The sequence below is a fragment of the Pinus tabuliformis genome, chromosome X (genome assembly GCF_031772625.1).
Source record: "Pinus tabuliformis cultivar Carrire ecotype Pingquan chromosome X, CPIR1, whole genome shotgun sequence".
Lineage (NCBI taxonomy): Eukaryota > Viridiplantae > Streptophyta > Pinopsida > Pinales > Pinaceae > Pinus > Pinus tabuliformis.
In genome coordinates, this window is record NC_142308.1 from 452,144,534 (window position 1) to 452,216,622 (window position 72,089).

At 37.6% G+C, this 72,089-nt stretch overlaps 1 protein-coding gene across 1 annotated transcript; it reads right to left on the reverse strand.

Moving 5' to 3' along the window:
- Positions 1–22,757: 22,757 nt before the first annotated feature.
- On the reverse strand, positions 22,758–50,056 carry LOC149140542 (transcription elongation factor 1 homolog). Its single transcript, XM_089450192.1, has 5 exons — positions 49,902–50,056; positions 49,658–49,821; positions 23,454–23,524; positions 23,297–23,318; positions 22,758–23,114 (listed from the first exon to the last, which is right to left on the reverse strand). The coding sequence occupies exons 2-5, from the start codon at positions 49,768–49,770 to the stop codon at positions 23,066–23,068; spliced, it is 255 nt and encodes an 84-aa protein (XP_089306318.1). The 5' UTR covers positions 49,771–49,821; positions 49,902–50,056; the 3' UTR covers positions 22,758–23,065.
- Between the last annotated feature and the right edge of the window lie 22,033 nt (positions 50,057–72,089).

Sequence of the window (72,089 nt, forward strand, 5' to 3'; positions counted from 1 at the left end):
AATGGCCGGCACAGGATAATTCCAGTACAGGCTCACAAGGAACACACATCAACCAATGGATACACACACAATCTTAGAAAAATTAGATCGTATCAATATTCGACTCCTGCAAATGAGGACTTCAAAATTGACTATTTGGCCATAAAACACGGAGAAAATGCGTATAAAGATGACAAACAACCAAATAGTACCAGTATGAATTGGGAAAACTGTTTTTTCTATATAATGCGTATATTAATAAAACAAATCATCTGCCACATCAAACGAGGCAGACATCCTAGATTTCAACTGGACTACTCATTTTAACACTAGGAATAAAATCCCTAAATATTTAATGTTCAAATAATTCACAATATTCTCCTCTGATATGATTTGGTAACTCCGTATGTCTTTGCAGAGATTGGGTTTTTGCTAACAAGACAAGTATGGCTTCAAATCCAACGCAAACTCTATAAAGTAATATAGCAAGTTACATATATAAATGGAAGAGTTCAACGATAGAGAACAGAAGGTATTGTGCTAATAGCAATTCAATATCTGTTATTAACTTATTTGTCTTTCTCGCACTCTTACTAAAAGTCTAATTAGGCAATTTAAAAACTGAGGAAGCCATGAAAGAGGGTGACTTGTACCTGAATTGATAAGAAGAATGAAACAACACTCCCAAATTGGTTTTATTCTCAATCTGGTTCTCCTGAATGTTAACTGGCAGCTGTATGACGTTGGCATTGCAAGCATCCATTTTGTACTCTTCTTGTGCAAAGGAACTAATAGAAACGTTATAAACCAAAGCCTTCATCTACACCACTTCAACTTGAAAACACCTTTACCTGGAGTTCTTTGGCAGAAGAAAGTAATTTCAAAAGCAAAATAATGTACAAGGCAAATCACATTGGGATTCTTTGGCTGAAGAAAAGTATTTATAAAGAAAAATAGTGTACAAGGAAAATAATATTGAAGCTGCTGACAAAATCACACAACTTTCTTTGATCCCTTTAGTTATACACATTGACTGCAAGTCCTTGTCAATAATCAACTTTCCAGCTTTCCCACCTTGGTAAATACCCCAGAGAACTGAAAAGAATTTGTCATTGGAATTCTAATATTGAATAGGTTAATCAGTGAACAAACTAAATCTCTTTTCTGTTGAAATTCTTGTCCAAAACTAATCGGAATTTTGCCAATAGTTATAGTTCCATCTGACTGAAGGGAACTCTGACTCTGGAACCTTGCCCTTGGAGGTTTTAACCAAGACTACCTAGATTGTCAAAATTTTGAAAAAATAAGTAAAATAAGACACAGCTTTGCCTTGCCGGGAAAAAAACAAAAAAAAAAAATAAACCATTGGAAAGGTTGAGTTTGTCCACTTGTTAACTCACACCTTCACATATATCTCCAAGAGATGTAACAACCTAAACAAGAGATATATCAACTTAACAACCTCTGGGAAACTCTTTCTCTGTTTTCAATGCCTGCATGTACTTCAATGCCTCCATTATTCTAGATTGAGGTATGATCCTCATCTCCAAGCTGTATCCAAGCAGATGTCAACACTTAGTGTGAACAGCCAATAAAACTCTCACAGAATTGACCAGAATATCCACATTATCCTACAACTTCTTCTCTAAAAGCCCCAGAACCCATTACTGCCACCTTCATAGATTTGATACCTGTCTTTCAGAGAAGCTTAAACTGCTCAAACACCGCAGTTTTCAACCTATGTTTTCTTTTCCTACCCCTTCAATATTGCACACAAAGCATATGCAAATCCCTTCTTGAGCCCCAAATCGTCGGCCTATTCATTTTCTGCCAAAACTATCGTGGGCAAACAGGGCTGCCTTGCCCCTGCTTCCAATAACTCATCACCCTAAATACGCAATCCAGAGTGAAATTGCAGATTTAAGCATATCCTCACTGAAATTTAAAATCTTTGAATTGTTATAAACAAGTTTGATGATGTCTTCTTCCTTCCTGAAAGCCCCCAGAACTTGATTTCAAGTGTCTTTTAGATTTATGTAAGAAATGCTAGGGTTTCTAATGATCACCCTTCAAGCCTGCTCAGGGTGGTCAAAACACAGCCATTTAACAACTCCAAAACTTCTTCCAATTTCTGCACTAATTTTGTGATATCTTATTCTGTTGAACTGCATTTGTTGGTAAGAAAAGATGCGACAACACCCATGTCTTGAGTTGGGAAGGGGGCTGCAGATTAAATCCCACAACTTTCCTATATCTGTTTTACAGAAACACGCTTACAGCATATTTTTGCCAATGATCAACTTTCTAGGTTTCCTACTGTGGTAAATATCCTGCTGAACCGAGGAGGATTTGGCTTTGGAATTAACATATTTCTCCAACTCTCAGCATTTGCATGGACTTCAATGCATCGACTACTTTATACCGAGGAATCACCCACGTCTCCAAGCTATATCCAAGCAGACGTGGATATAACTTAACAAGATCAGCCATGGAATCCTCCACAGAATTTATGAAAAGAGATCAGCCAATGGAAACCCTCACAACATTGCCCAAAAAATCCACACTTCAACTTTTTCCTATGAAAACCCCAGAATCCATGGCTGCAACCTCAATATATCTGAAACTTGTTACTCAGAAAAACCTAAACTGCTCAACCACTGCACTCTTCAATCTAAGATTTATTTTCCTATTACCAAGATGGAATGACAAACAGATGCAAATATATTTGATCCCTTCTTGAACCCAAATCCTGTTAACAATATGGAATGAAAAGCAGATGAAAATATCTTTGATCCCTTCTTAAACCCAAATCCTGCTACAGATATGGAATGAAATGCAGATAAAAGTATATTTGATCCCTTCTTAAACCCAAATCCTGTTACCGATATGGAATGAAATGCAGATAAAAGTATATTTGATCCCTTCTTGAACCCAAATACTCTACCTGTTTAAATGATTCGGTAACTTTTTCTCTGAACTCATGAGCTAACAGGGCATCCTTGCATTTGCCACTAATTCTGATAGCATGTCATCCTCAACACCCAATATTTGCACGAGTGAACACCTAGATTTAAGCCCATCCTCACTGGCATTAAAATATTTTGAACCAAAAAGTTTGCAAAATCCTCTTCCTTCATGAAAGTAGTAAGGAACTTAATCCTAGACTTTAGGATTCTTTTGCATTTATATAAGAAAATATAAGTGTTTCCAAGGACTACCCTTCGTATCTGCTCAAAGGGCGGTGAACAACATCCATTTAACAGCTCCAAAACTTCCTCTAGTTTCTGACCTGATTCTCCACGATGAAAACCATTGCAAAGTCTGGAAGCTTTTGCGATGTCTTTCTCTGTTGAACCACATTTACTGATGAGAAAATCTGTGACACCGTTCCTGCCTTGAGTTGAGGATGGGGATAATGATGAAATCCCACGGTTTTCCTTAATCTTGTTTACTGAGACACGCTCATTGTATGTCTCCCTGTTAATGATCAACTTTCCAGCTTTCTCGCCACGATAAACATCCTGCAGAGCGGAGAAGGATTTCGCATTCCACTTAAGATATTTCTCCAAGGAACTTCTTTCTGACAAGTTAAGATCACGTGGGAAACCCATCTCTGTTTCCAGCACTTGCATGGACTTCAATGCTACCATTACTCTATGCCAAGAGACCATCATCCTCTGCAAGCCGTATCCAAGAAGAGTAGGATACTTAAAGAAACCATCAAATGAGATCTCGGCAGAACCGACCAAAACACCCGCATTGTTATTCAACTTTTTAACCGGCAGCCGCAGAATACAAGGCCGCCGCCTCCATAAATCTGAAATTTGTTTTCCCAAAAAGCCTAAACTGCTCAAACAACGCAGTTTTCGATCTAAGTTTTCTCTTTCTATTCCCAATATTGCACCTGCGACATCTGGAAACATTTTTGATCCCTTTCTGAACCCCAAATCCTCGGCCAGTTTTAATGACTCCATAACTTTTTCCACTGGAGTCGATGGCAAATAGGGCTGCTTTACCATTGATTCTGATGATGGGTTACGCTCAATACCCAATCTTTTCAAGAGCGAAATCGCAGATTGAAGTGTATCCCCACTGGAATTAAAAGTCTTTGAATCACTGTCAACAATTTTAGCAATTACCTTTTCCTTCATGAAAACCCTTAGGAAGCTCATTGTAGGCTTTGGATTTCTTTCCAATTTATATAATAAAAACCTAGGGTTCCTCGGGACCACCCTTCGAATGTCGGTGGTCAAACCACATTCATTTAACAACTCCGAAACGTCTTCCAAATTCTGGCTTGACTCATTGACCAAACCATTGCCATCTCTGAAGGCTTTTGTAATATCTTCGTCTGTCAAATCATATCCGACCAGGGGAAATCCTGTAGCAACACCCATGTCTGGAAATACAAGAGGAGGAGGACTGAGGGAAACTGGCATTGGCGGTTGATAGGATAAAAATGGGGTTTCATTCAGATCAATGGTGTCCATAACATATATCATCTCTGCAAGATAAATGGACGAAAGATTAAGTCCCATAGGTGTGAGGTTAATGGTTTGCAAGGGTTGAATGAGATTCTTCGAAGGGCTGAATCGTAGGGTTTAATGAGATGGTTGAAGCGCTTAATTAGGGTTGAATGAGATGGTTGAAGTGCTGAATTAGGGTTGAATGAGATTCTCGGAAGGCTTAGTAGTCGGGATTCGGATTGAATGATAGCATTATATTGCGGAGTCTATAACGAGATAGACAAAGCCGTTAAAATGGTCTTCCCGAAAACCCTAGGTGGTGCGGGAAAAAATGCCTTTCGTGGTGCTGTATTTTTGGGGGGTGCTGTATTTTGGAACCTCTTAGTAGTAGGGTTGAAGGATAGAATCACAATGTTTTTTTTTAATCTAGGATAATTGGTAACTGGTGAGAGTTATCTTGAATAGACCCAGGATGAAATCCAATTCGCTGCCACTATAAACCTAGGCTAGGTGCAACAGCCTGCAAGCCGCGATCAAAGCCAGTTGCTCCCACTATAAACCTAGACAAAATCAGATCAAATCCAGTTGCTCCCACTATAAACCTAGGCAAAATCGGTAACTGGTGAGAGTTATCTTGAACAGACCCAAGATCAAATCCAACTCGCTGCCACTATAAACCTAGGCTAGGTGCAACAGCGTGCAAGCCTGGCTGCGACTATAAACCTAGGCCCTAGGCAGCGGCGATCAGAGCCAATTGTTGCCACTATAAACCTAGGCCCTAGGCTAGGTGCATCAGCCTGCAAGCCGCACACAATAGCAATTAACTTATGCCTCAACAAGAGGCAAGAAGTCCGCTCTGGGGTCGCCTACTCTTCTAGCCAGCGAAGACACAACAGGCCATATACTCAATGAGATTTGAACCTTCATCTCGTGGGTTTCACCCAACGAAACTTAAGGTTAAACCCCATATCACTGTATATTAGAATCACAATGTTAAAATGGTCTCCCACAAAACCCTATGTGGTATGGAAAAAATCCCTTAGTGAATGGATAAAAGAAAGCTGTAGTCTAACTAGATTATTTTTTTTCCTTAAAGTTATGGAAATTCCCGTCATATTTTGAAAAAAAAAATCGCAGAGATTTTTTTAAATTTAAGTAAAAATTGTCAAATTTCATAATTTTAGGTTCTCCAAGAGTTTTTAAGGTGTTGAAACCATTTCCACTATAAAAAAAATATGATTCAAACAATTCCTCCACAGGGTTTTTGAAATTTTTTTGCCCAAATTTGGCCACTTTTGGCCATGGGCAATTCCTCCGCCTCCATAGACAACTCCTAAAATAAAGTAATCTGGCATGTTTTTAGTTAATTTTGTTATTACTGGCAATAAATGGTGATTTTTTTAATACATTTAAAATAATTAAAATTTAGAATTTTATTAAAAAATTTAAAATATACGAAAATAAAATCATTTACTAATTAGATTAATTAAAGAAAATCTTTTCTAAAGTTTAATATTAGAACATTGTATAAATTAAATGGTTAATAAATATTGATAAATACAAATATATAATTAATATCACATCATCTATGGCATGATATGTCTTACAATGTTTATAAAAAAAAAAAAATTATAACTTTATTTTAATTCATTATTATTATTAATAATTATAAAAAAATAAAAAAAATATAAGATGATGCAAAACATCCATTGAGACCCATTATTGTACCTTAAGAAAAGAGATTAATTAACACATTTTAATATTTTATTTCTATGATCAAATAGAAGAGAGAGAAGCATTCCAAGATTACTATAGTTTTCTTGACTGAAGTCAAGAAGGTTGGTAGTGTGGTAGAAGTTTTGGAAATGAGAACGAATGTGGTAAGATTCGGGTAATCCAAAAGAAAGTACTTTTCATCTTCAATTCTCTTAGTATTGTACAATTCACAGGTGTTTTGGGAATAGACCAATGTCTGGTTTCACTTCGAAGCTCATGGGAGTTAGTTCTTATCTTTGCAATGTTCATTTTCTTCTTAGCATTGGTCAAGACAGAGAGATAATTCTGGTTAGCGAGAATGGGGTTGATCACCTCCTTATAATACCTTAGCTTCTTTTTCCCCTCTAGTTCCTTATCATCCCACAATTTATTCTTAAATTTGGAAGTAATCATATTTTTAATATTATATTTATTCTCCAATATAATCTCCTCTTTTAACCCCCAATATTCAAGCCATGATTGGGCATCCTTGTGCCAACCTCGCTTGAGCCGGAGGTAGGGGTTTGGCTAGAGTTCGAAGCAATTTTTAGGAACCTCTTAGTTTCCATGTTATAGAACTTATTCTTATACACAACATAGCAAAACATAGTCATGCTTTCAATGGGGAAAGGCTAGCTTCAGTCAAGAGGATAGGATAGGGAGTATTATATTTAATCTTGAGGTTGTAGGTTATAAATTTCTTTTGGATTAGCTCAATCTTCCTTCACGATTCTCTAGATATACCACAACCCCAATCCTCATATCCATATAAAATGATAGGGGTGACGAGAGCCTCGGAGAGGAACTTTTTTTACTCCAAACTCAAAGATCAATCATCTTGTAATTGTTTTCAAGCCCATATTAACCTCTCTAATCACCAATAATTCTTTTTTCAATGTTATAATTCCAATTGAGTTGATAATGAATGTCAATACCTAAATTTTTGTATGAAGAAACCTTCTCCAAGTAATTGTTATCGTAGATGAAATTGCCATGGTTGATTTTTGTGGATTTAATTATCATGACTTTAGCCTTGTCCATGTTAACAATCACACCCATCTTAGAGCAATAATCATGGAGAATTTTAAGTTGTTTGTTGAGATCCTCATGGCTTATTGCTAGAAGAACAATATCGTCAGCATAAAGGAGAAGAGTAATGATCATACCAGCAAGCTTAGTGTCAACGCATCCCGCAACTTCTAGATACACTTCTAGCTTATCAATGTAAATGCCCAAAAGGAAAGGGGATAGGAGACACCCTTAGTTAAAGTTTTTTTTCCCGGGGATAAAATATTGTAATTTCCATTATTTTGTGAAAATTACATGCTGTAAATGCCATAGGCATATGCAAGTACCATGACCGTAGTCAACTGTGAAATGTTTGTAAAAAACTGTAAATTACTACAAAATGACCCTGTGATGGGTATACTAATAGCAGCTGATCATATACATATTAATTACATGTTTCAAAATTTCACCATTGGTGATTGTTGTTCTGTTTGACAAAAATATATAAACAAAAAATACTGATAAAATTAGGGCCTGTCTGCCCTCTGTAGTTCCTGATCCATATATGGTATGTGGAAAAAGTGATAGGTCCGCTCAGGTGAGTGCTCTGTAATCATCCATTCTCCTCGAGGATGATGTGTTGCTTCTTTCGATAGCTTGTCCGCATCTTCATTACGCTCCCTGTAAATATGAGTGCATGAGACATGATCAAAATGTGTTTTGAGAAATATAATATCATCCAAAATAGTTCTGAGTGTATATGCATGGCATGTTGTTATGTTGTTGAACCAATTTATAACTATCTTGGAGTCTCCATATATTTGTAAGTGTCTGCAATGTTTGTGTATTGCAAAGTATAAGAGGTGTCAGAGTGTGAGCAGCTCCGCAAAATTATTTGTGCCCTCTCCCAACCCCATGCAAATGTGAAAGAAATGTGAATCAGTCAGATGTAGGATTATGCCTCCACCACAACCCTGTTCTTGTGTTGCACCATCGAAGTAGGCCCAGGGGTGTTCTTTGTCTATGATTTCCTGAGTGATGTTCCGGGTCCTGATTACTTGTTCCTCTGCCGGGATTTCCAAGTAGCTCATACAGATTTTAGGAATGATCAATGGCCAGACTATATTTTCCCCCCTAAATATAATGTTGTTCCGGCACATCCATATGTACCAGCAGACCAATAGCGGCAGGTTCCGAGCTCTCAGCATTGTTGATGATTCCCACCACCTTTTCCAGGCATTAGGAATATCATCACTGCTCCAGGTATAAGGGATTTTTAGTGTATGAAGGACTTGTGCCCAGGTCTGTTGAGTTGTGGTACATGAGAGGAATAAATGGTGGTTCGATTCCTCCTCTGCATGGCATAAGACACACCAAGTCGGTCCTTGATATGCCTGTTTCCTGAGATTTTCTCCAGAAGGTGTTTTGTCCATGATGATGTTCCACATCAGTAGTTGTGTGCGCGGAGGGGCTTTTAACTTCCATATATTACTCCACCAACTCTCCAGTCTATCCGCTTGTGGTCAGCATGTATGATATCATACCCCTCCTTAGGGGAGTAGTTCCCTTTCTTTGCAAAACCCCAAATCAGTTCATCCTCATCGTCCCTTAGGCGCACATGGGATTCTATTAGTGCCTGCAAGTAATTCCTCCATTGCCTTTGCCATTGGTCTGGAATGTCCCATGCCTCCCCTGTTAACCATGCTTGCTGATATATGGTTGTGTTGTGAGGGTCCCCGAGATGTGTAATGTAGTGCACTCCATTGAGGTTGAGCAGAGTAATCAGATCCGGTGGAAGTTGGTAGGAATTCCCACTACCTATCCATGGATCGATCCCAATCTGGATAGACCCACCATTTCCAATCCTCCATATGAGGCCCCTCCTTATGATGGGAAGGGTGTTTATTACAGCCCTCTAGATTACTGATATACCTTTCCTGTTCCATGAGGGTAGTCTTAGCCAATCCAAGGCAGAGCTCGGCCATATGTATTTGTAGGTGACCACCTCCGACCAAAGGCTCTTGTGCTTCAGGAGTAGCCAACCAAGTTTTGCTGCCAGTGCCTGAGCGAAGGCAGGGAGATGTTTTAAGCCCCATCCTCCCCATTTTTTAGGAGTTGTAATCCTGCTCCATTTGACCCATGCATAGGGTTTTCCTTCTTTGTGACCCTTCCATAGAAAATGACAACAGACTCGTTGAATCCTATGTAGTATCCCTTGGGGGATCCAGGCCAGGGACATCCAAAATACTGGGGTTGCTTCCAACACTGCTTTTATGAGCACCAGTCTACCTGCTCTAGAGAGTAGTTGGTGGCTCCAATTGTTTAATCTTTTTTCCACCTTTGCAATCAACCAAGTCCAATCTGCAATTTTATATCCATCTTCTTTAATCCTGAAGCCCAAGTACTTCAATCCATCCTTCAGTGCCAAGATTTGATAGGGGAAATTTTGCAGTGCTAGCTGGGTTTCTTGTTGAGTGCAGTCAGAGAATGATATTGTAGATTTGTCCCCATTAATTTCCATCCATGTGGCAGCACTGAATAGCTTCAGTATCTCAGTGAGTGTAATGATGTCCTATATTCCCCCATCTAGGAATATTAGACATTCTTCTGTGATCTTGAGGCCCTTGAACCTCCTTGCTCTCTTCTCCAGCGCAATCAGTCTGCTCAGTCCTTCCATAACCAAGAGGAAAAGCAAAGGGGGTAAATTGCATCCCTGTATGATTCCCCTCTCTGCCTGAAAGGTTTGGAAAGCATATTTGTTAATTAGGATTGCAAAGGAAACTGAAGTAATGCACCCCATAATCCATCTGATAAATACCAGTGGGAACCCCAGATGGGTGAGTATCATCCTTAAATATAACCAGCTGACCTTGTCAAATGCCTTTGAGAGGTCAATTTTAAGCGACACCCCTTTCAGATTCTTCAACTTGATGGAGTGGAGGGCCTCTTGAGCTAAGCCTATGGCCTCATGGATTTGTCTATTTTGTAGAAAGGAAAATTGCTCCTGTGAGATGTGTTCAAATAGGATTGGCTTGATGTGATTTGCAATAATTTTATAGAGACAGTTGTAGAGGGATATAGGGCGGAAGTCATTGAAGGAGACCAGGGAGTCTGATTTGGGTATGAGGGCAATATAGGTGGAGTTGATAGGAGCATAAATACGGCCAAGGATCCGACTTTCTTCAACCACCCCGAGTAGGTCATGTCCAATGATATCGAAAAAGGCAAGGAAGAATTCCACAGACCAGCCATCCAGTCCCGGACTTTTGTCCTTCTTGAACCACTTGAGAGTGCTCTCTAATTTCCCCACCGAGACTGGTTTGATAAGGTCCTCCATCCTGTCAGGTTCCACAAATCTAGGGAAATGACTAACAATGCGGATGATTTCAACAAGTGTTGTTCCAAGAGGGGCTTTGAATAGTTGCTTGAAATGTGTGATACCCAATCAAGCAAGCTGTGGGTGAGTGTTAGCAATTTGTTCATGTTCTGAGGGCATCTTCGAGATGGTATTGCTAGCTTTCCTTCCATTTACATATTTATGAAAGAACTTTGTGTTGCCATCCCTCGCTTGTAGCCAGATAGCCCTGCTTCTGAGTCTCCATGATTCTTCTCGGTCAAGTAGTATCTTTGATCTTTGTGCTTCTAGTTCAACAAGGTGTAGCTTAACTTCTATGGATAAGAAACCTCTTCCACATTCATCCGTTAAGGAGGCCAACTGAGATTGAATGTCAACCAGAGTGTGTTCATCCCTAGTCTTTTTCCTTTTTGCCCACCCAATGGATAATCTCCTTAGCTAATTCAGGTTGCTATAGAATCCTTCAGCCGTCCTCTGCTCCATGAGTGAGGGCTGAGCTTGCCAGAAATCCAAGACCATCCCGATATAGTCAGGGTCTTTTAGCCAGGTGGAGTTAAATTTGTAAGGCACCCTTGGTTCTCTGAATGAGCTCGCCACTTCCAGAAATATGGGGGGAGTGATCTGATATTCCCCCAGAACCCACCCATTGTCTATAGATGGTGAGGGATTGTAGGAGGTCTTCATGAATGAGGTATCTATCTAGTCTTCGCCCTAGAGCTGCTTCTCCAGTTCGTCTGTTATGCCATGTTGGCATCTTCTTGTTCATAGGGACATCAATGAGGCCATATTGTTCCAAGAGGGTGCTCAGCTAGTCTGAGAGGGGGTCTAGCTGTGAATGGTGTCCCCAGGATTCCTCATGTCCGATGGAGAAATTTAGGTCACCCCCTAGAATAGTAGTATGACTGATCATGGGATTTTCCAGAAATGTTTGCCAGAAGGCCAGTCTGTTTTGATTAGGGGCATAGATATTTATAATACAAAGTTGTTTGCCCAATTCTGCCGAGAAAATGTCCATGCCCAGGAACCCCTAACCTCCCCATGATGAAATCACCTTGATGGATAGAGGGTTTATCCCAATGGCTAGGCCCCCAGATCTCCCTGCCACATCTAGAGCTTGGAGGTGCCAGCCGGGCAGGATGGCTTGAAGGGTCCTAACAATCAGCTCAGATGGACCTAGGGTTTCCTGAAGTAGTATCATGTCACAAGGTACATTGTTCAAAAGTCGCTTGAGGGCCAATTTTTTTGAGGGGTTGGCCAAACCCCTACAGTTGAATGATAGCCACTTCATCAGGGAACAAAGATGAGGGTGTCAGGTGCTCTAAGTGCCCTTTCAATGGTGTTCTAGCGCCCCTGGGCCACATCTGCCCCCGCAGATTTGATGGCTTTGGACATCTTTGAAGGTTTGCCCCGGGAGGGTTTGTGCTCAATGGAGGGGGGAGGGATGCCCAGACCCAACAGGTTAGGGTTCGTCAGTTGACGAGAACGGAGGTTGTAGGAGTGCGAGCCCGAGGCTGTAGGGGAGTGAGGGGGATGATGTAGATGATCCTGTCCATGGACAGTTGGCGGGGTGGTGGAGAAAATAGGGGAGGGGGGTTTGAGTGCACAATTGATGGGGGTAACCATGCTAGAGATAGATGTAGACTAAGCCACAGAGACATTAAAATTATTAAAAAACAGTGCAGAGGGTAAGGGATTAGAAGCAGTACCCGATGTAGGAGCAGCCTCTACAGCAGACCGAGATCGAGTCAGTGGAGGGGATATAGGTGGTATCTGGGGAGCACTGGTTTTCTGAGCAGTGACTCCATTCTAACCTTTGAATGATCTAGACCTGTGGGCTACTCATCCACAATCGAGTCTTCTGACTGGCGATGCTTCGTTCCCCTTGTAGCTGCCGGAGTAGTAGGAGTGAGCAGAGGATAGTTCTTGTAGAGGTGGCTGACCTTATGGCATCTTCTGCATCGAAATGGAACACCTTCATAGTCGAGGTTTTGCGACGCGAGAAGTGTCGCCAATGAAGGGTTATCTTTTCCTCCAACCCCTCCCTTGTGTCCAAATGTACTAGGATACGAGCCATTGTCATGATTCCAGTCTTCTTGAAGGATTGATCATGTTCTAGATATGTGCCCAGAGCATCTCCAATGCGCTTGAGTACCACAGGGGTCCAGAATTGCATCGGAAGGGCCAACAAGTGAACCTAGATCAACCTGACTCCCAGTTGTTCCCTCTCGGGGTCAAAGAGTGGATCCCATCTCTTTATGTGCCAAAACCAGGATAATATCCAGTCTGTATATTCCTCACTGTGGAAGCACAGGGCAAACCAACCTTGAGCTAGCACCCGGATGATGGGCAGTTCTTTAAGCAGGGAGCCCTAGATCTCGGTGGTCCATAGACGAAGACGTTCAACTAAGTAATTCCTACCACGAACACGGCCAACCAATACCTTCTTTGCAGTCTCTGCAACTTCACCCATCGAAATGTCTTCGCCTAGTGCTAGGTTAATGTCCTTATCCACTGATTTGAGGCACCTGCCTTTCTTGGGCTTGTCCGTGCGATGAGCAGTCGGATAATCCTTGAGGAGTCCTCGACAGCCCTGATTTACAGTCTGGGGGGTGGAAGGGGTGGATTTAGGGTTAGGTATCGGGGAGCTGAAGCAGCCAGAGTGAATGGGGGTGTTAGGGTTTGGGCCACCAGGGTTTAGGGTTGCACTGGAGAGAGCAGGGTTATTGAGGGAGGAAGGCCCGGACGGATGGATGCGAGAGGTGGACGAGGTGCATTGCGGAGCAGATATGTGGGGGAGCTGGGGTATCAGTGCGTCAAAAGTGGGCGAGGGATGGAGGCGGTTCCAAGTAGGTTTAGGGTAGCCGGGGACAGTCCAGACCAGGGGCATCGTTGGTGTTAACCGAGGGTGGGGGATGTGGCATTGATGAACTTGGGCGTGCTTGGACTGAGGGTGCAGCTGACAGAGGTTGCAGGGTTGCAGCGAAAGGACTAGAACCCGACACGGAGTGATGGTGTGACCATATGACCTCCTAGGGATGAGGGTCCTCCACATAGTCTACCTCGTCCAACTCCATAGTAACTGACAGTAAACGATCGATGGAAGTTACTGTTGTCGAGATGAAAACGGGACGGTGAGGAACCAAGTAACCGCGAGGTGAGAGGTTGAAAGCAGCAATAAGTTGAGGAGGGTAAGCGGTTTAGGGGTCAAGCGAGCGAGAGGGATACCCAAACAGTCAGGCCTAGGGCTGTTGTGCCCCTGAACCACCACGGATGCCGCCATCAGCAGACCTCTCTCATGACACCCTTGGTTAAAGTTTTTGTTGCATTTAATCTCTTTATACCAATCCTCAGTGGTCTTAAGCTTGGCAAAAAAATTCTCGTATAGTTGAATCACAACAACTCTCAACTCAAGAGGAACCATTATCTCTTCAAGTCTTTGCCATAACTTATCCCAAGGAACCATGTCAAAAGCTTTTCTAAAGTCAACAAAACAACATAAGAGATCAATTTTATTATTGTGACATTCCTCGACAATAATCCTAAGAGTGACAAGATGGTCAATAGTTGAGTGATGTCTTCTAAAACTAGTTTTCCCTTTAGCTCTTTTACCATGGCTTTCAATCCACACACTAATATTTTTGGCTAAGATGTAGCTAATCATAATGTTTTTATCCCCATTTTTAAAGATAGACACAATCAAGTTGTGTGTCCGAGGTTTAGGGAAGCCATGTTTTACTGCCAAATTGAGAAGCTTGTGAATACGAAGAATGAGGATAGACCTTCCCATTTTGAAAATTTAAGCTTGGTAGCCTTTAATATCCCTTACTTTCCCATTGGTGAGCTTCTTAATCCCGAACTCCATGTCTTCTAGAGAGAAAATATCCTCCTTTATAGGAGTTGTTATGATGCCTCCCATGGTGTTCGGAGATTCATAAAGTTTCTTAGAGATCAAATTATTTTCTTTTGTTTTACGAACATGTATTTCCTGTATTTCCTCCAAAACTTTCCAGGGTCTACTTTAGAAAGGTGGAGAATACGTTGTTGCCTCTTGATAATACAAGATTTATTTATTTATTTTTATTTTATTTTTTACTTTTTATTTTTTTATAGGAACTTTGTACATACTTATTTTTTCAATCTTTACAGTTTTGTTAATAGTATCTTTGATCACTTTTCTGGCAATTTTACAATCATTGTCATACCAAGGGTTGGAAGTTCTATTATTCTTTTTATACGACACCTCGGTAGAGAATTTGTTAATGGTAGTGGAAAGGGTTGTAGTGAAATTGTGGTAGATGAGATCAATGTTATCGTTATATGTTAAGAAACCTAGATCCCTCTAAATCTTGTAAGAAGAGATCCATTTTACTTTTGTCAAAACGAATGTGCCTTTGACTTTCATAATTCTTTTGCATGTGGTTGGTGTGCATGTCAAGATTTAGGGTTAGGGATAAGGGTATATGGTCATAATCGAGCTCGTGGCCATTTAGGATGTCAAACTTTACCATACAGTTGAGAACATGGGTGCATAATATTACGTAATGCACAACACTAAATTAAACATATATACAATTAAAAATACATGTAACAAAAATTATGAACTATGGAGATTCACCTTCACTTTAGCATTATGAATATCATGGCTTATCAATGCTATGTGTCCAAAATGTCATAATTCATTTCATTTGACACTTGCTCATATGATATTTTTATAACCAACCTAGATCCATCTTAACTTAGGATCTACCAAGCGTCCAAAGGGATCAAGAGACTTGAGATTTGCATATCAAGAGATTTGATCCATGGATCTAGGTTGGCTTAATTTCTCCTTTTAAATAGGCTACATTCCACATGAATACCATGGGTCAATACCATAGGCTAATATCATGGGTCATTTTTATTTTTATAGGATTTTATTTTTATTCTTTTATTTTATTTTGACCTAGTTAAAATGTTTACATTTCATTACGTTAATCTTTTTATTTAATATATTTATTTTTTAATTTATTTTTATTTTTATGTAATTTGACTTAGTCAAAATGTTAAATATTACATTACAACATCTCTACCATACATCTAGGCTTAATTAATCATTTTAATTAAAAGGGCAAAAATGACATAATTATTTTGGAGATAAATCTCAACCTTTGATTTGTGAATACTTTTAGGAATATTCTAATTTTGAGATAAATTTCAACCTTTGATTTGCAAATACTACTATAAATATTCTAGAATGCTTCTTAGATGTTAAATCCCTATCATCCACTTAATAATTAAAATAAAAATTTGAAAATCATTTTTCAAAACAAACACATCATGTAACTATATATTAAATTTAATATTATTTTTAAATATTTAAATTTATTTATTTTAATATTATTATTATTTTTAAAGACTTAACTTTTAAAATTGGAAAAAATATTCAACATAACTCATTGATTATTATATGTGTAATCTGGCCTCATGGAAGGGAGAAGTTGGATCTATTTTTCCAACATGTTAACAATAAGTCTAGCTCCATAAAGTTTATTATGGAATATGAAGTCAATGGTTTTATGGAATATGAAGTCAATGGTTGCCTTCTGTTCTTTGATGTCCTTATTTCTAGAAAGGATGATGGTTCTTTCTCCCACCAGGTTTTTCGGAAGAAAACTCATACAGAGCAGTATCTTCATGCTAAGTCTCATCATTTCCCTGCTCAAAAGTTGGGTGTTCTCAACACCTTAGCTACTTGTGCGTTAAGAGTTTCTGATGAAAACCACCTTTCTGATGAAAAATCCCATCTCCTTAATGTTTTCTATAATAATGAATATAGTAGGCGCCAGGTCTCAAAGCTTTCCTTAGAGCTAACAAAGGTCCTTCCATTAAGAAAGAACCCAAAGATCGAAGTTCAAGGGTCCATCTTCCTTTTATCTAGGGGATGACAGACAATATTGCTAGGATTATGAGAAAGCATAAGGTTGTCTCTTCTTTTAGGTCCCCTAACACCATTTGTAACTCCCTAAGGTCTGTTAAAGACCTCGTGGACCCTAAGAATATGAAAAGTGTGTATGAAATTCCATGTTCTTGCGGGACACCCTACATTGGTGACACTGACCGCTCAATAAAACAAAGGATTCATGAGCACGTTGTTGGCATAAAACTTGGGAGGACCCGCTCCTCAACCTTGGGAAAACATGTAGAGAAGACATAACATCACATCTGCATTAAAAACCCAGGGCATTGCAAGAGTTGATCGTTTCCTTCATCGAAAGTTTAGGGAGGCCATTGAGATAGAAAAGAAGCCTAGTAATCTAAACAGGGATAATGGTTGGTCAATTAGTATTTGTTGGGTCCCTACTCTTTCTTTTTATATTTATTTCTTTACTTATTTATTTGATTTACTAATAATTTTAATATTATTTATTTATTTATATATTTAATGGGTCACATTGTTTTTAGTCATTTTATTTTAATGGAAAATGTTTATATATAATGAAAATTTTCTTTAATTTATTTTCTTTTGTATTTAAATATACAAATTAATTTACTAATGTATTAATTAAATTAAATTATTTTGAATTATAAAAATTATATATAGCTTTTTTCTTTTTATTTTTTTGGTCTTTTCCTTTGATTTAGTCCCATTTTTATATGACCTTAATTGATTCCTTTGACTCTTTTTAATTTATACCAGTAGTTGTTTGACCCTTAGCCATTAGATTCTAATTGTTGGTAGTAATTTTCTCTACATCACCCTTTTGACCCTTAGCCATTAGATTCTAACTGTTGGTAGTAATTTTCTCTACATCACCCTACTTATTTAATTTGATGCCAAGATTTGATTCTCCATCTTGTCATGACAAGCATCCACGAAGCTTTCTCTAATGTGATTATCTCTGAAAGATTTATGAACCATTAAGATATGGATCATATAGGTCTGAATTCAATTATTATAAATTTTATATTTAATATATTTTAATTATATGGATATGCCCATTGATACACTAGTTAAAGCAATTGTACATACAGTGAATTTAGATCTATCTTAATTGATATGGACATTGATACATTGGTTAAAGCAATTGTACATCCATCTTAACTTCACATTTACCAAGCGTTGAAAGGGCTAAAATCTCTTTTCAGTCTATAAGAAGTTTACATCTTAAGAGATTTGATCCTTCTCAAATCCATTTTTAACTTCACATTTACCACAGGTTGAGAGGGATAAAATCTCTTTTCAGATTTACATCTTATGAGATTTGATCCCTCTCGAGGTTTGGTAGATCCATAGTTAAGATAGATCTAGATTGGTTTAATTATTAATTATAATTAATTATAGTTATAATTATAATTATTAATTGTATGGTTTTTATTTTATTTTTATTTTTATTTTCCTTTTAATTTAACTAAGTCAAAATGTTAAAATTACAACATCTCTACTATATTGTGCTTCAAAGTGCCTCTAGGTACAATTAGATCAACCTAAATAAGTCATAACTCTGGATATCAAATTTCATTTCACTCTATAAGAGAGGGATAACATCTCTTTTCACTCTATAAAAGAGGTTTGCAACTCAAGAGATTTGATCCTTCTAAGCACATGGTAGATCCAAAGTTAAGATGAATATAAATTGGTGTAATTTAACCTTTAAATAAGTCATATTCCACATGAATGCAATGGGTCAATACTATGAATTCTCAATACCATGGCTCATTTTTGTTTTTATTTTTATAGAATTTTTACCTTATTTAAAAAAAATTACATTACATTAACTTTTTTATTTAATTTCATTTAATTTTTATATAAATTTATCTAATTAAAAAATTAAATATTACATTATAACATCTCTATTATATTAAATTAGAAACGTCTTTAAATACAATTAAAAATATACAATATTTTTAATATATATTAAAATTAATATTACTTTTTAAATCATCTTTTAACACTGGATTTAGTTACTTAATCTAAAATAAAATCAACTATAAATATAATTTTACACATAATTCTTTACCCTATTAATTCCATAGTAAGACAAAACTAACCAAATTTAATGACACTCGATGTGAGAGTCTAAAGACGACCAATAAGATGCCCGACAGCACAAACAAAAGTGTCTTCGACAACCATATGAGCAAAGAAGGCGGTAAAAATTTGAGATCACCTGGAACGCTGGCAATCCAAAACTGAGCCAAAAGACTTGAAATCAAAAGGCCACTCAGAACATCAGGGATCTGCTTCCGAAAAGCAACGATGATAAAAAAACATTTTATTACTGCGAGAGTTATTTTATTTTATTTTATTTTTTTTTAAGTTTGGTTATATTCGAATTCAAGTTTTTGTGATACATAACTTGTTAATTTATGAAGATTTTCGGAAAAAATTATATTGTCAATATTTAATCTACACGTTTGGAACGAATTAATATGGTTTATCTTCAAGACAAGACTATATATCTTTATCATATGGTTTATCTTCAGGACAAGACTATATATCTTTATCATATTCAGTATATCAACTTAAGTTATTGGAGAATTGAATTGAACCAGTGACTTCACATCGAATAGTGTCTTAATAGAGCACTAGTTCACAGTATATCCAAAACAATGAGAACAAAATTTTTATTGTAATTAAAATTTAAAAATAAATAAGTATTTTTTCTATATAATTTTTTTTGTTTGCAAAGTTGTTTGACTCTTAATCTTTGGCTCTAGAAACAATTACACATGGGTATCTAGATTGTTAAAATCAGTGGTGACCTTCAAATTATGGAGTAAGTTTATTCTAATTTAGGGTTGAAATATATTTTTTCATAGAATACCATATAATTCCATAATACAATTTGAAGTAAGATTGTGATTTTTTGTTATTTAAAATATATTTTTAAATGCATAAATAGATTCAACACCTTAAAAACTCTAGGGCACTCCAATTCTATAGATTAAACAACATAAACTCAAGTTTGTCAAAAATATTTTTCAATTTTTTATTAAAATTAACTAAAAAAATATAAATGAAATAATTTTCTTATAATTATAAGATTAATCATAAAATTTTATTTTTATAATATAATCTTAAAAATGTTATATTAATTTGATAATAATTTTAAGTATTTTATTTTATTATTATATATTATAAATAAATCAACTATTTTTTGAAAAATTATTTTATATATTTTATATTTTAATTTTATTAAAAGTTTATATGCTTAAATTGATATTAGGGCAGAACCCGTGCATCTCTTGGGATAGAGTATGCAAAATTTGATTTATTTTTTTAAACCATAAATTTTATAGACCTAGTATTACATTATAATAGATGAATCAATCTTTTACGAGGAAGTATATGTTTTTAATTTATAGTAGTATTTGAGTTTTAAATATATAGAGATATATATACCATATGTTTAGCATTTAGATAATAAGATCTATAAACAACATATTTTTAGCATTTAGATAGTAAGATAGAAGTAAATTTTTTATCTCAACAATAAAAAGTTTTCATATATTAATTTATTATTTTATTCGACTACATTAATTTAATATTTTATTTTTTATTTCACTATGATATTAAAATTAGATTATTATTATTTATTATTTAAATATATATTTTTTTTATTTTTTATTTCACTTTTTATTTTAAATTATACCATTATTTTGTAAGTCTTACTAGCACAAGTGGTAGGATGGACCTCATTAGCAAGGTGACCAGGGATCAAACCTCATAGGAGGTGGTTGTACCTTGTGCTAGGAGCGGAGACATGCTAAAAATTCTTGTCAACTTAGGGCTGGTGTGGTCTGTGTGGTCGAGGATGGGTGTGATCCCCAAGTGACTTTCATGAATTAGATGTGGCGCAGAAGACGAGTGCGATCCCCAGGGGATTTTCATGAATTAGATGCCCCTACGTGGCCGCTCCTCAAGCCATAGGTCAAATATAAAAGATCACAAACTTAACAAACAATTTTTTTTTTTACAAAACTATTTTATTTTAGATTTAGATTAAAAAGATTTTTTCATTTCATTTTATGAAGATTATCCTAATAAATGTATATTTTTATTTTTTTCAAACAAAAATATTGAAAATTTCTTCTTAATTATTATATTATTAATATTATATTAATTTTGGTATTTTAAATTTCTTTTATTTTAAATATATATATCATTTATATCATTAGTATAAACAGTTTAAATTTTATTTTAAAAAATATTATTAATATTAAAATTTATATTATTATTTTAAATTTAATTAAAAAATATTAAATATCAATTTTCATTTTAATTTTAATTTTATAAATAATATAATAATCAAACTAAATTAAATATATCTTTCATATTATGAATAACAATTACCTTGAACCATTTATTTTATTATTATTACAACAATTAAGATAAAGTTAAACATAGCAAGATCTGCTCATTCAACTTGTCCTAACGATGAACCACACTGGTTGGTCTGAACCACACTGGTTGGAAAACCAATATAAGATTTATCTGAAAGGATTCTTGGATAACATTCAAGCAAATATAACAGCACAAAGAACCAGAAGAGGCCAAGAATTCAGTAGGCCTGAGTGTTATAGCAAAGTCAAGTTGTTCTTAACTATATAACAAAACAAACCAAACAAGTCTTCATGTGAAGTGTAGTCTACCTGTAGAGCTAGTGAAAACAACAGGTTTGAGTCACATGTAGTCTACCTGTAGAGCTAGTGAAAACAACAGGTTTGAGTTACAAGCTTCTATTGAATGGATCAGGACTGCATCTTAAGGCCAGTCATATGACATATATTGAAGTTTCAATCACTTATTCGTGTCCTTTGACCTTCTGCATTGGCAGGTTTGCATTTGAGAGGCTATACACAGCTTAGAGAAGCTTAGTTTATGCTATACACTGCTTAAAGAAGCTTACGATATTGGTATGAATAACTACAACACACTGGATACCAGTGGTTCCAATAGAGTAAAGACAAGAAACTCCGAGGCAAGGAGCGAAGGTACACACTTTGACCATGAAGAACAAGGAAGACAAAGAACAACCTTTGGATAGATTTCTATATGTAGATATAGCGATGATAAACTGCTCGTAGTTTCATAACCTAGTGTACATTTCAAAGAGTCTCGATCCTGCTATAGGATTCTGAATCTGATAAGCTCTATATTGATCCTTACGAAGGGCTGAGTAGCATAACATGGGTCTTTGAAGTCACTACATGAGTCACTTGAATCTGCGGGCAAAAGAGATACTGCCACTCATGGCTGCTTAGCCAGAGATAAACGAATTGCACGGTGTAAATGATCCTCTTTTAATGCTAAATTTGAGCACATTAACATCATCATGATAAAAAGAAACCAGTCCAGAATAAAACATTGGCAAAATATTCAGATCCCATCAGAAAAATGTGCGTTTCAGCTATGACAATGAGAACGGGAATGAAACAAACGCTAGCAAGTTCCAGAGCCAACATGCAAAAAGGTCAGAAGTTCCATCTGCAGATGCTAGAGGACTGAGGAAACCACTCAAAAAAATAAACTGCAAATTATAGTACAGGCCAACTTCTTGTTTTTGGAAGGATCAAATAATACTGTACTTTTCTTGGGTACGTAGAAACAAGTGCCATCAATACACAAATGAGATAGCTGAGCAACAGAAATTCCAGAGCCCTTCATAGACAGCAAATCAGAAACCTCTCAGAATTCGTTTGACGTATAGCAGAAATCATCTCATCAATAAAACAACTCGAAGTCATTGCAGGTTTTGCTTTGTGTCCTTCGGCTAGCACAACTACTTCACAAATAGCATGCAAGTGTTTTGTATATATACAATGGAGGGGAGCAAAATCATATAATGCATCTGTTGCAATTTGAAACAACAGCAACGTCCATAATATGGTGACATAAAAGAAGATTACAATCCTATAATAGGTAAAAGACTACTGTAATCAAACAAAATAATCTCTCATGCCAAGACATCTGAAAATGACAAACCATGTAAAATCAATATCCCAATACATGGTAAGAACAAGGGGCAAAAAAGCAGATTTTAATACTTCAACCAAAGCCGACTTGGCCTGCAGATATACAGCACATAATCTCTCATGCCCCAGACATTTGATAATGGCAAACCATGTAAAATTCAATATCCCAATGATTGGTCAAAACTAGGGGCAAAAAAAAAATGATGTAGTCCAACCATAGCAGATTTGGTCCGCAGATATACAGCAAATCTATATTTCAAATTTAGTTTCAAATATCAAGCTATGTTGCTGTTACATAACAGCTAAGCCATGTACAGATATAGACTGAACATCACAGTTATTTTTCAAACATGATCAAGGGCATGACAGGCCAAAATAGAATATTGTGAATTTGTTCAAAGGCTTCATATATTATACATTATGAGGAAGACCAACTACAGATTCTCTCACAGATTTCAGACAGAATCTCGGGAAAAGAAACCATATATCAAATTACTATATTAAAGATATATGCAATATGTTATCTAAGCCTGCAGATGCATCCATTTTATCCAGAATTATTTACACGCTCACATTCATCAATCCATTCGGAATACCTGCAAACGGACATTCCAATGGCTAGGTCATCCATAGAGCTATTTATTACTCCATTGCATATACCATTCCTCCAATTCAATAAGGACAACCTTTGTTCAATAATTTTAAAATTTCACTACACTACTAAAAAAATGCATAGATCAAAACCCAAACACTATAATATAATGTTGCGAAAGCTTACACGTCAATGGGCTCGCTCAATGCTGTCAGTTCCAATTAATCCAACAGATAATAATTAATAATATGTTCAGTAAGGGCTCAAAAGCAGAAAAGTCACTTGTGAACCACATGATACTACATAACAATAACCTTAGAAAAACACCATAATATGTACTGACCATTTATTGAGGTGCTGAAACTCTCTTGGCATATCCTGCAGGAAGCCTCCCCAATAAGATCTTTCCGATCCCTGCATGAATAAATATGTAAGAGCTGGGAAAGTTTAAAACTGCTCAAGGCGTCATACAGTCAACAAAATAAACATGTATTTGTTACAAAGGAAAACCTCGTGGGGAAACCCCTCAGCTCTTCCCACATTTTGTGAAATACCCAGTGTAAATCCGTCGGGGCTGAATACAGCACCTGACCCAGTAGGGACATTAGGTGAGGCATGCAACAGAGGGAGCCAGCCAGGGAATCAACTCTGAAACCTCCTCTGCATGAAGCTCAAAGCCCTCAACCACTCATGCTACATGCCGAAACTGATCTGCCCGTGATGTATTGCCATGCAGTGTGATAATAAGATCATTCAGTGCACATGTTCTGCTGATGTTACAATGGATTGAGTAGATGATAACCTCCACAAATCCAGCAGAAGCTTTGATGATGGCTTGCAAGTAAATAATCAGTTCAGAACCAACACCACAATCAACAAGGAGATTTGAATTGTCTTTAAATTGGTGTCTTGATACGAGCTCAACTCTCACTGACATTTAAAGGTGTGCATCAGCTAGGAAGAAAACTAGAAATAGACCACCTACAAAGTTTACGTTTAGAGTAAAACGTGATCTTATGGCAACTACCTTTAATGTACACCAAATTTAAATTTATCTTCATGATTCTTCGGCTTTTACCATTGTAGCTTCCGTTTCCGATTCAGATTTGTTTATTCCTTCGTTTTTACCATTGTAGCTTCCATTTCTTATTCATCTTGTTCGACAAATTTTATCTCACTTTATGAGACCTGCTGGTATCATTGGGATTTTTTAAACGATATACAATAGTAGGTAAACAAAGAGAAATTTTCTTTGTCCACATCCATACAAGGCTGTGACCATATTAACTGTCATATAGTAACTATTTCTTTATTCCTCCATGTTTAAAATTAAGACAATACATGATGTCAAAATTACTTGCATGAATGCCTCAGGATTAACCCCTTACTTCATGTGCACAGCTCCTACAGTAAATCCGAAATCAATCTAGAGGCATGGATGGAACATCAATGAATCTAACCTATAAAAAGAGATGCACTGAAAATAACAGTAACTACTAATTTTGGTTATTTTATGCTCACGAGTATTCAAAAGACAGTCTAGAGGAACTAGGAGAGTAACATTATGTTGTATATAGTCACATCTTTTAATATGTCACCACTTTATGTGTGTGCACACAAGTTAGACCTTGCATGGAATGATTCACCATCATATCCTCCAGAAACTAATCCATAAATCCCATTCAGTTTAGTGAATATCCCATCAGTTTTTGAATACCCAGAAAAAATTCAGGAGCAAATACATTCATATCATGCTTCTTAATTCCTTTAGTCATTATGTATAAGAAAGGTGAGTCAAATATAAAGTGGTTGACACACTTAATAGAGCCCTTGCCAATGCTTTTTCTATCTTAGCTGTCATATGGATAGCCTGTGATGAATGGAAAACCCATTATTATCAGTGATTCTTAACTAATTTAAGCTTATAACATTGTTTGCAGTTATTATAATCATTGAGTAAAGGTTTAACAAGCCGTCAATGGTGGCTTGTGGCTTGCAAGGCCACCGAGTACAGATGAGTGCAGGTTATCAGTATTGCCTCCATCAAGATTCAAGTCTCTCCAGTGAGATGTTTAGGCCTGTGTGCGCCTGTGCTTGCAAAAAAACAGGTAGTGTTAGGGGCAAAGTCCTGGGCAACTTTGTGAAACCAGATACCATTACTCATTGCCTATTAGCTGAAGGGTGACTTATGTAGCATCACAGGATCATTTCTGTCCATTGACGATAAAAAATAAAGAAATTATCACTTGCTTGTGTTGACCAGAAGCATTCAATCCAAAAAAAGGTAAAAGGTTGGTTGATGTCAATAGTTACAATGTGTTACAAGCCCATTATGGTGATATGAAATAAGAAGGGGCACCCCCTAAGCTTGTCAGGCATCTTACAAAAAATAAAAGCATTCCCGGCAGCAGTACACTAACATCTTTCTCAGCAAACCAACTTTTCTTCTTTGGCTTACACCATTAATACAAAATCGAATGAACATTCTCCAACTATTTGGCAAGCCTCCACTACAATTTTCAAATCAACTCCTTAACCTTGTCTATAAAACTGCAATTAACTATGATCGAGTAAGATAAGAGTGAGAACACTGGAGACCAACCTGATCTTAGTAATGCTAGTCACTGCTTCTATTCAGGGAGGCAGCCATCTATCTCAATAAAATCATCTCCTTCCATATTCTTGGTTACACCTTTGTCCCCTAATTTCAGACACCCCTCAAAGAACATAGCAATTGAGGAAAAGAATAAAATGGTCTACCGCGCCGGCCCCCACCCACCAAGGTGAGATTTCTGTTCACAAGCCAGTTATTTAGGGACCCTCACCCTTTATTTCAGGTGTCCCTTAAAGAGCTCTACTCAAGTATGGTATAGCCAAAGGTTTTGAGATGCTTTATGTAGCGTGCCCTATTTTTAGGTGCCATCAACACTATCCCTCATATCTATTTTCCTTGGCTTTTCTTAATGGGCTAAAATAGTGATAGTGTTATGGAGTTTTTTGGGGTATACTGTATTATGGATGCACTTAGATACTCTACTAATTAGTAAATTACCAAAATTAGATAGTTTTTTATTACATTACAGAAACACCCTAACAATGTCTCTATATGAAAGACTCATCCCCATGACCAATTGCTTGTCTAATTCATTATCTAAGTGAGAAACGTAAGTTTATAGGTAGCATAGGCATAGAAGCAATGGTAGTAGCCAAGGCAAAGGCAACAGAGACAAGCAATCGCAGAGGCACCTAAGACAAAGGCATCCTGTGAGATCAATAAACTACCATTGACCATCACCTCACCCTGCATCCCTTGGCTAAGTTCTAATTCCATAGATCATTGTCCTTGTTAACCCAAGGATAGGCCAAGGGCAAAGAAATAAGGTCCCTTCGTACACTCCCTAAATCCCATTCTTCTCTTTACTGGGATCTAGTTCTAAATCAAGTTCATCATCCCAGTGACCCATGACCAACATAAGCAAGTGTTCCCAGAAGTTGAGTTCCAACTGAAGCATTTAATGATCAGATCTTAATAGGAGGGGGGGTGGACAAAACAGCAGAACCAAATTCAAATACAAATCCATAGCCAACTGACCGAGTTACATAAGAAGCAGTTTACTCCGCACCCTCGCTAGCTTACCTACCAACAATAACAGCACCTAGAGTTTCAATTGACCAAGTGAAAGCATCTAAGCCACAAACATCATCACATGGTAGTAACCCCACCTAGCCAAGCTATAAAAGTGAGCCAAACAAATGGGCATAAGCACAGCCAGTATCTAGGATAGCAATTCAAACCATTTATAAAGTAGCACATACCACCATTAGAATATATACAAATCCCATTAGCTCGGCATTATCCTAAGAAGTTCTATCCCAACCTATGCAACTCCAAAAAGTAAAATCTCCCACACACCGAACAAGCATATAAGGGATAGGGTGTGCTCTACGTAATCCTTATTAGAGTAAGTTTTATCATGCACATTGCACATCTAGCCAAGAAAAAGAAAAGGCTTTACTAAGGTCCAATCTATTTTTAAACTCATTCTTAAAAGACAGAATATTCCCATATTGTTTTCCTCCTCCTTAGGCTAAGCTGATCTTGCACAGAATGAGTTGACGAATAAAACACTGAAAATAGATCTAATATGTGCATGTGGTCTCACTTCTATCAACCAAATCTGATTTGTTTTCATTGGCATTGAAGAATGAGTTGCTTAATAGCACCAAATCAGGATACATCCAATTGTACCACCTGCATCAACCATGTATCAACATCAATATAATGATGATTGAGAGGTGAACTTGTGAACCACATACGGCTAAAAACAAGATTGCAAAGAAGGTTGATTCCTATCGAGGAAAATAAGAACTATCCACTATCCCAGAAGAAGTCCCATCATAATTGATCAATAACATTCTCCAAATTCCTTAGCCAATCATAGTAACTAAATGATAGTAACTAAGTGGGAGAGGAATGCATTGAAGGAATAGTTTATATCATACTTCCTAGTCAAAAAAAATAAAAACAATACCTGTTTAAAGGTCTCACACAATGAGACCACTCCAATGGGCTAGCACATAGAAGGGCAATCCCTGATCATTTCAATAGGGTATTGAGAGAAGGAATCATAAAAACCAAGACTCAATTTTCATGAGAATCTATTTTCTTTCACCTCATTCTTCAACGCGAACACAAATTAACATGTGTAGTTGCTTGTGTTGAATAGGATTTTAACAAAATTGATAACTCATGACCCTATCTACTCCATATCATTATTTGAATAACTTTATGAGGGTCTCCAATTTCAAAAGTTCAACCGTTCAAAAAGTGCCAAAGCCCCTAACTATTCCTTGAGTCACATCCTTATGCTAAGTTTTTGAAGTATTCGATTTGCTTGAGGAATATTTCGAGGGATGTGCAACCTCATTCTAAAGAAGAAGATATTAATATCATTTTCTGATTCAGAGGAATACATTTCCTCTGTTGTAGAAGGAACTTGGAAAAAAACGATTTGTTGTCCCTGAGGACAACAAAATCAAAATAGGTTCATCTTTTGATTGATTGCACACAATAAATCTAGCTTTGCTCAAAAGAATTAGTTGTCCTAGGGATAGAGCACGATGATACCATGTTCCTAAGGCACAATGAATTCAAACATAACCTTTCTATCGTCAAGTTCACGTCAAATTAAAACAAACCAGTAGCAGTCTCCTCCTCTTTGCTACTGTTCTGTTGAATACACAAGATAAGCTATTTTGGAACAAATAAGGCTGGGTGATCTTGTTAGGGCTATGCTCCTACTTCATAAATGACAAATATAGAATATGGATTTGAACAAAGTGATTGTGAACAAGTGTAGTGCAATGTTTGTTGAATAAGTTCTCTCCTTCTCAATCAAAGTGATTGTGAACAAGTGCAATGCAATGTTTGTTGAATAAGTTCTCTCCTCAACGCATGGAGAAGGAATCAAAGAAGCATTCAAACAAAGTTGATTCCCTACATCGGATGGCGAATAAAGTGAGCCATTATGTGTTCTCAATTTCTTCCCTTTTCCTACCCTTTTTGGCATCCAAAACAAAGGTATTCTTGCTTGCCTACCCAGGGTAAGATATATCGCAGACGATATCACTTTGCTTAAACAAACAAAGAACAAGAACCAAACCTAGCATTGATTGAAACATGTTGGGTTTTATCCAATTGTATTCCTCGATAGATAAAATAGTGTCGACAGATTGAAAATTGGACAAAGTTATATGCCAAAAAGGGCATACTCTTAAGGACGTTTTAAAAAGGATGGCAAATAAAGTGATAGCACTCCCATCATAACCATCTTCTCCCACTTGAAGATATCAACATCTTTTTGATGTCGTATTCAAAAATACAAAACCACCCCCTATGTGGTCTCTTAACATCAACATTATGTGGCATCATTTATTCTTTCAAAACAAATATCCCCAGTGATACCGTTGACCCCAAATCAGGCATTTTCCTTCTTAGTTCAATTCCTTCTCAACACGGATGAAAGTATCCCCTCAAAAAAGACTACACAAGGGAGGGACAAGAGTTGAAGATAGGAACCCCAAAGGGGAACATCAACATCTTCAAAAAGGTTGGTGTCTTTAGAGTCTCAGACATCATGTACGATTAAACAAAATTTAGTGTAGAATTCCTAGGTTGGGATATAAATATATCTATATTAAATGATATCAGAACCAAACCGATCACTAAACTGGGAACCGGTCTGAAATTGGACCAAAAAACCAATTGACCAAAAAATACATGAAAGGATCCTTTTACTTACTAGGGTCCTACAGTTGAATATTAGGTTGCCCCACTCATCAATTTATTTATTTATTTCAAATGTGATTGACGGGTCCTTGGTTGCATTGTAGAGAACAGGTGAGTTCCATACATAACTGGCCAATTCGATATAAAAAAAAAGCACATCCCGTATTGCACCAGCCTTTTCCGATTCTGTGCCAGTGGTCAGACTGGTTCAGGCATCAAAATGATTGAACTAGCCGATTCCACTAGTTTCGATAACACTGCACAAAATATAACTTATTGCTTGTACACCTTCCAATATGCATGTCAAGCAATCACGATAAAAAAGACTTGGGCCCGAATAGAAATATGAGTTAGTTCTAGTTGGCATTACTTCATTCAACCACTCACCTTATAAGAAAAATATGGGACATTAATAAGGATGTCACCTGTGATATCCTATACGCATGTGAGCCAAAACCCAGACAAAGTGAGAACCCCTTAAAGGTTTGAACAGAGAGAACACTACATGGTGCACTGCTCTATGGGTAGAGTGCAGCAATACCATGCTCCTGGGGGACAACTACTGCATTTCCTATTCGCAGTCTTGGTTTGAAGAATGAAAACAGAATAGAGATAAGCCCATCGCATTCAATCAACCGTCATTGAGACAGCAGCAACACCATAGCTCTGAACAAGCCAGCAGGCATCAATTTCATCAGCAGAACACACAACAAAGAAAACAACAGTCAGCATATATATATATAGTCAGCATATTCTACAGTCAGGTGAATATATATATATCCTTTCCTTGACCTTTGAATGGAATATGCATTTCCTTTCTTGTGATAGAGTTGGTGTCAGAGGCAGGAACACTGGAAGTCACACAACCAACAAGTAATAGTATATTGATTATAGCAGTTTCACCACCAGAGGTGCCAATGCCAAAAGCAATAGCAATTTGCATATTTATTTCTAACTGTTAAGCAAGACGAGTTTTTGTTCCAAAGCCAACATTCCCACCCTCTCCACCCAAACCCCCCCCGGCAACCCAAGGATTCCAGTTTCAGACCCAGGGTGTATTGATTATTCTATTGTTAGAAAGAAATTTCCAAAGCCAGTTGTCAACTTTGTTGATCCAGCAATGATAGAACCAGCAGCGCCAATTGGCCCCCCCAGTAGCTGAAGTTCCAGTTGCCAAGCATATTGATTCATTTGATACAGTATGTATCAGTTCCAGTTCTTCAAGTTGAAAGGTTGCAAAACAGTTCGAGATCCATATCCATGACCAGTGATTCAAAAGCAGCAGAATCAGTAGCTAGGGCATACTCCTAGCTACCCCTATTTCAGCATTCACCATCATTCTAGATATTCTAATTTTTTTAATTCCCTTTCCAAAACTATACAAAGTTGATCTAGACCAAAGTTAAACCAGCAATACCATATATGTTACTGTATGTATGTATTTCAATTGTTTATTTGAAATGAACCCGGAAGAAGAGCAAGCAGCATAACAATATAAATCCAACATACATATAAAATGGTCAGTATTAATGTTTCACTATTTCATATGTGAGACAAAGACCACAACAATTTAGCTTTCATTTGAGAGTTAACAGGAGTTGCCAAAAGAGAACCAGTAAAACAGCATATGTGTGTATTGTATGTATTATTATATATGAAATTCCAAAGGGGTAAGTGATTCCAGTTCGAGTTTGAAAGCTAGCCAGCAGTGATAGACCCAGCAGCAACAGCTGATTTAAGATTATGTTTTGGTTATAGTTGTGAAACAATATATAATTTTAGATGCCCAACAAGTTGATCCATCAGAGGTGGAGACAACAGTAGTATACAGTACGTAAGCCCTTTCTTGTTGTGCCACACCAAGGAAAACAGCTACTGTCCCATTTTATATGATTCTTCTGTCCCTGAAATTTGGATGACAAAATCAATTCTATCTGCTCCCTCACATGGAAAAAACTACTTTCTACCTACATTCAAGAATTGAAAGCATATATGACATATCATATGATATCATTATATATGAAGGAAGGCAGTGGCTTCAGAGATTGTCATTAATTGGAAGAATGCAGTCAAATTACTGCACCATCTCTCAAGCTTAGCGGCTTACCATCACATGATGTGCATTCACCTTTCTTTGTGAACTTGGAAGGCATTGGGCCCTTGGCCCAGACTCCAAACAACCAATTTGGAACCACCTCTTTCAAGCATGCCTTCCTTTGGATATAGAATCAGCATAATTTCCAAGGGCACAATATTACAATTTGGCAATATGACCTTAAGTGAGGTTCCATCACAACTAGGGAAAGAAAATATCATACCCCATGAGGGCTACTTGGATCTCTCTTCTTGGCATCGTTTTTTATTTCTCTTTCATGGTAGAATATCTACCTGTTATTTCAGTATATAAACATATTTTGTAGTGGAGATTGAGTACCAGTCTCATCTTGGAGGATAGTTGAGATGCATAGTGTCACCTAGGAAATGGATCACTCATGGGGACCCATCACAACTCTTCTCTTTAGTGCAAGTAGCTTTAACACCTGAAAAAATGAATTCCATGTGAGTTTTCTCATAATTCCCTTTGCCTTCTTCAGCACTTGGGTTTCTGGCTCACAATTTGAATCCTCAATAAATTAACACTAGATTATTAGTTTACATTGCTAATTTGATGGCAAATCCTGATAAAAATCTACGTCCATTTAGATCTAAAACACTAATTAACCTAGTGGCTCTCCCCTTTTATTTGATCACTATTTCCTCACCCTATAATATCTCAAATTTTCCCTAAAATTGAGTAACAATTGAACTCTCACATTCCCATATGTGGTGGGTAGTCCTCCATCACTTCCCCATAAGCTGCGTGCAGTAGTATGAATCTATTCATTTTCTACATGTCTAATATATGATTTCTCTAAACAATAATTTGTCTGGAAGACTGGAACATGTTGGGGAAAATTGTCGGAAGCTTTCGTTATGCTCTACATCTTTATGCAATTGATATATTTATCCATATACCAAGTTCCCATGGTGTCAAGAACTTTCAAAGATTCATATGAAAATCAAAGACATTATTTGTCTTATAGATCAATTCATGCAATTATGCTAATAATTTATTGCATGTCTTCAAATAATGTAGGGCATACTTATTTATCCACTGATCTTTGCAATACATTTTGAACAAAGGGCATCCATTGGTCCTCTTATAGCTCACTCTCAGAAATGGATTTTCCATACACAATATATCTAGCAGATAGGATTACATATAGAATTCAAATTTAGTCCCTTCAGGTGGTGAGTGGTGAGTGGTGAGTGGGCTTTCTGTGTAGCCTCCTAAAGTATTCAAAAGAATAACAACCCAGTGCAAAACTTTTCCTTTCTTAAACAATTGGTAGAACAACGAGATCCAAATTTCTATAACTCCATGTTTATCTCATATAATTGTCATATGAGGACTACTACATCCCAAACTAAAACAAGAGACTTCAAGTTAATAGTCATCTAATGAATATAGCAATATCCAATAAATAAACATATGCAATAGCTAACATGAAACGATTAATAGTAATTGAATATGAGAGATAGAAAAATCGATATATTAGAATCGATATCAATTTTCAGTAGTGCTACCTTGAAGGAACAAACTTGAAAAGGGCATAGATCCAATAAAATGTGAAATATTTCATACCTCTTAGGTAGCTCTTTACTCCTATCAATATCTTCTTGTAAACTCTAAGCACATCCACTAGAGGCCCATACATCAATCACTTGGCCGTATTACATTATTGAATGCTAACTACCTAGTGGGCATTATTGATGTCACATTATGTTATTAAGTAATCATACCAACTACCTAGTTCGCCTTCTTTAATGAGGCCACATAACATTATTGATTACACACTCCCACTACCTAGTGGCCTTATTTAATGGGGATGGACAAATTACACTGATTAACAACCTAAGTACCAAGAACAAGGTGAGTTTGGGGAGGGGGCTCTAATGTGCTCCCCCTTCAAAAAAGCAAATTATCCTCGAGAATGGAGATGGGGAAACTACTACAAAATATTGGTATAGATGCAGCATCTTCTAGGTGCATCTCTTGTTATTGTGTCCACACTTCTTGCATAAAATGATGGCATAGACAATGCTTGCTCAGTGCAACCTTCGACTATAACCAAATGGAATCCTTGTTATCAATTTTTCGTAGAATAGTGTGGAGTCGACTATTCGTCCTAACCATTGACTATAGGAAGTAAACACGAAAATGGCAAAGATCCTAAAGTGGGTAGAAAAAGCTAGTTAATAAAAGATTTTGCTAATCCTTTTAAGTACATGATAGGGCCCATATAGCTTCTATGCAAACCTTTGGGTTCTCTTTTGCTTGATACGGTTATGTCTATATGGTTGGATATGAAAAAATGCTAGGTCCCTAACCTTGGTGTTTCATTATGCCTAGTGGTAATTGACTTGTTCTTTCATTCTATTTTGAGCCATGACAAGATTGTCCCAGTGTATGAAGAATGTCCACCTATGCATGCAAATTTGCATCCACTTCCAACACCTTGGAGTTGTTGGGCATGTAACATGTAATGGATGTAGGTTTTAATCATATAATGCATCATAAGGTGTCATGTGGGTAAACTGCTGGTAAGTTGTATTGGATCACCATTCTGCATGGGGAGGACATTTGACCCATTGTCCCTATTTCTCTAATACAAAACACCTCAGATAATTCTCCAAAAACTTATTAATCATCTTTGTTTGACCATCTATTTGAGGATTATAAGCCATACTCATTTCAATTGATTTCCTTGGATTTTGAATGTTGATTAAGGTAGGATCACAATTACTTTCAATTGAATTGGTCAAGCCATCAAAATGAAAAATTAGATCTAGCATGACTTGTGTTACTATAGATACTTGAAACAAATGTTGTAAGGCACAAAAATGGACCTATTTGAAAAGGTGATCAACAACTACCATGATGACCTATTTGGGCCCAGAGGCAAGCAAGATCATAATAAAATCCACGGAGATGTCTACCCAAATGAGATTAGGAAATAGTAGAGGCTATAAGGAACTTAATGTTTTGAATCTTTAATATTTTCAGCTTTGTGCCATTCACACATGTCACATTTTGCTATGAAAGTAAAGATTCCATTTTGTTGCACCTCATATGGCAGGAGGATCCGCTTGTGATTTTAATCACAATGAGTTGGCTCACAGCATGGCATGTGAGGAGCCTTTGATAGATTGGGGTGCACACACGTCCTTTCTTTCATTGGATATGCTACTTGATTGAGTTGGTGCTTTTAACTTTTGGAGGCTGAAGACCTACCGTGGCTTGATGACATTATTCATAGGGCTCCCTACACCTTTCCTTTTGAGGTAGTATGACATATCGGGATCCTTATTGACAGCTGCAGCACAACTCAAATCTGAACAATATTTGAGGCAGAGAAGACAGAACTGAAAGAACAGAATGGAAAACACATTATGCATTACAGACCAAACTATTGCCCAGCAAATGTTCATATCCCTATCACCTCTACCTATGATAGGCATCACAAGTGTGGATGCAAGCATGGGAAAGAGTGTGGATGCAAGTATGAAAGTGTGGATGCCTTGATTTCATATCTGATCTTCTTCCCTGTTTCAAAAATCCCATAGCATCCAAACATCAGTTATGGATGGTTCTTTGCTTTCACAGCTGAATCCAAAAGAGTAGACCATTCTTTGCCTTGCATCACTTGCTTCCAGTTTCACAGATGATTTATTGACTAAAGGGACAGTTCAGGTGGCACCTTTACTACAGCAAAGGAGATCATCATTGGTACTGAACAAGATATGCAAAGGGTTAGCAAACAGAAGTCATTGTTATCTTGAAAATGCACAGAGCTGTTTTATTTCATAAACTACTGTTCTAGGCTTGGAGGAAAATACTGTAAGAGAAAAGAATACACATGCACTTCAAAGTAGTAAGTTTTACAATGGTTCCTTTGTTGACAACCCTTTGGCCTGTGTGTCGCCCTCAATCTGGATAAAGCTGGGTCCCTACTGCTGTGTTTGTTCCAAGAAATTCTGAACCCTAAACCAGCAAGAGTAACCATTTACTTAATTTTTCCAATTCCAGATCTTATTTAAACTCCTAGCAAAATATTTTATGCCCAGAAAATTCATTCACCCCAGTAAGTTATTTTCAGAAAAACTGCTGAATATAAGTACACGTGTATTGAAGTTAGAAAATTAGTTGCAGCAGAAAAACAGGTGAAAAATCAATCACAAGCACAGCAGATATTTTTGCCACTCAATTTATCCTTCATTAAATTGCATAGTAAAAGCATGGGCTCACCCAACAGGAAAAATGGCCCCCATAAAAATACAAAAATTATATAGCAGAATGGAATCTGAAAATCTTGGCCCTCTGAAAACTCGCCTCCTGGAATTTCCGGCCCTTGAAAAATCAGCTTTTTCATCCCGCAATTTGGCCTCTCTCCTAGCCCTGTACAGCCTGCGCACAAAAAGAATAACTCGGCCATCACCTAGGCCATACAGTCCCCTACACAACCCTCCAACCTGAGTTTCGGCTTTCCTGCAAATTTAGCCTCCTCTCTCCGATATCTCAGTCCCTTCAAAAATCTCTCACTGGAATTTCCTTGCTGAAACTCCTCCTTCTCTTAAGCCTTGAGTCTCTCAGTCCACTTGAGAAAATTGCTCTCTCAATGATTCAATGTGTCTTTCTCCTCGCTTAGGCTTTCTTTTAAAATTATCATTGAGCCAAAACCCTAACCCTCAATCTACAAAGTGATGGATGGCTAGAAATAAATCCTAACCCACTTAGATCAATGGTAGAGATTAGATCTATTTCACTAAAGGACTAAATCATTTTTCCTTAAACAAATTTAGCCCAATAGCAAACATTAATTAATTAATTAATCAGCCCAAGGGGCAGCTCAATTGGCAATGACCATGTTATAAAGTATTATGTAAGCCATGAGATTCAAGGTTCAAATCCCCCGTGGATCAAGCCAACAAAAAAAAAATCAGTGTGCTTTTTCCTAAGACTTGGAAAAGAAATTAAAAGCCACTTACTCAACATGAGCAAGTACCTAGAGAGTCTTGCACCACTCCTGCATGCTTGACACCTAGCCTACGCATAAGCACTTGTCCACTGTTATATCATCGAACAGTGCTTGTTGTCTAAATTGCTGGGGGCCTAAAGGGCATAACAGGGCAATCATTTTCAAAACTTCTGGGAGACGTTTCCTATAGCAGATATGTGTTTTCATTACTAAGCTGCCCTCCATCCTAAACCCTATGTCAACCAATGGCAACTTTCCACCGTTCCCTTCATCAAAGAAATCATGAACTGGTTCTGATCAGAAGGCAGAGGCATTGCAAGAAGAAATAAGGATCCTGGTTTTGTCAGCAGAACTATTACGTTGGAAATAACTCTAGGGTCTAATCTACCAGAACCTGCAACATTAACAACTAGTAGAGTCATACCTCTGCTTAAAATAGAGCAAAACAAGATGATACCATTTGGAGTTAAGGGAATTAGAAAATTTAAAACATAAAGAATAGGAGATTCTCATCTGAAACTGAAATGAAGAGTGTTTTCGAGGAGATCGATTGGCAAACAGAGTTCAGACCACTCAAGGTGCCAAATTCTGGATGAGCGCTGAACTTCAGAGAAAATCTGGGTCATTAATTAGCTGTAGTACCCTCATTACAACCCTTGCAAATTTCTAGATCCCACATCAAACAGTAAAGTATATTTCCAGATTCCACATCAAACAGTAGTCGTGTATTTCCAGAAAAATGCAGCCTAACCGATGCATTAACAATAGATCCTGGAAGAAGTCTACAAAGAATCACTTTTGAGGAATTGTTTAGCCTGTATGGTGAGCAGCTTTTTGCAGAGAATATAGATCAGGCCCATACTATTGTTCTAACAGAAGGAGAAATGTTGTTGCTATTATCTCACATAGACCTATAGGAATAAAGAGGGTGTTGGAGCAGCTAGTATAACAAATTTCTGAAACAGGTTTTCCAACAACTTTCAAGTTTTAAGGAAGTTTGAAGATAAGCCTATATTTTGAGGAACTTCCTTTCTTGGAAATGCAAGTAAAAAAATCAAGGATAATGTTTCCCATGATTTTGATAATGTAACATGACCTAGAGCTTTAGAAATCGACCCTTAGGATACATCATACACATGTCCATGAATTGAAATTTTAAGGCCTGCCTCGAAAGTCATATGGTATAGGTAGAATATGAAAGACAATCAATTATCTTAGCAAAATGAGATGTAAGCAAACATTTTGATTTTTTGGGGTGGGGGTAGAAATTTAAGCACAACATCCCTTCCTATCCAAATTTGTATTGGTATTTCTTCATGACATCCTAATCAACAAAAGATGCCTAGGAGGTACATGTGTCACATGTTAACCAGGCATTTCATTTCATCTACATCTTCTAAAATATTCCCAATGTACTTCCCATGCTTCGAAAGTATAATTGGGTCACATTTTCATCTATGATAGGGTAAGCTTTGATTCTAAATAATGTAGGCAATCCAACATTTGCTATGCCCCTAGACCCTTAAAAGGTTGTACTTGTTCCACTTTCAAAGCATTGGAAGTACATTTGGAATGTTTTACAAAATGTAAATGAGATGAAATGCCTTGTTAACATGTGACACATGTGCCTACTAGGCTTTTGTTGATTAGGATGTCATCCAGAAATACCAATAGTACAAATTTGGATAGGAAGGGATGTTGTGCTTAAATTTCTACCCCCACCCCCACAAATCAAAATGTTTGCTTACATCTCATTTCGCTAAGATAATCGGTCCTTCACATGTCTACCTACCATGACTTTCAAGGGAGGCCTTAAAATTTCAATTCATGGACACGTGTATCGTAACGCTCCAGGTCATGCTACATTATCAACATCATGGGAAACATTATCCTTGATTTTTTTTTACTTAAGTTTCCAAGAAATGACCCATTCTATAATTTAACAAGAATCATTATTGCAGGTTATTTCCATACCATAAATCTCAAGATTAATCAATAGTTAGAATACAAATTCCCATTTCTCTTGGGTGTGTGGATACAAATTCTTGACATGACTCTACAAGGATCTAGGGGGGATATCCATCACAAATAAGAGATTGACATAGGTCATCATGAAAGTGGCAAGCAAGTCAAAATCTAGCAACTTCATGTTCTCATTAAGACAAGAGATCAACCATGTATTTCCAACATTTCATTGATCATTGAGACACCTTTATATTTTTGTGTATATCCAATGAAAATCACTCTATATTTACCTATTGTTTGATGAAGACATGAATGAAGAAGATAAAGAATTCCAACTTTGGACCAACAAACAGACATTGCACCACTGGCCTTCTACCTATTTCCTTCAACAAATTGGGTATTTAAACTCAAGGCTGGTACGTCCAAATTGCCATCTGATTGTGTTAGCTGGGTATTTGAACTCAAGAGTCATCTGATTGTGTTTTGCAAGTTGACTAGTAATAGGGTGAGGTCTACCAAGCATGGTCGTTCCTCCCAATAAGAGGATTACACTACCACACATAGTTCTTTATATGATTGTTCTAGATTCTAGCCAACCCAATTTGCACAACCTATTAGATGATGTGTTTGACATTGACATGTTGCACGAGAAAGAGTAGTGGATGAACTTGGGAATATAGTTTGGTGAAAGCCATGATCCACTAGGTGTTCCCTTTTAAAAGTCTATCAAGTTGGTGCATTGTAAACTAATTCCTAGGTCTAGGTCCGTAGTTTTTCCAGTTATATCCTAGCCAACCTTTCCATTTCCATTGTGACCATTCAAGAAGTGTTTTGTCTCCCCTCCCTTCTTCCTAGATATTTCTATATAAGATAATAAATGGGCTCATATGCACTCATGACAGAAAACGGTATTGTTGACCTATTTCATTGCTGACCAAAAGAAATATTGCTACTATTGTAACCCCCTTAATCCTCCAAAATGTTAAGCAAATTGTGGAAATACCTAGTAACCATGATTTCTATGCTTTTGAGGAAGGATGGATATTCACCCATACATCTTCCGTATGGACATGTTTTTCCCTACCCAAAGCTCACCTATAATCCTTAACTAGGATGATTTTTTTTTATTTCAATCCCATTCATGAGAAGTCGGCAAGCTTTTAATCCCTTACACCTAACGTTGGCAAGATGGCGATAGGGGAAAGGAAAATATAATGATCTAATGGCTACCATTTGTTCAAAAGGTAGCTATGAAGGACAATTACTTGGTGAGGCCCTAGGTTTCCCTTGCCCTAAGACTGTGGTAGCATGTAACATATCCCAAAGGATGACACATTTATAGAGTTGTATGATAAGTGTCACATGGGATTCCTCCTCTCTGGATGCCCTATCTTTTTTCATGATCTGAAATGACCATATACTAAAAATTGATGTAGAATTGATTAGCCATTAATGAGTTGAATGTTAACTGAAAGCACGAAAATTGAGGTAAACTGCTTGAACAGAACACTTTACGACAGCTGACTAAACATGAAATCGATGCATAACAAAAGTGTGAACAGTAAAAACACAGTTTTACCAGACAGCAAGATTGATTACGAAGTTCGTCCTTGATGGATTACGTCTCCGGGTCTGCTTTCAAGATGGGCGACCATTTTATTAGGAATGAGAAGAAAGGAGTCGATTACACAAAGAAAAGACCAGACTAAATGTGCACACAGACACTTCTGATCACTGCCATCAGATAGCCCTCTGAACCAGCTTTCCAACGCCGCTTACGGTTTCCAAATCCGACTCCCGATGCTCCCGAAACACTGAAAACAAAACAACCTCTAACCTCCAAAATCTGCATACAAAAACCCAAAACCACCAAGCTATTCTTCAATGAGCAAAACTGCCTCTTATAGGCTTGCATGTACATGGAAACCTCCTTGACTGCATTTGAGGTGTATTTAGCTGACTTCTGGGTTGAATTAGGGTTTTGATTAGGAGTCTTTAATGTCTCATAGTGACATTCACCCTTTTGGAATTAAATTAATCCAAAAATACACATTAAAACCCAAAATGACATTGTTATAAAGCAGAACCCGTTAGCTGTTTGCTAACCGCGCAGAAGAGGTTGGGCAGCGCATGTGATCGTTGGACCAGGCCCGCGATCAGCGCACCAGCGGTTCCGCTGCGGTTTCAAAAACAGTTAATGTATCCCCGTTCACATGTCGAAGTTCCGACGATTTTGTAACCTGACGGTTAGGAACCCCAACGGCTACCTTTGTCTGTTCACATGCTGCCCACTGCAGCTTTCTACGATGCGATTAGAAGGCTAGCGATTAGGGTTTGTAACCGTAACCTCCGCCTGACATGTGAACATGGTTAGGTTTCGACGCGGCTAACTCCGCGGTTAGGGACCTGTCATAATATTATTTGTAAAGTTTTTACAATATTGCAAAGGTCGAGGGTTTTATAACATAGTTTTGAATGTATTTTGTAATACATTGGTTTGATTAGAACTTAGGACTAGGGTTTTAGGTAAGGATTTGTACATGGATTTGATGCATGGCTTTAGAACTTAAGGAATAGTGTTTAGCATAAGATTTGATTTTGGACATAATGCATTAGGGTTTTAGGTCTTAGGTTTAGTTATTAGGACTTAGATGTAGGATTTAGGGTTTTAGGTCTAGAATCTTAAAAACCTTTTTACAATCTTTCATCACAATGTGACATAAAACTCCCTGCGACGACAGAACCCACGCACATTGTCGACTCCAGTTGTCTTTGCAATGAAAACCCAGACGATGAACCTATGCCACGGACAACAACCATGTCGACACATCAAACCTGCAAAGTCGAACAACAAAACACATGTCGTCGACCAATCCTGGCGGAACTGTCGATGAACACAAATCAACAGCCAAGCACTAAACCCATATCAATTGAACGCATGAAACCATAACATGGCTTGAACAACCTGATCCACAACCAACATTGTCGATCTGTCAACGCTAAACTGAAGCGACGACGACACTGAACGACACTTGAACACCTGTACAATTTGAATCAACAGATCCTCCTAGATCATTCCTTTCCATTTGAAAGCTTTTGGACCACAAAAATTTGACTAAACAAATAGTCGATGAGGGTAGAACTCCCTCTCTTTCCATGTTGACCTGACGATGTACCAATACATTTGATCAATCCCTTGCAAATGATGACCTTGATGACGCTGACCATGATACCTTTCAATTCAGTAATTTGTTTCTTCCATCCGCAGTATGAACAACTTGGGACGATGGGCAAACCACCTGGTATCAATATGGCAATTGAATTCTTTCCACGAAGAATCATGAGTTAGTGAGTCAAAAATATCTTTGAAAACAGTATTTGTAGAACTTTGTTCAATACATCTGATGGGTATTAACAATCTACTCTCCGAAATAACTAAAATATTCAAAGACTCCTTTGATTTTGACTTCATACCAATTACTTGACTTGATTTACTTTCCTGTTCACTGATTACTAAGTGAACTTGTTGCACATAACTCATCTAGCTGTTGTGATGAAAAGACTGTCGCAACTTAGTTTGACTTTGAAAGTATCTAAGTAATTGTTGATTTTGTTCGAATCACTGCTTCTTCATCTATTAACTGATATCTCCATTGACTTACACTTTCACTTAATGCATTAGTTTTCAAATCATGATAAGAAAACTTTAGATCTGCTTTCGAAAATGCTTTGTCATGAAAATTTATAGACTTCCTCTCCACTTGAAAAGAGGCTTCATTACTTTTTAAAGCATGAAATGATGATGTAATACCAAAGAAATGCAATACTGACTTTCCCCAACACTAACCTACACCCCTAAAACTGAAAATAAACATACCATCTGAAACAAGTCTCTGATTAGACTCACATGTACCATTCCCTGCAATACACTGCTGATGATGATAGTTTCTAGAATTCAGTTGAATGAATGAATTGAAATTCATTCTGTCTTTAAGAAGATGTTCATAGGACATTAAATGTATCTCATGTTGCTTATCCTGTTCATGAATAAGATTTCTTGGAAAAGAATTAACCACCTTGACCAATTGATCTATAAACCGAATCTCGCATTTCGAACAATCTTCCTTATGTTGTTCTTTAATAAACATGAGTACATATTTACTTTAACTTATTAACTGCTTAACTTGATTTGTAACCATTAAATCCAAGTTTGATTTGACTTTATGTGCCCTAACAATAAATTCAACCCCTTCTTTAAGTGATATTTATGTTCCCTTCTATAAAACAATGCATCTCTATCATAAAGATAAGGACTTCCTAAGACAATTCCACATATGTCTACTGGGACCACATCTAACTCCACTTCATCAATGTACTTAGATGTAATTGCAAATTTTAACCAACACTGCTTTGTGACATGTATTTGAGTTGATTTATTAATCCAACCTAATAGGTATGGTCTTGGATGATGTTGTGTTTCCAATCCCAATTGATTAACTATATGTTCAGATATTAAATTTGTTTGCTATCCACTGTCAAATATTGTGTCAATCTTTGTATGCTTAGAAGTTATCCTTATGTGGAAGAGTTCAACTCTTTTATCCTCATGTGGAGGATTTATGTTTGAAGAAGATACATTAGTTTTCGAACTTGAACCAGTATCAAAAGTTTTACCTATTGTAACCATGGCGGTTATCCTCCTTTCATCACCTGAATCTGAACCTAGATCCTGCTGGACTGCTGCAATGGCCTTCTTTTCATCCTTTGCCTTAAGGAACTTTTTGGGCTTAAGTTCTGGATGAAGTTTCCAGCACTTCGATTCATCATGACCGATTCTCTGGCAATGAGAACAAGTAGGTCTTTCCTTCTGAACAATCACTGATTTCTTTCTCTTCGAAATGTTCTTCCCCTTACTGTCACTAGAATCTCTGGTTTCCAACTCTTTGGATGACTGCGATGAAAACTTGAATGGTCTGCCACCTGATTCAATATGTATGGCCTGAACACACCTCGTCAAAATCATCAGGATTAAACATCAATAAAGTATGTTGCAAATATGAATCTAAACTACCGATGTATTTTAACAAAGTGTCACGTGTATCCAATGAACTACCAAGCGCCAATGCTTTCTTCCTAAACTCCTGAGTAAACTCTTGAACACTCTACCCTTTACCTTGCCTCAGATGCTGCCAACCAGTAACAGCTTGCTACATGTATCCTAAAGGATAGAACTGTTTCCTAAGAGCTTTCAAAAACTTAGACCATGAAGAGATGACCTTTCCTTTACTCTTTACATCTAATTGAGTCTTACTTTCCCACCAAATTAAAGTTGTTCCCCCCATTCTAAGTATAGCTAACTGAATTTTAGTTTTATCTTTAGAAATGTTCTAAATACAACAATACACTTCTAACTTCTTTAACCAGTTATCTAGCTTTTCAAGATTCATTTCGCCATCATAAACAGGTAACTCAAATTTAACATCAAGTTTCAAAAAAGATGTTTTCTTAGGTTTCTTTTCCCTTTCAGATTCTACACTGGAAGAAGAAGAAGAAGAAGAGGATGATGGAGATGATGGAGGTGAAGGAGGTTTACAGCCTTGCGTTTACCTTTGTCCTTCTTCGATGGCTTTGAAGAAGCAGCTGCATCTCTCGCCTTCTTGTCTTCGTACAATTCTCCCAACATCTGTTGCATGGTTAAGAATGCCTGCTGAAACTATTCCTCACTCTTCTTAGTCTCAGTGTTTTCACCTGCATCAGGTCTTGACATGGTCAATTTCTGAATGACTCGTCGCTTTCCAATCTCTCGATCGATCTGCTCGAGGATTCCTTCTCCTTGTTGCGACTTAGACCTGGTTAACATTCAATGGCACATTCTACAAACGCAACCTGTTCTGATACCAAATTATATGATCTGAAACAGTGTTGCGTGGGAGCGCCCCCTCCCCCTCGATCCCGCTCCCAATCCACGCTCCGGGCGGGAGCGATTCGAAAGCGGGTCGAGAGGGCGCTCTCTAGAAAAAATTTCACTCCCTGCCTTTTTGGGAGCGTTTTCTTTAGCGTTTTGCCTTTTTTGCAATTTGTTTTTTGTAGTAATGTTAGAAATGCAATTTGTTTTGAAAGAAACAAATAATTTTTGAGTGGGGCAGCTTAATGATCAAGTCTACGGCCCTAGTATTGATATGCTATTCATGGTAATGTTAAATTTTTAAATTAAAAGTGACATTCTCCTTAATCTTCATTTTCATCCTTTTACTTAAATTTTTAACATTACCATGAAATGACTCAGGATGTTTGAGAGTGGTTCCGACCTCATTGGATTTCATATGAAGAAAGTAGAATTTTAGATTTCATTCAAAATCCAGCAGACTTGTCAGTTTTTCAGGATTTCCAGATTGGGGGATTGCAATGTTTCCATTGAATTTTTTCATGTATTAGGGTATGGAACTCGTATTTAATAAAAGAGCACCAATCCCTCTATGTACCTTGATGTTAGTGACATTGGTTGTCGAACTCCTCTATCATGACCCTCCTAAAAATGTACGCATCACTCAAACAAAATCTTGACTTGACATGTTATGCTTTTTCTATCTTATGTTAATGCTTAGAGGGTGATATTAATGACAAAGATCCCTATACAAATACAGAGGTAATGACAAAGATACCTCTGGATATTAATGCTTAGAGGGTGATATTAATGACAAAGATCCTGATTTTCCAACAAGACTAAAAAAATAGAAATTTCTCATGGTGGCAAGAGGCCCAAGCATAAGAAATAGATAATAGATTTACTTCTCTTTTCTAGTTTCTAGTAGTTTTTATAACTATTGACTCTTTCATATTTATTATGATATTTTTTTTGAACAATATATGACAATTTAAGTTTGAAGTTGGCAATTATAACTCATTAGTAATGAATTATGAATATGATGCTTCATGAAAGTTGAAAATTGTTTCATTTCATTTCATTTTATAACATTTCATTCATGTTAGATATTATTTGTTGTAATGGTTACACTTAGCTTACAAGTACAAATTTGGTGATCAATGATGATAAATGTTATATATTGAATTTTGAGAGCTTGAAACTTTAAGATTGATGAATCATGAGACTCAATATGTTGTATGTTACTATGTTACTAACTTGTGGACGTGGTTGATAAAGATTATAACTTCTAGATGAGTGTTGTTATATGGTTCAATCTATGTTTTTTTATGTTTTTTATATCTAATTCATTATTCTACATGTTTTTAGTTGACATATATGTATCAAAATATAAAAAATATATATAATATATAAAAAACGCTCCGGGATTCGCTCCCAAACCGGAGCTTCTGAAAATGTCACTCTCGCTCCCGTTTTCGCTCCCGCTCCCAAGTAACACTGATCTGAAATGACCATATATTAAAAATTGATGTAGAATTGATTAGCCATTAATGAGTTGAATGTTAACTGAAAGCACGGAAATTGAGGTAAACTGCTTGAACATAACACTTTACGACAGCTGATTAAACATGAAATCGATGCATAACAGAAGTGTGAACAGTAAAAACACAGTTTTACCAGACAGTAAGATTGATTACGGAGTTCGTCCCTGATGGACTACGTCTCCAGGTCCGCTTTCAAGATGGGCAACCGTTTTATTAGGAATGAGAAGAAAGGAGTCGATTACACAGATAAAACACCAGACTAAATGTGCACACAGACACTTCTAATCACTGCCATCAGATAGCCCTCTAAACCAGCTTTCCAACGCCACTTACGGTTTCCAAATCCGACTCTCGATGCTCCCGAAACACCGAAAACAAATCAGCGTCTAACCTCCAAAATCTGCATACAAAAACCCAAAACCACCAAGCTATTCTTCAATGAGCAAAACTGCCTCTTATAGGCCTGCATGTACATGGAAACCTCCTTGACTGCATTTGAGGTGTATTTAGCTGACTTCTAGGTTGAATTAGTGTTTTGATTAGGAGTCTTTAATGTCTCATAGTGACATTCACCTTTTGGAATTAAATTAATCCAAAAATACACATTAAAACCCAAAATGACATTGTTATAAAGCGGAACCCGTTAGCTGTTTGCTAACCACGCAGAAGAGGTTGGACAACCCATGTGATCGTTGGACCAAGCCCGCGGTCAGCGCGCATGCAGTTCCACTACGATTTCAAAAATGGTTAACTATATCCCTGTTTACATGTCGAAGTTCCAACGGTTTTGTAACCTAACGATTAGGAACACCGACGGCTACCTCTGTCTGTTCACATGTTGCCTGCTGCGGCTTTCTTCGATGCAGTTAGAAGGCCAAGGGTGGTTGTAACCGTAACCTCCGCCTGACATGTGAACATGGCTAGGTTCCGACGTGACTAACTTCGCGGTTAGGGACCTGTCATAATATTATTTGTAAAGTTTTTACAATATTACAAAGGCCAAGGGTTTTATAACATAGTTTTGAATGTATTTTTGTAATACATTGGTTTGATTAGAACTTAGGACTAGGGTTTTAGGTAAGGATTTGTACATGGATTTGATGCATGGCTTTAGAACTTAGGGAATGGTGTTTAGCATAATATTTGATTTTAGGCATAATGCATTAGGGTTGTAGGTCTTAGGTTTAGTCATTATGACTTAGATGTAGGATTTAGGGTTTTAGGTCTAGAATCTTAAAAACCCTTTTACAATATTTCGTCACAATGTGACATAAAACCACCTGCGACGACAAAACCCACGCACATTGTCGACTCCAGCTGTCTTTGCAATGACAACTCGGACGATGAACCTATGCCACGGACGACAACCATGTCGACACATCAAACCTACATAGTCGAATGACAAAACACATGTCGTCGACCAATCCTGGCGGAACTGTCAATAAACACAAGTCGACAGCCAGGCGCTAAACCCATATCAACTGAACGCCATGAAACCATAACATTACCTGAACAACCTAATCCACAACCAACACTGTCGATCTGTCAAAGCTGAACTGAAGCGATGACGACACTGAACGACACTTGAACACCTGTATAATTTGAATCAATGAATCCTCCTGGATCATTTCATTTCTGAAATATCGTCCTCTCTAGTTTGTTCTTCTTCACCAGTAGGAGTTTCCATGTCTTCCAGCTCCTTAGATAAAACTATGGAACTTGTGAACCATGTAACATTAACTATTTCAAAGGTGGATATGCTTACATTTCTTATTAAAAAGTCCAATATGTATGTCATATATAACTTTTTGTTTGATTAAGCCAAAGACCAGCAATAGAAGAATGAAACTCTAGCCACAAAAGATTTAGATCTTCAAGTTTAGATAAGGGTTCTCTCTACCATGAGTTATGACAACAACATTTGAATACGAAAGCAGAAAATAGAGGGTGAAATGAAAATTAAATGTTTTGAAGTAAATCAAATCAACATGGATGTGTCAAGGAAATGTAAGCCTAGCTTGCAATATGAGAAACCCTACGCTTTAAATAGTCACAATTGTTGTAATTGGTGGAATTGAGAAAGGCCCTTTATTGAGACGCTTATAAGCAAGACTTAGTTGGTATTTTGTGCATTCTTGAGTTCCTATTCACATATTACTATATTTCTCATGTGCTTGATGTTTTGTAGACATTTTTAACTTTGAATTCACATTGTTTATGCTCATTTCAGTCTTTTCCATGTAACTAAGCAACCCAATTTTCAGCCTGAAGGTAAAATATTCTTTCAGGCTCAAGGTCCGTCTACAATAATGCTTAAATCCATTACAACAATATACACAATATGAACTAAACATGTCACTTGCCGAAATTGAACCTAGGTGGAGAAGATAACAATCATTGCTCCCAACAACCTCAAATAAACCCAATTGACAATTTCTGATCATTTTATTATGTACTTTATTGTTTATTACAACAATATACACAATATGAACTAAACATGTCACTTGCCGAAATTGAACCTAGGTGGAGAAGATAACAATCATTGCTCCCAACAACCTCAAATAAACCCAATTGACAATTTCTGATCATTTTATTATGTACTTTATTGTTTTTCTTTGTCCGTATAATTTATGTTATGGTGATAATCTTTAAACATCTTATCTGCTATTTTGTTCACAGCTTGTCTATTGTACAATCCTTAGGCTTGGCAGATTTAATCGAATCATATCTAACAAGAAAACATCGTGAAACATGTATATGACAAAGCTGCAATCTTAACCCCCATGATTATGATTAGCATCTATCATGTTCAGGCCGCTTGTGTCATTCGCATCTCACGGTGTTTTGGCATAAGCAAGCCCCATTTTTTTAACCATATTTACCATGACTGCATGAGAGGGTGTTTTGGCTTTTTCCAATCCCAAATTTTGTTTTTGCACTTAGCTTGTGGATGTTGCTTGGACAAGCCAACCTTTTTTTCACTAAGGCTTGTATATATTGATTGCTAATAGAGTTTCAAGGAAGCTTTGTTCCCAAAAAAATAAATTGCAATAGTATCTGAATTGTTAATAATATCGTGGTTTCTAATGTGCAAAGCTATTAGAATAAGCTAAACTAACCACTGCAAGAGCTTTAGTGACTTTTAAATATGTTACAAGTATCTTAAAACTTTATCCCATCAATTGCTCCAGATAGGAATCCTGAAACCTTTTCCCGTCACACGTTAAAAATATCTAATCTCTTCAAATATTGGCGTAGAAAAGGTTGACATCTCCCCGTAAATAAAATATTAAGAGAGATACATACATCACCCCATAAGTAGATCTTTGCGAGAGTTAGACGCGAAACAACCATAAGCAGGAATATCCCAATCGATATGAGCACAATGCAATTTAGCCAATAAAGCGTCCACAGGGAATTCTAAAGTGACTAAGAGAGCACATTTCAATAATAAAAAAATTCCACAAAATATTCTACAAGCGACTAAGAAATTCGGAATAATGAATAGAAAAGATAGTCGAGGTAACGCTAAAATGGCTCCCTACATGCCGACAGAAGAGTCCGGCAGAATCTTCAAATATTAATTACATTCTTTTTCGAATTAAAGGACCAGGATGGTCAATGTGGGTTAATCAAGGAAAACCAGGAAAAACAAATAACTATTAGCCATTGTTTTCGCAAGGTTCAGGTTTCAAGTCCCGTCAAAGATTATACATCATATCTCAGTTACTTTGTAGGGTTTAAGGTTTCAATGTGGTAAAGAAAAATGGGCATAGAACTACTCACATGCGACATTCCACACTACTCTCGTGGTTGCAGAAAGGGCAGCTGAAAACTGTGCTGAGCTTTTCCTGTTTTTTCTTTGATTCCGGCTTCTTCGATGACTTCCTCTTCCCCATATTTGCCCTTGAAACCCTCTAAATTACACAGTAATCCTCCCGCCTTCAAACCTAACGGAAGCATGAAATTAATGGCAGAGATAACCAGAAATTAGACCAGGAAAGGCTTAACAAAGAGACCTGTGCATTACCTTGAATTCCAGGGCGAGTGAAACTGCGTATGAAGAAAACCTAAATGGCGTGCCGACAAGAGCGCGAGTGCTGTTTATAGTCGCCTCTGCGACTTAATTTGTCGTTGCGTGTTAATAAAGAAATACTTCTTTGCTTAGTAATCAATTTAGATCCATTTAATTATGGGTACAATCTTTGGAGGTGTAAACCTCGATCTTTATTCAGCTTGGTTTAATAAGGAAATGAAACGATATTTTTTATAAGATTAAAAATACTCTATATAAAAGAATGTTAGTTTTGTTTTTTTTTTACAAATTAATTTTTTTTTTATTTAAATTAATGATGAGTTAGTTCAATTTTTTCGCTGAAAAGACAATGTCAAGGAATTGATACTAACATATTCTCATAGCTTTCCCTAATGTCTTTGAATGCATCACATTCGAAAATGAAATGTTTTTCTGATTCCACTACCCCAAATGTGCAGAATATACACATTTGTTATTTCCAAATTTCTTTAGGCCTTTTCCACTATCTTGTTTTACACCGAAGTTGATGCGAGTTGGTTTTTAATTGAGCAATAAGAACCTTTGCCCTCCACGGAATGCTAGCTCCAATGTACTATTTTTGTTGGAGATCACACGTAGGGTTGAATTCCTCAACATAGTACTTCTTCTTTCTACCCAACTCTTTTCCCCATACACCTTTATGGAACTTTTCCATAACAAAATTCTTTAGCCCCTTGTTATTTGTGGGACAAGCATTGAGGTAGATATTCCATTTTTGCATCCATGTGTAGTTTTGTCTCAACCATGTTTTCTTTCTTTCACGCATGCCTTCATTGAAGATAACATTAGACCATCTACCTACTCCCATTTGCTCGATTATTTTTAAATGTCTTATGAGCTGCACCATAGTGATTGCTTCAACGAGAGTTGTTCATGGTTCACTCAACATTATCTCATAAGGAACCGAACTTTTTATTTTGTACTCGCTCATGATCAACCGTTTTGGGATTTTCTCAATTTGTTTCCATTTTGAGACGGGGGGTTGCTATCCCACAATTCACACCCATATAGCATCATTGGACAAACTAGGAGTCCAACAAGTATTTTAATCATTTTCTAATCCCATAACTCTACCCTCTACATATATATTGAAGAGCATATAATGTTTTCCATCCTCCTAAAATTCTCTTCTTTCTGCAACCCTCCCAATTAAGCTTATTGTTGAAATCAATCTCGAGGTACTTGTACTCATTTACTTCTTCAAGAATATTGCCTTCAAAGAAGAAAGTATGTTGGCTCTGGTTCCTTTTATTAGAGAAAATCATTATTTTGGTCTTGCTATTATTGACTTGCATCTCAACTGCTCTACAAAAATGCTCAAGGGCATATAAGTGCATCTACAATCCATGGGTTGATTTAGCAATCAATACAAGATCATCAACATATAAAAGAAGCTTTATCACAAACTCCGCCAACTGAACACCATCTCCACCTTGTAGATTTAGCCACTCTTCGAGTTTATCAATATATAAACCAAAAAGAGTAGGGGATAAAGGCAACCTTGCTTGACTCCAATGTCACTTCTAAAGTTTTTCGAAATGCTCGTTGAAGTTCTAATTTTGACTTTCACCTCTTCATAAAGCTTATGGACAATGGGTCTATAATGCATAGGAATTTCAAGTTCTTCCATTCTATGCCACATTTTATCTCTAGGGACTATGTCAAATGCCTTTTTGAAGTCAACAAAGCAGCAAAATACTTCTTCTTTGTCCCCCCAAACCTTTTCAACAATGTGTCTCAACATGATACCATGATCCACTGAATGCTTCGCCCTAAAACCTGCTTGTCTTTTTACCCTCTTTTCTTTTACTTCTACCCACTTACTGATTATATTTTCTACCATGTTGCCGAAAACCTTTGCAAACAAAGGATTTATCATAATGGTTCTAAAGTTGAAAGTATTATTAATGTCTCCACTTTTAAAAAGGGGTCCGCTTGTTGTAACATCTATACCCTTTGCTTCGAATACAATATCCAAGCAATATTCCTTCATTAGCGCATGATACAAACTTCCCAAGATTCTTTTCATTTCATTTAATGAAGCACTTGCTCCGAAACACCTTGAGGTGTTTAACTGATGAAGGTCTACCCTTCCATAACTCATAGGGATTTTTGTCACTATTAGGCATAAGATCAATTCTGTTTGAAAAGTATATTGCTACATGTGCTGCTTCTCCCCAGAAGTTGTGAGACACTCATGCTTCATCTAACATTGCTCTGGCCATTTCTTGAGGAGTTTTGGCCACTGAGTACTACCTCCTAATGCCTTGCTCTTCAAAAAATTCCTCAAACTCTCTTGAGGTGAACTCTTCACCTTTGTCTTATCTTAAGCATTTTATCTTCAAATATTTCTCATTCTCTACCTGAGCCTTCAACTTCTTGAAGTGCTCAAATGCTTCCGACTTTTCTTTTAAGAGGAGAATCCAAGTAGCCCTTGTGAAATCATCAATGAACAACATGAAATACTTCTATCCTTTTGATGTTTTTTCTCTAGTTGGGCCATAAATATCTGTGTGGATAATTTCTAGAGGTTTGGATGAGGATAACTCTTTCGATTTGAAATGAGTCCAAGTCTGCTTGCCAAACTGACATGACTTGCAGATGGTGTTATGAGGCCTTGATAATCTAGGTAATCCTTTTATTGTGCCTATCTTGCTTATCTTTATCAAGCTGTCAAAGTTCATGTGCCCGAGTCTCTTATGCCACAGTCGTGCTTCTCTTGTTGTTCTCACATAACAACTGACCCTTGACTCGTCAAACACATAAACATTATTGTGAATCATGATTGCCTTTCCCACTAGTTTTCCATCCTTTATATTGTGGATCTCATAGTATTTAGATCAGAAAGTCACATCATAGCCATTGTCACACATCTAACTAACACTGAGTAAATTGTGTTTGAGGCCTTCCACATACAACACATTCTGTGCTTCTATCTTTTGATCAATACATGCCACTCCTTTTCCCTTGATTCTTGCTTGTTACCAAAAGTGACATTGCCTCCTCTGTCTTTTTCTTTCAGTGACTGAAATTTTCTTTTGTCCCCAGTCATGTGTTTGGAACAACCACTATCCACATACCATTTGTTTTATTTATCATGCGTTGATAAGATGAGTCCACATTGTCATTCGGAAAGAGTCAATTTTGCGGACAAAACCGACCTCCCTAGAAGCTAAGGCTTTCTAGTGACAAACAAGACAATTAAACACTATCTTTCCCTAAATATGCATTTAGAATACAAGCAATCAGGTGTTTATAACATACCTTTAGTCCAACGCTTTGTAGCAGTCCAGCCTCGCCGATCCAGATGAGCTCCTCCTTCTCTTCGAAACCTGCATTCACTAACAAGCAAACGATTACATAGCACCTGAATAACTCATAAAATAAAACATATTCATCATAAAGACCAAGGAGTATATGAAACAAATTATGTATAACAACTTGTTGAGAAAAATGAGCTTAATTGTATTAAGTGGAAACAAAAGAAACCATTACAACCATTGCCTTGGTGTTGTGCAGGTCCCTCCTGGGGTCCAGCAAGATTTCTCATTTACTTTGATCAGCTCACCCACTTCCAAATGAAGCTAAGAAAGGATGGGAATCTCTCCTCTCAAGCTCTATAAGGGAGTCCTAATTCCAGCAGCATCTACCCTTAGGAATGTTCAGCTTTCAACCTCCCCTCCCTCTGGCCCAATGCCTGTATTTATAATGCTTTGGAGGAAGTTAATCAGGTCCACCATCAATGGGATAAGCCCCTCTTTGAATGGGATAGCTCCCCTCTTGATGGGATAAGTTCCTCTTTCATAGGGATACATGAACCATCTGGAGGCGCTCAATACACGTCAAACAAACTTCTAGAATGCTCTAGAATCGACCACAAGTAACTTTTTTGAAGTAAAACTCGCGCCTTTTGACCTCTACAGGGGTACGCACCCACCCCTTTACAGACAGAGCATACAAGTACGCAAGTATTGTGAACTTGAGGTGCGTACACGCAGGTAAGGCTAAGAGAAACTGCGTACCCAGAGTTATATAGATTTTTAAAGACTTTCTCTCTTTCTTGGAGTTTGACATGAAGAGCAGAGGTATAAGACTTGCCAAGGAGGATAGTATGATAGTTGATGGAGCCATACTAACTGCAAATAGTCATGGTGACAAATTTTAGTGTAACATATTGCCCCCTAAAGTGCGAAGCCTGTAGTAGATTAGGGTTTCATATCATCTAGGAAGGGTGAAGTACTTTATCATTTCAAGGATTATCTTGTGGAGAGCCCAGTCGGAACCTGCAAATATTCAACACAAAATACATATATAAGATCATACCATCGCTGAGGTAGGCATTCCCATACTCAGATTGAAAACTTTAACTAACAAACTAACTACTGCTCTGATATAGGAATGATTTCGCAGTACATCATAATTATAGACTCTTGTAGACACAGTATGGACGCAGCCATCTGTTTATGATTAGTCTACTGTATAATGAATACAAAACTCCTCGCAGCCTGGATGGTGGAAACTAGATCCAGGGTCTTCATTTCTACTTCCCGAAATGGTACCATTCTATCCATGCGAATAAATGAGTTGATGTCGAACATGGTAGAAACCACTTGATTACCAGTCGATGATGTAAACTGTTAACAAGTGTGAGAGAGACCACCAGTGATGTCAATGGTTCTCAAAGTACCCAGTACAATCCATGAGATGTGAATGAATGAGTTGATGTCGAACATGTCACGGAATCCTTCGATCGAAAGTCAATGATGTAAACCGTCGTCAAAGGCGAGAAACCTGCCATTGATGCATGCAGATTTCAAGGTACTGACGATTTCTAGGTCATCTTTCTAGATAATGTGCTGATGTCGATAGAAAGCGACCCGTTGCAGGCAAGCCCACAACACGAAATCATAAATCAAGTTGAAGAAATGTAGCTGTAAGGACTGACTCAGGGATGGTCGAGATGGATGACAGGTATTTTGCAGATGAATGGTTTATTTGCAGTGACCTCTTGAACACATAACGACACGACAGATGGCTTGGTGACAATTGACCCAATAGTTAATACCCGGAACCGGCTGAAAATTTTCAATGTGGTTTGATCAACTGTTAGGCAAAGGATTTCCCAACCCAGGTGAATGAAAAGTGTCGTGTTCAAGAGTGGTGATAAGGCTTCTTCTGAGACAAAGGATAACAAATAGGCTCATTTTTCTCTCTTTTCCCCCACCATTTCTGGCAAGTACCTCTTTATTTTTTACAAGCTTGAGGAGGATAACATATGCTTGATTGTAAGCTCATCCTTCAGATGAGTCCAACTTAGTTTAGATTCGAACCCTAAGAAGGAGTGGTCCGTTCCTGTTTGTAATCGAACAGGTCCTTTACTGTGAAATTTTAACGAGTCCAGTATAGGAGAAACTCGGCGTTTTTCAATTTTAGAGAGTTTGAAAAAACTTAAGAAGACTCCAGGGTTGAACTTTTTCGTAAATTTGTGTCTCCCAAGCCCGAAAAAGTATAAAATAATACTTGAGAGAACCGCTTGATCTTTACGACCAAGGAGTACTTTCATAGTTAGTATCTTTGACCTGAAAAGTAAAAAGCGATCAAGGACACGTCGTTTTATTTCCAATATCGAATTTGAAACGACAAAAATCCGGCAATCTTTTCATGTTTTTACGGTCAGAAAAGGGTTGTAAGAGGACCGTCTTTTAATTCCGTTTTAACGAGTGTAAAAGAAACGCTCGGCGATCTTTTCATGTTTTAGGAGTCAGAAAAGGGCTTAAAGATGACTCTAAGGTTTCACTTCGTAAGTTTTAACGAGTTCGAAAAAATGATAAAAATGTACTCATATGGCCGACTTTCAATTTAATTTACGAGCAGGAAAAGACGGAAAGAACTCGGCATTTTCATTTGTTTTACGAGAATGAAAGATAGCAAAATAATCTCGAGATTTTCATGAGTTTAACGAGTCTTGAAAATAACTGAAATTGACTCGAGATAGGTTTCATTTTTACAAAAGCTTGAAACAGAGAAAAACTATGCTTCAAAGTAGTTTCATTTTTACACAAGCTTGAAATAGAGAGAAAATTGTGCTTGATGCCCCCTAAGCGTAACTGCTAGAGCGCATGCCCCCCCAGCTTCATTTCATTCAACTAAGTACAAGCTGGATGGAATGAAGGTTCATGTACGAGATCATTTGAAAGACTCGACCTAAAACTGTAAGAAAATTATGCAAAACACTGAAATAACTAACCTAAATATACAACTTAACATTTATGAGATCTAGTCAAACTCTCGACTCAAGTAGAGGAGGATTTGTTTCATTTTTTAACGAGCTTGACACAGGAAAAGAACTATGCTCGGATTCGGTTTCATGTTTACGCAAGCTTGAAACGAAAAACTATGCTTGTTATAAGTTCACATGCCCCCAGCATAATGACGCAAAACGAGGTACATGCCCCCCAAGCTTCATTGCATTCAATGAGGTGGATGGAATGAAGCTTTACTTTCAAGATCTTGGAAAGACTTGTGGGAGTTGTTTCATTTTTTAGTGAGGTTGACACAGGAAAAGAACTATCCTCAAAACCCTTGTTTCATTTTTTAAACGAGCTTGACACAAGATAAGGAACTATGCTCATAACTACTCTCTACAATCTACCTACAAAAACTTTACTCTAAAAACCTTGATTCATTTTTTAACGAGCTTGACACAAGACAAGGAACTATGCTCATGACTCCTTGTTTCTTTTTTTAACGAGTTTGACACAAGACAAGGAACTATGCTCATAACTTATTCTCTACAATCTACCTACTTAATCTACCCTTGTTTCATTTTTTAAGGAGCTTGACACAAGACAAGGAACTATGCTCAAGAAGTTCGCATGCCCCCAGTATAATGATGCAAAGCGAGGTACATGCCCCCCAGGCTTCATTGCATTCAACCAAATGGATGGAATGAAGGTATACTTTCAATATTTAACTTGAAAAGGGAGTTGTTTCATTTTTAAGGAGGTTGACACAAGAAAAGAACTATCCTCATACCTGATTCATTTTTTAACAAGGTTGACTCAGTAACAAGAACTATCCTCAAAACCCTACTTTCTACAATCTACCTACATATTCTAAAATCTACCTGATTCATTTTTTAATGAGGTTGACTCAGTAAAAGAACTATCCTCATGCTAGCTTGTTTCATTTCTTAACGAGGTTGATACAGGAAAAAACTATCCTCGTACACACTGATTCATTTTTTAACGAGGTTGACACAATAAAAGGAACTTTCCTCGTGACCAACTGATTCATTTTTTAACGAGGTTGACACAGTAAAAGGAACTTTCCTCGAGACCAACTGATTCATTTTTTAACGAGGTTGACACAGTAAAAGGAACTTTCCTCGAAGACACCTGTTTCATTTTTTAACGAGGTTGGTACAGGAAAAGAAACTATCCTCGTAACCCTTGTTTCATTTTTTAAACGAGCTTGACACAAGATAAGGAACTATGCTTTAACCTGATTCATTTTTTAACGAGGTTGACTCAGTAACAGGAACTTTCCTCAAACAACTGATTCATTTTTTAACGAGGTTGACACAGGAAAAGAACTGTCCTCATAACCCTTGTTTCATTTTTTAAACAAGCTTGACACAAGATAAGGAACTATGCTCATAACTACTCTCTACAATCTATCTAACAAAAAACTCTACTCTAAAAAACATTGATTCATTTTTTAACGAGCTTGACACAAGACAAGGAACTATGCTCTAACCTGATTCATTTTTTAACGAGGTTGACTCAGTAACAGGAACTTTCCTCAAACAACTGATTCATTTTTTAACGAGGTTGACACAGGAAAAGAACTGTCCTCATACTCACTGATCATGGCTTCCAACTGGAAGAAAGACATGTCAATGGACACACCTTGATCATGGCTTCCAAGAGGTCTTCATCAGAAGGAAGAATACTGCTCTGGAAGGAACACATGTCAAGGGACTCAAAATGGATGAGAACATCGTGTTCAAGTAATCCCATAGAGTTTTCCATGTCAATTACCGATCTAAATCAAAGGAAGATGAGCAAACAGTGAGAGGCTCACTTACATCGGTAACTGAAAACATGGGACCAGTTGCCACATAATTAACCCGTGGCAGGGTAGATACCACTTTAGAATCAGGAACATTTAGGGGTGTCATATTATTGGTAGTTGAGACAAGACTAGGGAACGAAAGCTGGTCTACAGTCACAATACTGCCATTGTGAGGGAAAGACATCACGCGAAAGAGTGTCGATATGACAACTTTCATTGCATAAACATAGTCTCGTCCAAGGAGTAAATTGAAATCCAAGGGACCTCGAACTACCATAAGATCAATACAGACAGTTTTACCTTCCAAGGTAATAGAAAACTTAGGAAGGATCCCTAAAGGTTCACTAATGGTTCTGTTAAAAGCTTTCAGATTCTGCGTAATAGGCGCAAGCTGAGGGGAACCCAAAGCTTTCCAAACAGTTGAGGATAAAATACTAACAGAAGCACCTTCATCTACCTGAGTACGATGTATGTCCCTACTACCAGCCTTGACAATGATTTGGAAAGGGATGGAGGAAGGAAGACGAGGTTCTGTCAGTCTATTCCAATCAAAGGAAAAGACCTCAGTGCTTGGAGGGGGTTCTATAGAAACAGGTGAAATTCCCCCCGGCATAGAAGAATCTGATGTAACAAGAAGAACCTGAGCGATATGAAGTTCACTCTCTAAATGGAAAGTGGGATCGACCGAATGTGAAATTGAATCGACCACTTGATCAACTAATGGATCATCAACCTGAGTGACATGAGTTTCACTCTCCAATGGAAGAGTGTGATCGACTGTACTTGAATTTAGATCAATCACTCCGTCAGTTGACGGTAGGTTGGGAGAAAGTTTACGGTAACCAGTTGGAAATTCTTGCTGTGGAATAGTAAGGTTTTCCAACAATGTTGAGGCTTCATCCATGTGAGGGCAAATGTGAGTTTGATGACTCCCTTTGCATAACTTACAAGGAAACCTAACTTTACCCTTTTTCCCAGGAACCTGACTATCACTGGTTGATGGATCAACGGAAAGTTGATGAGATTTTTCTGACCATACTTCCAAGACCTTTGGAATACCAGGACAATTGACAAGGAAGTGGTCACCCTTACAAAGCCTGCAAGGGTATTTGGGTTTACGAGGCATGTCAGAGTTTTCCTCAACACAACTAACACTCACAGCCACGGTTGGTTGGTTGACTTCTTTCTTATCTTGCTTCTTGCTTCTTCTTCTTCTTCTTCTTCCCTTTCTTCTTCTTCTTAGACACCTGGTTACTATCATCAAGGCTTTTACCAAGCGAAGAGGAAGAAATGGAGGAAGAAAAATTAGGCGAAGAAGGTAAAGGGTCAACAAAGGTTGGTGATGTTGAGATGGTGAACTCTGTTGAGGTGAAGCATTCGGTTGAGGTGGAACAATTGGAGTATTTTGGGCCAACGAAGTTGAAAATAACCATATCGATAAACCTATTGTAAATCCAGGTAATGACAAAGTAGCCATATAAGGAGGACCAACATTTCCAAAGTAAGGAAAAGTACTAGGATTCTCGTTAGGAGGGGTTCCTAGGTTGGTAAATTCCGGAACATTTGCCATTATATTCAACTTCAGTGAATTTTATTAACAATTTAAAACTAAAATTAACAATTCACAATTCACACTTAACAATTAAAATTCACAATTCACACCTATGGTCTCTAAAAGTAAAAACAAACAAATTAACACGCGCTATCAAATCTAGGAGTCAAACCACACACAAACAGTAACCTTCCGGACCGAAAACACTAGTTGGTGATGAAATCCAACATCGCAAAATTCAGTACAGAAGTAGCGGGTGGAACAGTTACCCCGGCAACCTGCTTAATGAATAGACTGGACCAAGTTCCTCCACTTTAACCGTCTCGAGTGAAGTGAACCCCCCAGAAAATCCAAGTGAGTCTAGCCGACGTCTGCTCCAGGTACAGTGGGATCTTCCCTCCACCGTCACCTTGGGTAGAACCCTAAAGATAATAGTCACTAAGGTCACCAACAGCAACAAATATACCTGGGGGAATAGTCTACGATCCGATAGCACGCAAGGGCAGAGTAACAAGCTCAATCCCCTTGCCGGCTCCTTGACAATAATCCAAGGTTTACCGACAAGTGACCCCAGGCTCCTCGACAATGGTTAATCCGAGGTTTACCGTTTGTAGTACGTGCATATCTGGCGTCGTTCCCAATGAAGGAGGATTGATTCCCTCACTGGTTCGGACACGATCTCATGCTTCTCCTTTAAGAGGAGCTTTCCCAGAGTATAAATGTAACAGTTGGATTTATCCTACCGCAAGATAAGCTACTTGTTTGGTTTTACTGTCTTGGAGAGTTAATTACTCTCCTACTCCAAGACACTAGCCTAAGCTATGTTGGTGTATCAGAGCCCTAGAAATGTAAAAATTACTAGATGAATTTTAATTAAGCGCTGTGTTATTAAGGCTGTTATTACTCAATTGGGTAAATGGATACGAAACCAATGGTGTTATGACCCGACTCAAAACTGAATGCAATCGAATATGATAATGTAATCCTTTCAATTCGATAAATCCTAACTAAAGTAAGGAGAGAGTTTCCATTCACTTCCAACAATGCAAAAAATTGATCACTAAGAGAAAATATAACAAATTCTCTAATGCACTAATTTTATCAAGAAAAACTAATGCAAATCAATTCCAAACTAGTTTTTTTTTTTTTTTTTTTGTAAATTCAAATCAAAGAAAACTGATCTAAACCTACGATTGATTTTTCAGAATGTAAACTATGCAATTGTAATCTATGCACAATTCACTTGAAAAGTATGCAAATGTAATCTATGCACATTTTTCATTCATATTCTGAAAATGAGAATTCTAATTATGCAAACGTGATCTATGCAAGAGAATTCTCAAACACAAGACGATTCTAATGTAATCTAAGAACCAATCAAGTGCAAGTCGAGAAAATTGGGTGAGAGTTCCAAAGATCAAAAAATAAAAACACTCAAAGGCGATTAACACTCTTTTTTGCAAAAACAAAAGCAAAAAGATGCAAAATTGTGAAAAGACTGAGACCAACCTCCAAGTAATGACCAAAGGAAATCAAATTTAGAATTTCTCAAAAAAGAGACTCAAAACACCCAATTGATAAAAGCTTAGAGCAGGAATGCTAATGAAACAAGCTTAGATGAAAACTTTTGACAGGTAACCAGTGGATCTGGGCAGCAAAAAACAAATTATAAACAAAATCTAGGAGGCAAAAAGGAAAAAATTGGAATTTTCTCAACTTTTGACAGGGTACGCAGGCAGCCTGTTTGCACAGGTGCGGCCACGCTCTGTGTACAAAGCTGCAGTGCGTACAGGTACGCACTGTGCTTAACGCAGAGGGTGCGTACTGCTAACAAAACCAAGAAAAATAAAAACTAACTTAACCCTAAGCTATTCCACCCAAATTCACAGTCAATCAGTCAAAAACCAGAAAGAAATCGACTTTTCTCAAATCAAAGTATCAATCAAAAGAGAAATCAATCAAATCCATGGATTCCCCAGTGGAGTCGCCATTTTGTCATTCGGAAAGAGTCAATTTTGCGGACAAAACTGACCTCCCTAGAAGCTAAGGCTTTCTAGTGACAAACAAGACAATTAAACACTATCTTTTCCTAAATATGCATTTAGAATACAAGCAATCAGGTGTTTATAACATACCTTTAGTCCAACGCTTTGTAGCAGTCCAGCCTCGCCGATCCAGATAAGCTCCTCCTTCTCTTCAAAACCTGCATTCACTAACAAGCAAACGATTACATAGCACCTGAATAACTCATAAAATAAAACATATTCATCATAAAGACCAAGGAGTATATGAAACAAATTATGTATAACAACTTGTTGAGAAAAATGAGCTTAATTGTATTAAGTGGAAACAAAAGAAACCATTACAACCATTGCCTTGGTGTTGTGCAGGTCCCTCCTAGGGTCCAGCAAGAGTTCTCCTTTACTTTGATCAGCTCACCCACTTCCAAATGAAGCTAAGAAAGGATGGGAATCTCTCCTCTCAAGCTCTATAAGGGAGTCCTAATTCCAGCAACATCTACCCTTAGGAATGTTCAGCTTTCAACCTCCCCTCCCTCTGGCCCAATGCCTGTATTTATAATGCTTTGGAGGAAGTTAATCAGGTCCACCATCAATGGGATAAACCCCTGTTTGAATGGGATAGCTCCCCTCTTGATGGGATAAGTTCCTCTTTCATAGGGATACATGAACCATCTGGAGGCGCTCAATAAACGTCAAACAAACTTCTAGAATGCTCTAGAATCGACCACAAGTAACTTTTTTGAAGTAAAACTCGCGCCTTTTGACCTTTACAGGGGTACGCACCCACCCCTTTACAGACAGAGCGTACAAGTACGCGGGTATTGTGAACTTGAGGTGCGTACACGCAAGTAAGGCTAAGAGAAACTGTGTACCCAGAGTTATATAGATTTTTAAAGACTTTCTCTCTTTCTTGGAGTTTGACATGAAGAGCAGAGGTATAAGACTTGCCAAGGAGGATAGTATGACAGTTAATGGAGCCATACTAACTGCAAATAGTCATGGTGACAAATTTTAGTGTAACACACATGGCATGCTCTTTTTTGTCTTTAGTTTCCATCTTCATTTATCCTTTTGGATATGTGCATGTCTATCATTTTGAGATTTAGACAGGTATTCAAATAGCTTCTACACACTGGCCTTGTGCACGAAATTATTACATTTAAAGCATTCAACTTCACTTTGTAGGAGGGGGAAGACATTCTAATTCCTAAGAGAGGAATCTTGAGACTTAGCAGTCCGATGTGTATTAAATTTGAGATTTTCATCTCTTTCAATTTTGACACTTCTACAATTAATGGCTTTGTGTCCAAAGATATGACACTTATAACAGTGACCATAAAACAAGTAGGCATGCCCATTGTTAAAAGTATTATGTGATTTAGTAGAAAAATGCCTTGGTCGATTAATTGTTTGGTTCGTCCTCCATTGATGATCTCCTCTTTGTCCAACTACTATTTTGTCTTCATGAACTCTTTCATGATGATTATTCATATGACTTTGTGGTCTTCAACTCCCGCGGACCTGAAGTTTATCTTCTTCTTCCTGAGAGAAGGTTCTTGTCCCTTAGAGTACCCCAGTGCGGTTCTGATTCCTAAGGGCCTTTGAAAACTTAGAATCTGATTTAGTCTTCTAGTCCCTTCAATAAATTTCTCATTTAGACCCTTCTCAGTCTTTGCTTTCTTAAGGTTAGTTCCTAGAGAGGCAACTCCTGCTTCAATACAATGTCAATTTTCTTCCCATTCTTGAATCATATCTTGAAGCACCTCTTCATTTCGTTTGGACTCCTCCAGTTCAACCTTCAAAGGCAGAAAATCATCTTTGCAAATTTTTTAGGTCTTTTCCCTTTTAAACTTGAGCAACTCATGTTTCAGCTACTTGTTCTCCTCTTCCAGTCTTTCACGATTTCCTTATTCTCCTTTCAATAGAAGATCTAGAATATCCTTGCTCTTGATATCTTCTTCAAGCTTTTCTTTCTGATAGGAGAACTCCTCATTATCAGAGTTATACATTCCTTCTTCTGCACACTGCAACTGTTCCTTTAGTTGCTTATTTTTTTTCCTTTCTTTCTTCAACTCATCAAGGGAACTGATGAGTTCTCTCTACCGCTCCTTCCTCTTGTTCCTCTTAAGAGTTCATAATACTCTATTTCCTGGAGTTTGTTTCGAGGGCCATAAGGATATACTTATTTGACTCATTTTTCAATGAGTCCTCACATTCTGATTTCGATGATGAGCTATCCTCTTTGGAATAGAACCCCTTTCTTTTGATATGTATGAGACTTATTTCTAAATTTAAGACCTTCTTCTCTTTCAGCCTTTTATTTGTAAGGGAATTTGGAAGAGAAATGTCTAACTCTTCCACAATCAAAACACTTAAAGGGAAAATTCTCTTTGTATTTACTTGAGCCACGCTTTGGTTTTCTGGCTAGTTGAGCCAAATCCTGATCAGATTCACTACTAGAGCAGTCTTGATGAATTTTGTTCTCCTTGTCCTTATTGGATACTCTGAATGCATCTTACTTTGGTTCATATTTCTCCATTCCTACTCTAATCTCATAGGATGTGAGAGTACCATGTAGCTGATCCATCTTGAGATCCTTTAAGTTAGGAATTTCTTCAATAACTGAGATTTTGGCATTAAATCTCATGGGTAGAGATCTCAATACTTTCTGAACGATCATCTCTTCCTTGACTTCTTCACCAAGTCCTCTAATCATATTAACCACTTCATCAACTCTGAGGAAGTATTCAACTATGCTTTCATTCTTAGTCATCTTCAAGCTTTCAAACCTCATTTTGAAGGTTTGAAGTTTTGCTTGCTTGAATTTGTCATCTCCTTCATGACACTGGTTAAGCTTCTCCCACATTTCATAAGCAGACTTACAATGCATAACTTTCACAAGTTTTGACTGACTAAGACCAACAAGAATAACATTCTTGGATTTACCATTGCTTAGATATAGTTTCTTGCCAACTTCAACTGTGGAAGGAATATTAGGGACATTGTAATTTACTAGTACTAAGGTCCAAACATCTACCCTAGGGGCATAAGATATGCCTCCATTCTTACTTTCCAAAAGGCATAGTTGGCTCCATCAAAGATTAGTACCCTACTTGAGTAAACTTCTTGACTCTCTTGCCTATTCATAATTCCTTATTGATCTACCTTCCAATGTTTAAATTGTTACTAAAGGAACCTTGCTCTGATACCAATTGTTGGAATAAGGAATTGCTTGTGAATCTGTAATTTAAGAAACTATTAATTTTATTTTCTTACTATGCTTATAGTTCCTTCTTATATTCTTTCATATGTGAGAGAATTCATTCATGAAACAATAAATTAATAAACTTTCAGAAATATATACTCAAATGACAATCACATGAGCAGAACACATTTGACACAGTGTTTTCACGTGGAAACCCAGAGGGAAAAAACCACCAATTTTGTTGTTTGTTTTTTACGTAAATTAAGCACCGACTTAATTACATATGTTTGTTCATGAGTACCCACTCGTTGGAGGCACCACCCCCCTTTGTTTAGCAAACACCAACTTTCTAAGAGGCACCAATCTCTTAAGTATGCAGGCACCAACCTGCCACTCCCATAGCCTACAATTTTACAAGTAAAATACCAACTAATGGTTGTCCATAGATTCAACTTCTGCACTATGCTTTCTGAACACTTGTAGTAGACCTCCTCTTGTTGCTCACAACAACACTTTCATTGTGCTCTACTTTCACTATCTATGGCTCTCCACTGACTTCACCTTAGCACTACCCTTGCAACACATTGCTTAGATGCACTAGCTCACTGCTCTGCTCTCTCACACATATGCTCACTCTACCCACTCAACTCAATGTAGGTTCTGAGTTTTGTTCCAGTGATGCACTTGGCTCGATGTAGCCACTGTCACTATTAATTCTTTCCAAACATGTACCCCTTTCATGGCACCCCATTCTTTTTTTGTTTCACGCTTTCTCCAGTTCTGTTGCTACATTAAAATCATAAGAATGGGCGATGATCACTTCTCTGTCTCACTGCTGACTCTCCATGCCATGTATTTAATTTCAGTCCCCTTACACATTTCACAAAGAATCCCCATGCATAGTTATGGCTCGCAGAGTAGAAATTTCTCTATGGATTAGCTAGCTTTGATACCATGTAGGAATTCTCACTGTAGATCACCTGATAATGCAATGTAACTAAAGCAAAATACTTGATCTACTTCTACTATCAAACTTGCGGAAGCTTAATCGATTTTGAGCAAGATCAAACAGAACACATATAACAGATAATATGAAGCAATCACACATGAAACGTAGAATAATACTCTAGGGAAAGCCTCAGCTAAAAACCCCGCTATCTATATTATCATACAAGGTGGAAATACATCAAGATTACAGAAAGCTTTAGCTCCCACAACTAGCCAGCTCTCAGTACAATCCTCCTGGATGCTCACAAGAAAACTAGGCTTCACTTCACATCGCCCCACCTCACACCTGGAGGTATGGCTACATGTGATCCCTTTGCCCACTTGGCTCGAAATTTCCCCCTACTGGAGGTCTCTGCATGAGTGGATGCCTCCACTCGGTCTCCTCTCAGCATCTCCAATTGTGGCTCCTCCACAATTGTCTGAGACTTCTCTTAGGGCTGCATGTTGAGAGGTAATTTACTCCCCTCTCAACCACCAAGTTTCCAACATTAGCCTTGCTCCTCAAGGCTTTGCATGCATCTTGAACCTCATGAGCATACAGGTTCTGTACCTATGAACCGATCTGTTTCACCTGTCCCGTGGTGATGTGTCTAAGGAAAACCTTTCCCTTACTAAAGACAACATCATAGCCTTTGTCCTCCAACATCGCGATCAATACCAAGTTCTTCTTCAGTCCAGGCACATACATCACATATGTCAAGGTGATAGAAACTCCATGCTCCCTCTTAAAAGTAGTTGTTCCCACTCCTGAAACACTATACCTTTCATCGTCACCCATCTCTATGAGTATCTTGAGGTTTCTCTTCCAAGTTATTGAATAAACTTTTATCGTCGGTCATGTGGAATGAGGCTCCACTGTCAAGAAACCAACCACAACCCATCATCGATGAAACCATGCATGCGATGAGGGTGAAGTCCATTTCAAACTGAGAGGCTAATGCCTCACCTTCAGTTCCATCCGAGGATCCCTTCTTGGACTTCTTCGATGGGCAATTATTCGCATAATGACCCATCTCGTGACAATTAAAGCATCTCACTTTAGAATTTTCACCCTTCTTCCCTCCATGAGAAGAACTCGATTTGGGATGAGAATCCTTCTCCTTCCCTTTCCTTGCCTTACTCGCTAAGGCTAGATTTTCTTCATCATCATGCTTAGATGAAGAACCATCTTCGGTGCTCCTCCTGATATCCTCCTGCATCAGATCCGACCATAGTCGTTCCCAATCCGATAGTTTCTCTCTTCCATTCACTGAGTCCTAGTAGCTATGCCAGCTCTTAGGAAGACCAAGGAGAGCAAGACTCACCATATCATCATCGGCTGTCGTTATTCCTACACTTCCAAGCTCATCTCTGCAGGTGGTGAGCTTGTTCAGATATGTAGAAATCATGTCGCCCTTTTCACACTTGATTTTCCGAAGCTTGTCCTTCAGCGCCAGTTTCCTTTGGTCGCTGTTGTTCTGATATAGGTCCTTCAATGTCTTCCACATTGAGAATAGAGTCTCCTTCCCATGGAGACTCGAGACAATATGGTCTCGAACTCCATCCAGAAGAATCCTCCTCACTCTCGCCACACATTTATTCCATTCCACCAATTCTTGGGCATTAGCTGCTGCTAGCTTGGGGAATTCTTGATCAATGAAGTCCTTCAAACCATTGTCTTCTAATACCGCTTCCATGCGATCCTTCCATGCTATGTAATTCGAGATGCCATCCAGGGCATACTCGAGTCTCAAGCCATTGAACACCATTGGTGAACTTTGAGATGTGATAAGAAATCGATTTTGTACCTGCAATCAAGAACTTCGAACTTCGAACTTCTCCCTTCTTTGTATATTGTTCTCCGCTTTGATCACCTTTGCTCTGATACCATGTAGAAATTTCTCTATGGATCAACTAGCTCTGATACCATGTAGAAATTCTCATTGTAGATCACCTGATAATGCAATGTAACTAAAGCAAAATAGTTGATTTACTTCTACTATCAAACTTGCAGAAGCTTAATTGATTTTGAGCAAGATCAAATAGAACACGTATAACAGAGAAGATGAATCAATCACAAATGAAACACAGAAGAATACTCAGGGGAAAGCCTTAGCTAAAGACCCCGCTATCTGTATTATCATATAAGGTGGAAATACATCAAGATTACACAAAGCTTTAGCTCCCATAGCTAGCCAGCTCTCAGTACAATCCTCTTGGATGCTCACAGGAAAACAAGGCTTCTCACAAACCTTCTCCTCTGCCCTCCAAGCCTCCTATTTCCTTGCGCTGTTTCTCCTGGGTGATCCTACTGTTACCAAGTGTAACACTGATCACTCACACTGATCTCACACCTTGTAAAACTACACAATACTCAAGGAACCTTATTCCTTATGCATGGATGAGTTTCCTTTATAGGAAAATTCCTCCAACTAATAGTACAATGTCCCTGTCTTTAATCTCAACTCGGTCTTTGTCTAAAATGACATGCATGAGTTATTTATGAGAGAATCTTCAGTTATCTGGAGTACACTAGTTTCATGCATGCATTCATTAACTGACTAAACTCACAATCAGTTCCACAAACTGTTTGGAACTAATCTAACTGGACTTAACTCAGTTAACTGAACTAACTAAATACAACTCAAATACAACTCATCCTTATCTCCTTAATTAAGGGATAACTTCCCCAATCAAAGGGATAACTGTTGCATGACTTCACAAAAACTTCTAGCTTGAATTTCTCTAACTAATTAACTCAAGATGAATTAATTAATTATTTTTCAAACATTTGGTGAGACTAAATTCGAATTTTAATTCGAGGACAAATTAAAATTGGAATATATCCTGAAATGCTATCTATAACAATGCTATTTTTAGCATTTCTATTTTTAGAATTTCTTGTTGCTATTTTCAACACAGAGATCTAACTGTACATCCTCATGGAGTCTCTATTTTTCATTTATATATACAATACATGCATGGGAAGTCTTCGACCATCAACCTTAGTGTTCTGCATTCAAGACCACAACTGCCGATTCATACATCTTTAATGACTCATGTGAAGAAATGATGTCTTCACATCCATCTGTTCTACCTCAAAATAAAAAGCAGTAGCAACAGATAAAAGTAATCTAATAGAAGCTATCTTGGCAATAGGAGAAAAAATATCACCAAAATCAATTCCCGGCACCTGGGAATAACCTTTTTCTACCAACCAAGCTTTGTATTTCTCCACCTTTCCTTCTGCATTTGTCTTCTTCTTGAACACCCATTTGTTGCCAATGGGTTTCCTTCCAGCCGACAACTCCACCAGATCCCAAGCCTCATTTTTGTGCAAATATGCCATTTCATCAACCATGGCCTCTTTCCAAAGTTTGCCATCCTCTAAATCTACTGCTTCCTTCACAGTTCTGGGATCATCAGTAATAGGTAAAGCAAAATTTGAACAGAAAGCAAATGGACTATACCTTTTTGACTTCCTTCTTTCTCGAACTGATCTTCTCACAACCAGAGTTTGTGGATGTTCATCTTCTGATTCCTCTTCTACTGTAGAGTTTGATTCTTCCTCCTTTAGCTCAAACTCTATCTTCTCAGGTTCCTTTGGTAGGAATTCATGTTTAATAACATATTTCACCTCTCTAAATAACACATCTCAGCTATACACAACCTTCCTTGTTACTGGGTTCCAAAGCTTATAACCTTTTAAACCATCCTTATACCCAATAAAGATGCACTTTTCAGATTTACTATCCAAATTTGTTCTTTTCTCCTTTGGAACATGTACATATGCATCATATCCGAATACCCTCATATGTGAAAGAGAGGGTTTCTTACCAGTCCATACATCTTGTGGAGTCTTATCTTCCAAAATTGATGAAGGTGATCTGTTGACCAGGTAACATGCAGTCTCCACCGCCTCTGCCCAGAATTCCTGTCCTAACCCCACACCACTAAGCATGCTTCTTGCCCTTTCCATCAATGTCTTATTCATTCTTTCTGCAACTCCATTTTGCTCAGGTGTGTATGGAGTAGTCTTTTTCCGTGCTATACCACGCTTCTTACAGAATTCTTCAAATTCCTTCTTGCAAAACTCTCCACCGTTATCTGTCCTCAACACCTTTATCTTCTTCTTTGCCATGAAGTATTCTAAGGCCCTTCTCTCTAATATGTCCAAGCGTTTGATTCCATAGCATGGTCTTTTATCTAAAGACCACTAGATTTTCTACTCCACTTTCAGGAACCACAGAACTATTGCACCCTTCAACAACAGTGCTACCTTGCAGCTTGTACAGAGTTCCAATCCGAACTCCCCGCATCAAGACCAGTGCTCCCCGAACCATCTTGCAGGTATCCTTATTGAACACTATTTTTACACCTGCATCATCTAGCTTGCTTATAAAAATCAGATTTTTGGCTAATGCAGGAATATGCAGAACACCCGGAAGTGCTATAATCCTTCCACCTTGCAACTTCAACTTGACTTTTCCACGACCAACAATTCTAGCCTTCCTGTCATCCCCCAATAAGACATCACCACCACCATATTTCTCATACTCGTAGAACCACTCTCTATGGGGAGTGAAGTGAAAGGATGCACCTGAGTCAATCAACCATGCCTCATGATCTACATGTGTACTTGAAGAAGCCAAGTACACATCCCCACCTTCATATGAGGTAGTTTTCGCCTTTATAGAAGGAGCATCATTAGACCCCTTTCCTTTGTCAGGAGCTTTAAATTTACAGTCCCTTTTATGGTGCCCTTCCTTTCTGCATTTCCAGCACACCTTTACAGGTTTTCTTGGAGATTTAGATCTCCCTCTAGATTTAAATCTCCCGCTCGATGACTTATTTTTGTTTCTGTTCTGGGACTGTCCTCATATAGACAAGGCATCACCAATCTAGATCTCCATATTTTTCCATCTCATCTCCTCTGTCAGTAAGGATGAGACTATTTCATCAAATTGCAAGGCAGTTGCATTGCTACCTATTACAATAATCAGACTATCCCACGAATCTAGTAGAGAACACAACAAACTGATGCACTTATCTTCATCTAAAATTTTAATATCAACATATAATAACTGACTTACCATAGTATTAAATGCGTTCAAATGCTCTGTCACCCAGTCTCCATCTTTCATCCTCAGGTTGTACAACTTTTTCCGTATGAACAATTTATTCACCAGAGACTTAGATTGGTACAAAGTCCCTAACTTGTCCCACAAAGCCTTAAATGTAGCTTCCCTTGATACCTTCAACTATACTGAATCTGAGACACACAATTGTATTGTTCTCTTTGCCAACTTCTTCCATTCTTCATCGGACACTCCCATTGGTTTAGTACCCGGATCTACCGCAATCCACTGATCTTTATCTACCAACAGATCCTCCATCTTGAGTTTACATAACTAAAAAATCTGACCATTAAATTTCTCAATCTATCTTTCCATTTCTCGCCATCTTTTTTTACCACCAGAATCGATCTCGCAGATCTCCCATTGAACATGGTCTACCACAGGCTCGAGCGAAACCCCTCAGCAACAAAGGCATCCCCTTGAAGCCAAAATAGCTCTGATACATAATGTAGGTTTTAACCCCATACAAAAATTACCCGCATATGATTTCTAAAACACAAAAAATAAACAATAGTGAGAGCATAACACATAAAACAAATATACACAGAGATTTTCCCCTGGATCCCAAAACCAAGACTACCAGCTTAATTTTTAATTATGTTCCTTTCAATGTTACAATACATATATATACATGCCGAAGCATCCATTACCATGGACCGAAAACCATCACGCCCAAAACCATGCACAAAACCATAGGTAGGTTCGCCCACCTAATATAGGGGAGCTAGTCCTGGAAAGAATATAACATAACCCAACACATATCAGAGATTTTCATCTCGGTGCTGCGTAATGGTGTAACGTTATGAAATAGCCGATTGTTGACCTCTGATTATGTCTAGCCCCTTTTGATTTGACCCTTATCGAACTTCCATCATAGGACTGAGGGCCATGACCGAGGGCTCAACCTCAAGGCACCAAGACCTCCAGATCCTCGACGGGGGTTATATTTCCTTTGTTATCCCCTTTGCCTTTGGTTTCATGTTTGTTTAAAACATAAGTGCTTAATACCAACAAAGCCCTTTTATTGGGGATTTATACCTGTTGCACCTTATGCCAGCAACCATAAATTTCCGATTGCCAATTGCCAATTGCCAATTGCGGATATGATCGTCTTCTAAGCCCTAGAATTCAGTTCCTTAAGACTTCGTGACCACCTACTAGCCC

Excerpts from the sequence above, each read along its gene's own strand:
- LOC149140542 (XM_089450192.1), bottom strand. The coding sequence starts at position 49,770 with ATGGGGAAGAGGAAGTCATCGAAGAAGCCGGAATCAAAGAAAAAACAG. Across the intron at positions 23,525-49,657 it reads AGTAGTGTGGAATGTCGCAT|GGATCGGAAAGATCTTATTG; the intron begins GTGAGTAGTTCT and ends TTATTCATGCAG. Across the intron at positions 23,115-23,296 it reads TTGAGCGAGCCCATTGACGT|GTATTCCGAATGGATTGATG; the intron begins GTAAGCTTTCGC and ends GTCCGTTTGCAG.